The sequence below is a fragment of the Coregonus clupeaformis genome, chromosome 6, assembly GCF_020615455.1.
Source record: "Coregonus clupeaformis isolate EN_2021a chromosome 6, ASM2061545v1, whole genome shotgun sequence".
In the NCBI taxonomy this organism is placed as follows: domain Eukaryota; kingdom Metazoa; phylum Chordata; class Actinopteri; order Salmoniformes; family Salmonidae; genus Coregonus; species Coregonus clupeaformis.
This window is the reverse complement of record NC_059197.1, coordinates 41,011,627-41,078,989: the sequence shown is the minus strand read 5'-3', so window position 1 is coordinate 41,078,989 and position 67,363 is coordinate 41,011,627. Positions and strand designations below refer to the sequence as shown.

General features: G+C 43.7%; 2 protein-coding genes across 9 annotated transcripts; one reads left to right on the top strand and one right to left on the bottom strand.

The window, feature by feature from the left end:
• Positions 1–9,320: 9,320 nt before the first annotated feature.
• LOC121567955 (synergin gamma) lies at positions 9,321–49,137 on the top strand. Of its 8 annotated transcripts, none has more exons than XM_041878361.2 (24): positions 9,321–9,356; positions 14,989–15,131; positions 15,983–16,110; positions 18,905–19,010; positions 19,189–19,303; positions 20,245–20,541; positions 21,933–22,211; positions 23,814–23,891; positions 24,065–24,261; positions 25,710–25,973; positions 26,173–26,309; positions 27,190–27,305; positions 27,572–27,640; positions 28,377–28,409; positions 29,036–29,998; positions 36,506–37,084; positions 38,534–38,700; positions 39,876–39,929; positions 40,052–40,148; positions 42,205–42,353; positions 43,579–43,689; positions 43,999–44,037; positions 46,282–46,314; positions 47,712–49,137. In XM_041878361.2, the coding sequence occupies exons 2-24, from the start codon at positions 14,991–14,993 to the stop codon at positions 47,841–47,843; spliced, it is 4,284 nt and encodes a 1,427-aa protein (XP_041734295.2). In that variant the 5' UTR covers positions 9,321–9,356; positions 14,989–14,990; the 3' UTR covers positions 47,844–49,137. The 8 variants fall into 8 exon arrangements, with proteins under 8 accessions (XP_041734295.2, XP_041734294.2, XP_041734300.2 ...); XM_041878360.2 differs by having other exon boundaries at positions 23,811–23,891; XM_041878366.2 differs by lacking the exon at positions 21,933–22,211 and having other exon boundaries at positions 23,811–23,891.
• Positions 49,138–55,543: 6,406 nt separating this feature from the next.
• On the bottom strand, positions 55,544–64,178 carry LOC121568384 (dual specificity protein phosphatase 14-like). Its single transcript, XM_041878929.1, has 2 exons — positions 63,903–64,178; positions 55,544–57,457 (listed from the first exon to the last, which is right to left on the bottom strand). The coding sequence occupies exon 2, from the start codon at positions 57,343–57,345 to the stop codon at positions 56,719–56,721; it is 627 nt and encodes a 208-aa protein (XP_041734863.1). The 5' UTR covers positions 57,346–57,457; positions 63,903–64,178; the 3' UTR covers positions 55,544–56,718.
• Positions 64,179–67,363: the final 3,185 nt, after the last annotated feature.

Sequence of the window (67,363 nt, the reverse complement as noted above, 5' to 3'; positions counted from 1 at the left end):
CTGGTTGGTAGGTGATCAAATACTTATGTCATGCAATAAAATGTAAATTAATAACTTTAAAATCATACAATGTGATTTTCTGGATTTTTGTTTTAGATTCCGTCTATCACAGTTGAAGTGTACCTATGATAAAAATTACAGACCTCTACATGCTTTGTAAGTAGGAAAACCTGCAAAATAGGCAGTGTATCAAATACTTGTTCTCCCCACTGTATATATATATATAATAGAATTATTGTAAAATTAACTCTGTCCATAAGGTGTAGATAGTAAGTATAGACCGGAAGTAGAGGCCTGGGCATTGTTGTTCACTAATTTACTCCAAGTAGGGAAAGGATGGTGGGGTTGAAAAGTAATAAAGGGGAGTATATATACAGTGGGGAAAAAAAGTATTTAGTCAGCCACCAATTGTGCAAGTTCTCCCACTTAAAAAGATGAGAGAGGCCTGTAATTTTCATCATAGGTACACGTCAACTATGACAGACAAAATGAGAAAATAAATTCCAGAAAATCACATTGTAGGATTTTTAATGAATTTATTTGCAAATTATGGTGGAAAATAAGTATTTATTTGGTCAATAACAAAAGTTTCTCAATACTTTGTTATATACCCTTTGTTGGCAATGACACAGGTCAAACGTTTTCTGTAAGTCTTCACAAGGTTTTCACACACTGTTGCTGGTATTTTGGCCCATTTCTCCATGCAGATCTCCTCTAGAGCAGTGATGTTTTGGGGCTGTCGCTGGGCAACACGGACTTTCAACTCCCTCCAAAGATTTCTATGGGGTTGAGATCTGGAGACTGGCTAGGCCACTCCAGGACCTTGAAATGCTTCTTACGAAGCCACTCCTTCGTTGCCGGGCGGTGTGTTTGGGATCATTGTCATGCTGAAAGACCCAGCCACGTTTCATCTTCAATGCCCTTGCTGATGGAAGGAGGTTTTCACTCAAAATCTCACGATACATGGCCCCATTCATTCTTTCCTTTACACGGATCAGTCGTCCTGGTCCCTTTGCAGAAAAACAGCCCCAAAGCATTATGTTTCCACCCCCATGCTTCACAGTAGGTATGGTGTTCTTTGGATGCAACTCAGCATTCTTTGTCCTCCAAACACGACGAGTTGAGTTTTTACCAAAAACTTCTATTTTGGTTTCATCTGACCATATGACATTCTCCCAATCCTCTTCTGGATCATCCAAATGCACTCTAGCAAACTTCAGACGGGCCTGGACATGTACTGGCTTAAGCAGGGGGACACATCTGGCACTACAGGATTTGAGTCCCTGGCGGCGTAGTGTGTTACTGATGGTAGGCTTTGTTACTTTGGTCCCAGCTCTCTGCAGGTCATTCACTAGGTCCCCCCGTGTGGTTCTGGGATTTTTGCTCACCGTTCTTGTGATCATTTTGACCCCACGGGGTGAGATCTTGCGTGGAGCCCCAGATCGAGGGAGATTATCAGTGGTCTTGTATGTCTTCCATTTCCTAATAATTGCTCCCACAGTTGATTTCTTCAAACCAAGCTGCTTACCTATTGCAGATTCAGTCTTCCCAGCCTGGTGCAGGTCTACAATTTTGTTTCTGGTGTCCTTTGGCAGCTCTTTGGTCTTGGCCATAGTGGAGTTTGGAGTGTGACTGTTTGAGGTTGTGGACAGGTGTCTTTTATACTGATAACAAGTTCAAACAGGTGCCATTAATACAGGTAACGAGTGGAGGACAGAGGAGCCTCTTAAAGAAGAAGTTACAGGTCTGTGAGAGCCAGAAATCTTGCTTGTTTGTAGGTGACCAAATACTTATTTTCCACCATAATTTGCAAATAAATTCATAAAAAATCCTACAATGTGATTTTCTGGATTTTTTTTTCTCAATTTGTCTGTCATAGTTGACGTGTACCTATGATGAAAATTACAGGCCTCTCTCATCTTTTTAAGTGGGAGAACTTGCACAATTGGTGGCTGACTAAATACTTTTTTCCCCACTGTATATAAAAAAAAAACATGGGGGATTGTAAGTGATGCAGACAATTACATTGATAGAAGATACAATCTATCTGCAGTATTAAGCTGATCCACCCCCCCCCCCCCCAAAAAAAAACAAAAAAAATAAAAGATGAGTTTGTGTTATGCCTATTTATCACTGTTGGCGCTCATGTTAATAATTTGACCGCACGCCTTGCGGGTTGATACCGTTCTCTTTTACATTTTACTTTGTAAAAAGAAGTCGTCAACGGACTGTTTTATTTACTATAACTCTATTACTTATCACATTTATTGTAAGGGAAACGTAGCCGGCCCATCGAAACTACACCTAAACTATACCGAAACTAATTTCACACATAATAAGAGTTAGCCTATAGACATGATTAAATTGACAATAGTCTGATGAGTGACACTATTATCAGTTGTCAAATTGTACATGAAGAGATGGGCGCATCTTGTAATTGACAGATGCAGGGAAAGGAGGATCACTATCAAATCCTCCTTCAGAGTCACATGCAGGTAAAATGTTTTGATTTCTATATTGTATCAGAAAGAGCACATTCTGCAGTTTCTATGACACTTATCTTTGTCAAATAACTCTCAATTGATGAGGTACAGCACTATTTCTAAATGTAACTTTTTCCAATAATATTTGCGCTGTCCATGCGTTCAGCACATGACCACTCGCGTGCCAACATTGCTTTGGCTACTAAGCAAAGACTAGTAACATAATAAATGTAAAATATGCCATTCTGTTTTCTTTGAAATTCATTTTCTTATTTCCACAATGTTTCTTTAGACCTACCAAAATGAAATTATAATGGACTTCTTTGTGATAGACTTGCAGGTTGATCTTGCGGGTTGATGTGAATCTGATGAGTATGCTAAAGGGGATGCCCGGCAACGTTCTCAACGTTCTCTAGTGGGTACTTATAGGCTGAAAGGCCAGGCGGTTCTCATGTTAAATAAAGCCTTGGCTTTAAATCTCCTCTCAGTTTTTAGCGATTGATGTAGAGGTCTATGAGAAATTGTACATATTTAGTAAAATCTTGAGTTCTGCTGACTTCTGCATGAGCCTGTTGATATTGATGAAGCAGCAGCTCGTCCTACAGTGGAGATGAAAAGGCTAGCCTCATAACTTTTTCATCAGTAGCTTGGACCTGAGCTGAGCAGTGTGAATAATGAATGTCTACCTGCTACATGCCTCTGGACCCGACCAGCCAGTTGATACGGAAACTGCTGCTGGGGAAACCAAATAGCTTTAGATTAGGCTGGGCCTACAGATTAGGTTGGCCAGAGTAGCCTATCTCACATATGGTCTCATAGAAAATAACATGTGATGTTTGTCTCTGATACGTTCTGGAGACATTTCTTGTCCATTGGTGTACTTTAAGACCATTGGTGGGGGTTAGATATAGGTGAAGTGCTCATTTAGAGTGCTGAGTAGCTGTATGAATACCAACTGAACTCATCCATATTGAAAGCTAAGATCTGTAGAAAATATTGTTTCTCTGGTTCTATTGGTATTATTCAGGCCTCTTCCCCCTTCTCTATTAGTAAGGTGTCTACACCCAAAGGGCTGGCTAGTGGTCTCAGATCAGCGAACATGACCGGGGCTAGCTGTGTATAGCTCTGCTGTGTGTGTGTGACTGTGTGACTGTGTGGTGAAGGCTGTGTGGTGTGGTGGGTGGTAGACAGAATGTGACACACTGAGCCAGGGACGAGGAGCAGGCAGGCAGGCGCTTTGCTGGCAAGCTAGCCTGAAAATAATGAAACCCATCCTGATCCCAGGCTGTCAACTGGAGCCAGAGGCACGAGTCTACTCTTCACTGGCCCTGCTGCCTGGCATAGCACTCTGAGGCTGTGTCCCAAATGGCACCCTATTACTTACAGTGGGGGGAAAAAGTATTTAGTCAGCCACCAATTGTGCAAGTTCTCCCACTTAAAAAGATGAGAGAGGCCTGTAATTTTCATCATAGGTACACGTCAACTATGACAGACAAAATTAGATTTTTTTTCTCCAGAAAATCACATTGTAGGATTTTTTATGAATTTATTTGCAAATTATGGTGGAAAATAAGTATTTGGTCAATAACAAAAGTTTCTCAATACTTTGTTATATACCCTTTGTTGGCAATGACACAGGTCAAACGTTTTCTGTAAGTCTTCACAAGGTTTTCACACACTGTTGCTGGTATTTTGGCCCATTCCTCTATGCAGATCTCCTCTAGAGCAGTGATGTTTTGGGGCTGTCGCTAGGCAACACAGACTTTCAACTCCCTCCAAAGATTTTCTATGGGGTTGAGATCTGGAGACTGGCTAGACCACTCCAGGACCTTGAAATGCTTCTTACGAAGCCACTCCTTCGTTGCCCGGGCGGTGTGTTTGGGATCATTGTCATGCTGAAAGACCCAGCCACGTTTCATCTTCAATGCCCTTGCTGATGGAAGGAGGTTTTCACTCAAAATCTCACGATACATGGCCCCATTCATTCTTTCCTTTACACGGATCAGTCGTCCTGGTCCCTTTGCAGAGAAACAGCCCCAAAGCATGATGTTTCCACCCCCATGCTTCACAGTAGGTATGGTGTTCTTTGGATGCAACTCAGCATTCTTTGTCCTCCAAACACGACGAGTTGAGTTTTTACCAAAAACTTCTATTTTGGTTTTATCTGACCATATGACATTCTCCCAATCCTCTTCTGGATCATCCAAATGCACTCTAGCAAACTTCAGACGGGCCTGGACATGTACTGGCTTAAGCAGGGGGACACGTCTGGCACTGTAGGATTTGAGTCCCTGGCGGCGTAGTGTGTTACTGATGGTAGGCTTTGTTACTTTGGTCCCAGCTCTCTGCAGGTCATTCACTAGGTCCCCCCGTGTGGTTCTGGGATTTTTGCTCACCGTTCTTGTGATCATTTTGACCCCATGGGGTGAGATCTTGCGTGGAGCCCCAGATCGAGGGAGATTATCAGTGGTCTTGTATGTCTTCCATTTCCTAATAATTGCTCCCACAGTTGATTTCTTCAAACCAAGCTGCTTACCTATTGCAGATTCAGTCTTCCCAGCCTGGTGCAGGTCTACAATTTTGTTTCTGGTGTCCTTTGACAGCTCTTTGGTCTTGGCCATAGTGGAGTTTGGAGTGTGACTGTTTGACGTTGTGGACAGGTGTCTTTTATACTGATAACAAGTTCAAACAGGTGCCATTAATACAGGTAACGAGTGGAGGACAGAGGAGCCTCTTAAAGAAGAAGTTACAGGTCTGTGAGAGCCAGAAATCTTGCTTGTTTGTAGGTGACCAAATTCTTATTTTCCACCATAATTTGCAAATAAATAAATTAAAAATCCTACAATGTGATTTTCTGGATTTATTTTCTCAATTTGTCTGTCATAGTTGACGTGTACCTATGATGACAATTACAGGCCTCTCATCTTTTTAAGTGGGAGAACTTGCACAATTGGTGGCTGACTAAATACTTTTTTCCCCCACTGTATGTAGTTCACTACTTTTGACCAGAAAGTCTCACATCATGGGACTAGCACACAACTAGGTCTATAGGGAGTTGTGATATGAGAGCTGTACTGTAGCAACAGCCTTTAAATTGTTTAACTTGGGTAAAACGTTTCGGGTAGCCTTCCACAAGCTTCCCACAATAAATTGGGTGAATTTTGGCCCATTCCTCCTGACAGAGCTGGTGTAACTGAGTCAGGTTTTTAGGCCTCATTGCTCGCACACGCTTTTTCAGTTCTGACCACACATTTTCTATAGGATTGAGGTCAGGGCTTTGTGATGGCCACTCCAATACCTTGACTTTGTTGTCCTTAAGCCATTTTGCCACAACTTTGGAAGTTGTCCATTTGGAAGACCCATTTGCGACCAAGCTTTAACTTCCTGACTGATGTCTTGAGATGTTGCTTCAATAAATCCACATAATTTTCCTTCCTCATGATGCCATCTATTTTGTGAAGTGCACCAGTCCCTCCTGCAGCAAAGCACCCCCACAGCATGATGCTGTCACCCCCGTGCTTCACGGTTGGGATGGTGTTCTTCGGCTTGCAAGCCAACCCCTTTTTCCTCCAAACATAACTATGGTCATTATAACAGTTCTATTTTTGTTTCATCAGACCAGAGGACATTTCTACAAAAAGTACTATCTTTGTCCCCATGTGCAGTTGAAAACCGTGGTCTGGCTTTTTTATGGTGGTTTTGGAGCAGTGGCTTCTTCCTTGCTGAGCGGCCTTTCAGGTTATGTCGATATAGGACTAGTTTTTACTGTGGATATATATACTTTTGTACCTGTTTCCTCCAGCATCTTCACAAGGTCCTTTGCTGTTGTTCTGGGATTGATTTGCACTTTTCGCACACCAAAGTACGTTCATCTCTAGGAGACAGAACGCGTCTCCTTCCTGAGCGGTATGACGGCTGCGTGGTCCCATGGTATTTATACTTGCGTACTATTGTTTGTACAGATGAACGTGGTACCTTCAGGCGTTTGGAAATTGCTCCCAAGGATGAACCAGACTTGTGGAGGTCTACAATTTTTTTTCTGTGGTCTTGGCTGATTTCTTTTGATTTTCCCATGATGTCATGCAAAGGGGTACTGAGTTTGAAGGTAGGCCTTGAAATACATCCACAGGTACACCTCCAATTAACTGAAATGATGTCAATTAGCCTATCAGAAGCTTCTAAAGCCATTACGTCATTCTCTGGAATTTTCCCAGCTGTTTAAAGGCACAGTCAACTTAGTGTATGTAAACTTCTGACCCACTGGAATTGTGATACAGTGAATTATAAGTGAAATAATCTGTCTGTAAACAATTGTTGGAAAAATTACTTGTGTCATGCACAAAGTAAATGTCCTAACCGACTTGCCAAAAATATAGTTTGTTAACAAGAAATCTGTGGAGTGGTTGAAAAACTAGTTTTAATGACTCCAACCTAAGTGTATGTAAACTTCCCACTTCAACTGTACTTGCTAACTTTTGGAGTTCTGTTGAGCTTGTGGAAAAACCTCAGCTATAGGTAGCATTCATCTTAATTCAAAGTGCTTGGATGCGTGAGACTAAAAAAATTGTACTCGGATGAATTGCTCAAGACAGGGTTAATTGGTATTTAATAGGTTCATAATTAAGTATCATATTAATGTTTTAAAGCCAAGCTGTTTAATCAGACTTTGGGAGGGTACTTACATTTTACATTTTAGTAATTTAGCAGACGCTCTTATCCAGAGCGACTTACAGGAGCAATTAGGGTTAAGTGCCTTGCTCAAGGGCACATCGACAGATTTTTCACCTAGTCAGCTCGGGATTAGAACCAGCGACCTTTCGGGTACTGGCACAATGCTCTTAACCACTAAGCTACCTGCCGCCCTACTAAGATGTACGACAACAAGTCTAATAGGCCAACTGGTGCTTCCAGACTTTCGGTATGCACATTATTTATTCATTGTGTCCAAAATGCCAAAAGAATGAAAGACTTGCAGAAGTATGGTTTACATTAGGTTGCAGTGCAGTGAGTGCATATTGCAATATATGGATGCATTACATAATTTAAGGCTCATATGAGGAGTTCATTAATGTTGAATGATCAGTGCTTTTGTTTAAATTCGTTACCAGAGTGAAAAGGAGAAAGCACATTAGGCCTAATGATACACACGGATCTGGTAGGCTAGTTATTGTGGTAGAAGCACCTGTATGCATGTGGCATGGCCCAAGCCTTAAATTAGTCTTACAATGTTGGTTGTATCAATGAACACAGGCCTTGTACAATGCAATGGCCTATACAGAGCCCACAGCTGGTATCACTGGCACTGCTGACCTCATTATGGGTTAATCTGCACTGTTATTAATTTGCTGTGGTTGCGTAGAATAGAGCTGCTATGAAAGCTCTGTAAAGCTACAGGCTAAATCTGAGGGAGAACAGATGTGAGCCAGAATCTCTCACTCCACATCAAGCCCAGGTTAAGGGAAAGCATCCTGGTATTGTTATTGCATTGTATTATTGCATTTGTAAACAAAGTAATACTGAGTTTTTTCAAATGATAATTTTATGATTCTGGGATTCTAAAATAGAAAAACATAATGTTTTTTGTCTCGTATGGCATTTTGGTACCATTGGGAAATGATTATTTTGACAAGATGGAGAAAAAACAGAGCTTGCAAGTGTCATTTAGATGGATGAATGGATTTGCCTGAAATGTCAGTTGTAAAGTGAAGCCCCAAGGTCCAGTGTACTGCTCTGTTGGATGGACTGGGCTACTGGGCTTAACTGGGTATTGGTAGTCTCTCTGGATGGTCAGGTGTTATGATGGGTAGCAGGTAGACTAATGCTGTCTGCTTGCATTCTCATCCATCTCCTTTCTCCTCCAGCATCAGTATGACCATAGAGCCAGTGAGAGGTGGAGTCAGAGAAGAAGCAGACTGCATCAAAGTTCTAAGCTGGCGTTGTTCACTCTTTATCCCTCTCTCTTACCTCATTCTTTGACGCAGTCTGTTCTTAGAATCTAGCCTATCTTCTGTGTTTCTATAGATAAATACGTTTCTGTAGATTCCTGCTCTTGTCTCCATTTCCCTGCCGCGTCACGACCTAGACAGATTCTCCATCAATTACAGCACATGAAATGACCACTGACATGCATTCCCATTAAAGCCATCATGTCTAGCTGTAAATACTTAACCACTATGGAAAATTACATCACACGGATACGCTAGGAGAAGCATTCCAGAACGGCTGTTGTCAGAGGAGCTCATTCCCTGATCGATAAATGTTGTTCTGACCAACAGCAAAGTGTTATTGGATAAAGTTTTCTTCCTGCCTGTCAGGTTTAGTGCTCGCGGTCAATGCAATATTTATTCATGCATTCCCTGGAAAGCAGTGAGCTAGAACAGTAAGGGCCACACTGAATTCAAGTCCCGGCTGCCTAGCCAAACAGAAAAGTGTCCAAAATAAAAAGCTGGGACAGAAAAAGGGAGGCTAGGTACTGCCACATCACCATACAGTTGCACGTTTACTATTTTACTTTCTCTCCGTGCCATTGTAAGGAAATCATATCCAATCTCCAGTTTTGGTAATTCTCTGTGATGTGAATGATGACTCCGTTGTTAAAATGATAGCTATTGTGTCACATTGTTTAAAGTCTGACAAATGATTGGTGTGTGAACTGATAATTATCCATTTACTGAATGATTTTCGATGAATAGCCCAATCTTTCCTACTTTTATATGATAGCCTATTATGAGTGACAGTTGAATGATTTCAGCCTAGATGTGCTCCATTAGTTTTCCATTTAGGCTAGTTTCTAGTTGTGTTATTGACCTGTGTTTTTCCTTCTCTCCTGCAGTTTTATTTATCCTGTTGGAGGGGGCCTGGGACCACCACAAGGTGAGTCATCCTACAGTCTGCATCCCATATGGCACCCTATTCCCTATTTAGTGCAGTACTTTTGACCAGTAGTGCACTATATAGGGAATAGTATGCCATTTGTGACATGTCCTGTCACTCAGCGCTACTTTTCCAAATCTCCCCGGGCACTTCACTCTCCAATGTGCCCTGGTTTCCTGAGAAGTTTTTGGATTCAGTAAATAGGCCTAACCAATAACTCATAATGATCTTTATCTATCAGAGTTCAGAGTAAAGTCAGTTCAGATGTGCAGTGTGCGCTATCAACAACAACATCAGTCAAATACAATACATAGGGCCTAGGCTAGCCTTATGTCCTATCTGTTTGTAATAGTTTATTAGGTATTGGGGATATTTGATCATTGCACATTGGCAGTGTGATAGTAAGCTCTGGAATTGACCAGATTACTTAACAATACTAAGCTTACATCATTACCCATGACAACTCTCTGGTATCATGTAGCTTATGTTGTAGCTGTTGTATGTATAGGGTGTTTGTTGAGTTTACAATGACACTCTTCATTAACAAACTAAGGCTGGGCGATATGGCCTATTAATCATATCTCGATTTTTTCTTAAATATGGGCGATTCACAAAATGTATATTGAGGCCTCCTGTAGCTCAGTTGGTAGAGCATGGCGCTTGCAACGCCAGGGTTGTGGGTTTGATTCCCACGTGGGGCCAGTATGGAAAATGTATGCACTCACTAACTGTAAGTAGTTCTGGATAAGAGCGTCTGCTAAATGACAAATTAAAAAAATAAAATAATAATAATAATAAGTGTTGTACAATTGAAGGTCAAATACACTGCATTTAAAACAGTCAGCAATAATCTAATGAATTCAGGGCTTATGAGGTTATACCTAGGCTAAATATAAGTCTTCCACAACCATAACACCCACAAATAATTTAATTATTTTATCAAAATAGTTTAACTTGCTTTTTGTTGCAATAATCACTTTGCTGGCTTTCAAGTCTGTCTATGAAAATGCAATTTTTTGTTTCAAATTTAACTAGAACCATGCACAATGCACATTCACTAATAATGACTAACTTCTTGTAGCAGGCATTTGGCTATAGACAATTAACACAGGTTTCATCACCAACCTCTTAAGCCCTCTTGCTAGTGATTAGTCAGCTAATCTTTATATTTCAAGTTTAGCCAACTTGGATCTATTTGCTAGCTAACAACATTGAACAGTTGAATTGTTATGAACACACCCTTCTGTCTGTCTCCAACTGTTTGAAAAGCATGTTAGCCTGTCCACTTTGTTCAGATGTTGAAATGAAGTGGTCTACCTTATTTCTCAGAATGACAATGAGTTGCCAATTCCTTATATAATTGTGTTTTATGCTTATTGCACATTTATAAAACACAGACTAGACAGATAGTATAAGTCTTTGGCAAAAATGCTGCTAACGGTACGTGGTACCAATGCCGCTTGCGACAAACTGAGCATTCATTTTCCAGAATAAATTTTAATTGATACTCTAGTTTTAGTAGTGTCTGCTCTTTGCGCAATTTGAGTAGTTGAGACATAAAAAGGGTATCGTTTGAAAAGTTAACTCCTCTATTACAGTAAAATAGAGAAGTCAATGTGTTTTGAGGAGGAGGCGAAGCGAGATGTTTCACTCTCGCTAATACAGTGGGGAAAAAAGTATTTAGTCAGCCACCAATTGTGCAAGTTCTCCCACTTAAAAAGATGAGAGAGGCCTGTAATTGTCATCATATGTACACGTCAACTATGACAGACAAAATGAGGGAAAAAAATCCAGAAAATCACATTGTAGGATTTTAATGAATTTATTTGCAAATTATGGTGGAAAATAAGTATTTGGTCAATAACAAAAGTTTCTCAATACTTTGTTATATACCCTTTGTTGGCAATGACACAGGTCAAACGTTTTCTGTAAGTCTTCACAAGGTTTTCACACACTGTTGCTGGTATTTTGGCCCATTCCTCCATGCAGATCTCCTCTAGAGCAGTGATGTTTTGGGGCTGTCGCTGGGCAACACGGACTTTCAACTCCCTCCAAAGATTTTCTATGGGGTTGAGATCTGGAGACTGGCTAGGCCACTCCAGGACCTTGAAATGCTTCTTACGAAGCCACTCCTTCGTTGCCCTTGCTGATGGAAGGAGGTTTTCACTCAAAATCTCACGATACATGGCCCCATTCATTCTTTCCTTTACACGGATCAGTCGTCCTGGTCCCTTTGCAGAAAAACAGCCCCAAAGCATGATGTTTCCACCCCCATGCTTCACAGTAGGTATGGTGTTCTTTGGATGCAACTCAGCATTCTTTGTCCTCCAAACACGACGAGTTGAGTTTTTACCAAAAAGTTATATTTTGGTTTCATCTGACCATATGACATTCTCCCAATCCTCTTCTGGATCATCCAAATGCACTCTAGCAAACTTCAGACGGGCCTGGACATGTACTGGCTTAAGCAGGAGGACACGTCTGGCACTGTAGGATTTGAGTCCCTGGCGGCGTAGTGTGTTACTGATGGTAGGCTTTGTTACTTTGGTCCCAGCTCTCTGCAGGTCATTCACTAGGTCCCCCCGTGTGGTTCTGGGATTTTTGCTCACCGTTCTTGTGATCATTTTGACCCCACGGGGTGAGATCTTGCGTGGAGCCCCAGATCGAGGGAGATTATCAGTGGTCTTGTATGTCTTCCATTTCCTAATAATTGCTCCCACAGTTGATTTCTTCAAACCAAGCTGCTTACCTATTGCAGATTCAGTCTTCCCAGCCTGGTGCAGGTCTACAATTTTGTTTCTGGTGTCCTTTGACAGCTCTTTGGTCTTGGCCATAGTGGAGTTTGGTGTGTGACTGTTTGAGGTTGTGGACAGGTGTCTTTTATACTGATAAGAAGTTCAAACAGGTGCCATTAATACAGGTAACGAGTGGAGGACAGAGGAGCCTCTTAAAGAAGAAGTTACAGGTCTGTGAGAGCCAGAAATCTTGCTTGTTTGTAGGTGACCAAATACTTATTTTCCACCATAATTTGCAAATAAATTCATTAAAAATCCTACAATGTGATTTTCTGGATTTCTTTTTCTCAATTTGTCTGTCATAGTTGACGTGTACCTATGATGAAAATTACAGGCCTCTCTCATCTTTTTAAGTGGGAGAACTTGCACAATTGGTGGCTGACTAAATACTTTTTCCCCCCACTGTATCTGTCCAAAATAAGGCCAATGCGTTTCTATGGGCTTATTTTGGACCTAAGCTTGTCGCCTGCATTCCCGCCTTTGGGACAACGACTTCCATTGTTAGGGCGGAGACGTACATCTCGTCATTATATATAGATCTCTGGTGTAAATGGGGAAGGTCCACACAGCACAGAGGAGCGAAGGAGAGGAGACCAGAAATACAACATGAGAACAAGCGGACATAAACGCTCATAAACACGAAAAATAACAAAACCTTGATTCTTGTGATACAGGCATTTGGAATATCGCGCAATAACATAAAACAAATACACACGCACACCCTTGTGGCTGTGTTGGGGGTTGTTAGATGTTTCTGCAAATATGCATCAGAATGCATGCAGCACTTTGTTTGGATGAGCCATAATCCATTATTCAGCCTGGTTGGGGCGTTATATGGTAAATCATGTGGAGGCTCCAGGAGGACTGTCAGCCAGAGCATCTGTGCAAACAAACACACTCTCTCTAGTTCTATTCCCTAGTACTCCTCTGTTTTGCTCTGAGCTGTTACAGCACTCCATTCACACAGGCAAAACAGATTGGGTTGTTGCTGTGCCTCTGTTTATGCTTCACTGTCTAGGAAATGTGTTTCCAATAATAATTCACTGCACAATGCACATCTAGCCTATGTCCAACAACACACTAGTCCAGTTGGGCCAACTCTACTTACAGTGGGGAGAACAAGTATTTGATACACTGCCGATTTTGCAGGTTTTCCTACTTACAAAGCATGTAGAGGTCTGTAATTTTTATCATAGGTACACTTAAACTGTGAGAGACGGAATCTAAAACAAAAATCCAGAAAATCACATTGTATGATTTTTAAGTAATTAATTTGCATTTTATTGCATGACATAAGTATTTGATCACCTACCAACCAGTAAGAATTCTGGCTCTCACAGACCTGTTAGTTTTTCTTTAAGAAGCCCTCCTGTTCTCCACTCATTACCTGTATTAACTGCACCTGTTTGAACTCGTTACCTGTATAAAAGACACCTGTCCACACACTCAATCAAACAGACTCCAACCTCTCCACAATGGCCAAGACCAGAGAGCTGTGTAAGGACATTAGGGATAAAATTGTAGACCTGCACAAGGCTGGGATGGGCTACAGGACAATAGGCAAGCAGCTTGGTGAGAAGGCAACAACTGTTGGCGCAATTATTAGAAAATGGAAGAAGTTCAAGATGACGGTCAATCACCCTCGGTCTGGGGCTCCATGCAAGATCTCACCTCGTGGGGCATCAATGATCATGAGGAAGGTGAGGGATCAGCCCAGAACTACACGGCAGGACCTGGTCAATGACCTGAAGAGAGCTGGGACCACAGTCTCAAAGAAAATCATTAGTAACACACTACGCCGTCATGGATTAAAATCCTGCAGCGCACGCAAGGTCCCCCTGCTCAAGCCAGCGCATGTCCAGGCCCGTCTGAAGTTTGCCAATTACCATCTGGATGATCCAGAGGAGGAATGGGAGAAGGTCATGTGGTCTGATGAGACAAAAATAGAGTTTTATGGTCAAAACTCCACTCGCCGTGTTTGGAGGAAGAAGAAGGATGAGTACAACCCCAAGAACACCATCCCAACCGTGAAGCATGGAGGTGGAAACATCATTCTTTGGGGATGCTTTTCTGCAAAGGGGACAGGACGACTGCACCGTATTGAGGGGAGGATGGATGGGGCCATGTATTGCGAGATCTTGGCCAACAACCTCCTTCCCTCAGTAAGAGCATTGAAGATGGGTCGTGGCTGGGTCTTCCAGCATGACAACGACCCGAAACACACAGCCAGGGCAACTAAGGAGTGGCTCTGTAAGAAGCATCTCAAGGTCCTGGAGTGGCCTAGCCAGTCTCCAGACCTGAACCCAATAGAAAATCTTTGGAGGGAGCTGAAAGTCTGTATTGCCCAGCGACAGCCCCGAAACCTGAAGGATCTGGAGAAGGTCTGTATGGAGGAGTGGGCCAAAATCCCTGCTGCAGTGTGTGCAAACCTGGTCAAGACCTACAGGAAATGTATGATCTCTGTAATTGCAAACCAAGGTTTCTGTACCAAATATTAAGTTCTGCTTTTCTGATGTATCAAATACTTATGTCATGCAATAAAATGAAAATTAATTACTTAAAAATCATACAATGTGATTTTCTGGATTTTTGTTTTAGATTCCGTCTCTCACAGTTGAAGTGTACCTATGATAAAAATTACAGACCTCTACATGCTTTGTAAGTAGGAAAACCTGCAAAATCGGCAGTGTATCAAATACTTGTTCTCCCCACTGTATATCGTACATGTTCACGCTTTAGTGACTACATGTTATCTTTATGGTTTGCAACACACCTTTGTCAGTGTAGCCATTTGCAGAGCTTGTGATTGACTGTACATGTGTCGTGTTTTCGTCCAGGCATGATGCCCATGCAGCAACAGCAGCAGCAACAACAGCAGGGCTTCCCTGGTATGGTCCAAGTCCAAATGCAGCCCAACATGCAAGGGATGATGGGAATGAACTTCGGAGGCCAGATGCCTCCTGGTACCATACCTATGCAGGTGTGTTGTGTGTGTATTTCAATGCAATGGCCACAACATATTCAAATCAATCAATCAATCATCAAATGTTATTTATAAAGCCCTTTTTACATCAGCAGATGTCACAAAGTTCTATACAGAAACCCAGCCTAAAACCCCAAACAGCAAGTAATGCAGATGTAGAAGCATGTTGTTCCTTTCATTACTCTAGAGTGAAAGGTACTCTGTTTTACGTTATTGGCTCTTTGGTCCTCTGAGGTTTTAAATAAGCCAAAAGAAGTAGAAGGGCAAGACGATCTCTCCTGTAATGCAGCTCTTTATAAGAGAGGAGACTGCCTCAAGCTACCTCTCACATTCAGGCTAGATATTTAGAAGAAAGAGCACTTGGCAGGGCGTTGCCTCATCCTCACCACATCCTCAGTCATTATCTCTGTCTCTTTGCTCTTTGTTTTATCAAATTACAACTTTTCACTTTCACTGCTGTAATGTTAGGACCTCTGTGTTACATAGTGTTAATAGCACAAATTATTTACTGTCTAAGTCAGGGTTCTTCAATCCTGGTCCTGGAGGGCCGAAACACTTCTGTTTTTTATTTCTACCTGGTAGTTAATTGCACTCACCTGGTTTTCCCAGGTCTGAATTAGCCCCTGATTAGAAGGAGAGGATGAAAAACAGAGGTGTTTCGGCCCTCCAGGACCAGGATTGAAGAACCCTGGTCTAAGTGATTGTACTTATGTAGTGTTTGCTGTATTAAAACCACTTTGAAATGCATTGGTTTCCTGCCACTGTGCTGTGATAATATTGAATGAAAGGAATGCTAACGAGACCTCCGCTTTGTGTGTGTGCGTGCGTGTGTTCTGTGTTCCGTGCAGGGTGGGATGACCATGGGGATGCAGGCCGCTGGGATGCAGTTCATGGGCCAGCCGCAGTTCATGGCCATGAGGGGCCCCGGGCCCCAGTACACTGCCGACATGCAGAAACAGATGGCTGAGGAACACCAGTAAGAGCTTCTCTCTCGCTGTCGCTGTCTTTGTCCGTCGCGCTCTCTCGCGCTCTCACTTACTCACTCACTCTCTCTCTCTCTCTCTCTCTCTCTCTCTCTCTCTCTCTCTCTCTCTCTCTCTCTCTCTCTCTCTCTCTCTCTCTCTCTCTCTCTCTCTCTCTCTCTCTCCTGTCTTTCTTTCTCTCTCTCTGTCTCTCTCTCTCGCTGTCTTTCTAGCTCTCTCTCCCTTTCTTTCTTTTTCTCGCTCTCTCTCACTTTCTTTCTCTTTCCCCCTCTCTCTGTCTTTCTCTCTCTACATGTTGTTCTGTCTGTCTATGTCAGGGGTGTCAAACGTACGGCCCGCGGGCCGGATCAGGCCCGCAAACGGGTTTAATCCGGTCCACTGGATGGCGCAATAGCAATTGTGTTAAGCAAGCAAACTGTTTATACCGGGGCAGAGCAAGTAGGTCAAGCACGTGCAGCCAATGAGCTACTTTGTTTTGCCCGCAATATTTATTACGGCTTCTACTTTTAACATTATGTGCTTTGGCACCCTCATTGCCCCAATATGTCTCTGTCAAAAAAGAGAAAAGTGGACGCAGAGTGCAGAGTGTTCCAAGAAAAATGGTAATCCTATTTAATCACGGAATTGAATGGGAAAGCTGTATGTTTGGTGTGTTCAGAGCATGTTGCAGTGCTGAAAGAATATAACCTTCGCCGCCACTATGTGAGTCTTCATGCCGACAAATATGACAACTTTCAAGGACAGCGGAGATGAGAGAAGGTGAATGAACTGTTGGCGGGTCTGAAGAAACAGCAGTCTGTGTTTACTCACAGCCGAGACATCAGTGACGCTGCAGTGAAAGCTAGCTACCTCATTGCTAATGAAATCGCATTGGCTTCAAAACCATTTAGTGAGGGTGAATTTGTAAAAACATGCATGATGAAGGCAGCGGAGATTGTGTGCCCTGAAAAGCGGCAGGCTTTTGCAAATATCAGCCTGACAAGAAACACAGTTGCAGACAGGATTTCCGATCTTTCAGTGGATTTGGACAGCCAGTTGAAGCAAAAAGTAAAGTCATTTATTGCGTTTTTGGTTGCAATTGATGAAAGCACGGACATTACAGATGTTGCACAACTGGCCATTTTTTCATCCGCGGAGTTGATGACACATTGACCGTCACCGAGGAGTTCGTGGAGTTGGTGCCGATGACAGATACAACGACAGCAGCTGATATTTTTTACCGCACTCGTCGGCGCGCTGGACAGGGTCGGAGTGGACTGGTCCCGCGCTGTCAGCCTGGCTACAGATGGTGCGCCCTCAATGATCGGGAGAAAAGCAGGCGTTGTGACAAAGTTCAGAGAGAAAGTGCAATCTGCAAATGGAGGATGTGATTTTTTGACTTTTCACTGTATTTTGCACCAGGAGGCTTTGTGTTGCAAGTCATTAAAGATGGATAACGTCATGAAGGTGGTCCTCCAAACTGTTAATTTCATCCGATCCAGAAGCCTGAATCACCGTCAGTTTGACAGCCTTCTCAGAGAGAAAGACCACATCTATGGCCTGCCATACCACACTGAGGTAAGATGGAAAAGCCGAGGTGCTGTGCTGAGGCGTTTCTTTGATTTACGAGAAGAAATTGAACAGTTCATGGAAGAAAAGGGCAAACCAGTGTTAGAATTTCATTCCGCAGAATGGATGCCGGACCTTGCATTTATGGTGGATGTTACAGAGCACCTGAATAACTTGAACAAACAGCTGCAAGGGCGCAACAAAGTTGTCACGCAGTATTATGACAGCATACGTTCTTTCAAGTTGAAGCTGTCATTGTGGGAGACGCAACTTGCCGGTGGTGATGCAGCTCACTTCCCCTGTCTGAAAAATGTGTGCGCGACCCAACATGTGGCAGACATGAAGCGGTTCAAAGATAAAATAACTGGACTGTTACGGGAGTTTGAGCAACGCTTTCAGATTTATGTTTATATGTTTTTATGTTGATGTGCTATTGTTTTTAATTGATTTTATTTTATTTGTATATTTAACCTATTCTTGACTCTGTGGTTCTTGCACTTGTTTGGGGAACAGGATTTCATTATTTTTATCTACATTTCTGCCTGAGAAATGACACCCTGATATAGTTCTGTGATCTGTGATATACTTCTGTGAATCACTGAGGCATTGTGTGTTTGTGTGTTCTTTGTCCTCAGAACATTCAAATAACTTGAGGTGTTTTATGATTAATAGTGATGTTGTGCTTTTGGACACTGTCCTCAGGCTCCAGCTTTATGTTTATATGTTTTTATGTTGATGTGCTATTGTTTTTAATTGATTTTATTTTATTTGTATATTTAACCTATTCTTGACTCTGTGGTTCTTGCACTTGTTTGGGAACAGGATTTCATTATTTTTATCTACATTTCTGCCTGAGAAATGACACCCTGATATAGTTCTGTGATCTGTGAAACAGTTCTGTTAATCACTGAGGCATTGTGTGTTTGTGTGTTCTTTTTCTTTAGAATTTTCAAATAAACTTGACGTGTTTTATGATTAATAGTGATGTTGTGCTTGTACTATTTTGGACACACTGTCCTCAGGCTCCAGCTTTATGTTGTATGTTGATCGTATTAAAACAAAGAAAACAATCTGAAGTTGTTGTTTTTAAGTTATATATACCATGATTTTTCCGGTCCGGCCCACTTGGGAATAGATTTTCCTCCATGTGGCCCCTGAGCTAAAATGAGTTTGACACCCCTGGTCTATGTGGTCAGTGTGTGTGTTAACTGTATGTTCTCTATGTGTTATGTCGTGTAGGAAGCGTCTGGAGCAGCAGCAGAGGATGCTGGAGGAGGACAGGAAGAGGAGGCAGTTTGAGGAGCAGAAACAGAAGCTGAGGCTGCTGAGCAGCGTCAAACCCAAGGTGAGCCACATCATCATCTACCCACCCACCATCATGCCTGGCTACTGCCTCAATACTGCCCTCGTTCGGTCCTAGTTCACACAGTGTGATAAGGACAGATGGGGTGCAATTTATGACGCTTCCATGCTGTCAGTCTAGATACATTCCCCTCCTGAGCCCTGCTTTGTCCCATCCACAGGGACAGATGGGGGTGAGTCGGGACGACGCGCTGGAGGCCATCAAAGGCAACCTGGACGGGTTCAGCAGAGACGCCAAGATGCACCCCACGCCATCCTCACACCCCAAGAAGCCAGGTACACTCATCAGTTGTCCTTCACTCTGTGTTTCCTCCCTATCTACCCCCCAGGAGTCAGGACACAGCTCCACTCCCCTGCTGCCTGACTGAACGGCCTCCCCCTGAGAATGATAAGGCTGCCTCTGGGGTGTAGGCACATAGACAGAGAGACGAGACAGGCAGACAGACAAACAGGCTGGTGACTGCCAGACTGTGTGACAGCCGCTGTTGCAAAGGACAGAGCAGCCTGTATCTGCCTCTGTGTCTCACAAAGATTCTACCATACTTAGAGAGCAACATAATCTTCTGTTTTTCTGTCACGTTTCACTTTGTTTTAGATCTTCAACTTGACCTACTGTGTCTCTCACTGTCATTATCTTGTGCATTACAAAAAGTTGTCTATTAGCAAACATCAAACTAACCACCTTATTTATTTAGTATTAACTGATCTGACATCCTTAGTTCATATTAACTATGGACATTATCATATTTATTATTTCATATAATAAACATATTCAACAATATAATTTGCTTAAGAATCTGTGGTAGATTTTCTGAGCCTGCACAAACTGGCCTTTATATTAAAGCAATAAGGCCAGAGGGGGTGTGGTATATGGCCAATATACCACGGCTAAGGGGTGTTCTTAATCACGACGCAACGCGGAGTGCCTGGGTACAGCCCTTAGCCGTGGTATGTTGGCCATATACCACAAACCCCAGAGGTGCCTTATTGCTATTATAAACGGGTTACCAACGTAATTAGAGAAGTAAAAATAAATATTCTGTCATACCTGTGGTATACGGTCTGATATACCACGGCTGTAAGCCAATCAGCATTCAGGGCTCAAACCACCCAGTTTGTAATTCACTACTATAGCACTGTGCACTTTGTCCTCCTCCCGTCATCGTAGCCTGTGTTGTCTTGTTGTGCCATTTATCATTCTTCCTCCATTTTTACAGACTCATCGCCATCCCACTCTTCCGTCACCTCTCACTCCCTCCCCCCTGCTTTCCCCAATGACGATGACGAGTTTAGTGACTTTATGCAGGGTCCCGTAGATGCCTCTTCCTCCTTCCTCCCCTCCTCCTCCTCAGTCTTCCCCCCCTCCTCCCAGGCCCTTCCCCAGTCTTTAGACCCAGGTCCTGGTCAGAGACCGTCCTCTGCCCCCCTCCCCCAGTCCCTCCCTGCTTCTGTGTCCATTCCTACTGCCACCCAACACTCTACTCTCAACTCCAGCTCCCAATCTGCATTTCAAGGTAACTGTTTTTTGTTTGCATCAACCTCATAAGTCAGTGTTCAGTGTTCATAATCAACCAATAACACAATGTGACCAGTGCTGCTGTACAGCATCGTGGCGTCGAAAACCATCTAGCGTCAGACTCTGCTTGTAGTCAGTTTACTGTGTGTAAGCATACAGACGGCACGACATATGGTCAGATCACTTAAGCCTTTAAGTTAACGCACACTACAAAGTAAACCGTGTGTGTGCTGTACCCAACAACCAGTTCTGCCTCCATTAAAAGCAGTACTGACATTTAGTAAAATACTCCCAGTGGCACATGTATCTGCACCATCCAGTATGGGCTGTGACTGTCACTGCTCACTCTGGCTGGCAGTGACCCTGATAAACCAGTTATAGTGAGGAAGAGATGGAAGACTCTGACAGAAAGTAAACACACCAGGAGGACAGGAGACTGAAGTAGCATCCCATATGGTGCCGTTTGAGACGCAACCTGGCTCGTTGTGCCTCTGCCTTGTAATCTCCTGGATCAGTCCCTGTGATCTCTGTACGGAGACGGAGGGGGCTCGAACTGGCCTACAGAGGAGACACACCAGCTGAGAGCGCACACACACGCACACGGCAGAATTCCCTTTTTATTTTGTTTTATCTCAAATCCTTTAAGGAGTTAGTGACCTATTTGTCTCCCATCTGTAATAAGCCAATTAGGTGGCACAAACATGCTCTAGCCCAGAGTTGTCAAACATACTGCCGGATCCGGCCTGCGAGGGGGTCCAATCCGGCCCGCGGGAGGTCATTTAAAAACATTTTTTTAAATGACTAAAACCAAATTGAAACTGTAGAAATGATAATGAACCTATATTGATACAGTTTCTTGTATGTGTCCTGCTTGCTAATAATCACTGAAATGAAAGCTTGACAGTCAGAGAGCATAGTAAATTCCAAAAACGATGGATAGAGGACTATTTTTTGCAAATTATAACCAATTTCCAGTGCGGCCCTCCGGACCTCACTGAAGACCAATGCGGCCCCCGTGGCAAAATGAGTTTGACAACCCTGCTGTAGCTCTTTGATATGCTGCCGGTGCCACCGACCTGGAAAGTGATAGCCTAGCCTATCTGTAGCATTCAGTAAGCAGCCAGTAGCTCCACCTAGGTGCAAAAGTTGAAAATATTTGTCATGTAATGTGTGAAGCTGCTGAAGCGTTACATTTCTACACCCTTAAAGTGTCCCTGAGTTCCAATTTGCACACTGAATTACAGCTGTAAAGTAATGAGAAATCAGTTTCTGTGAAATCTAAATTCACTCTACCGTCCATACTGAGGAGGGGCCAGTAGAACTAATAAACAGGCAGTATAAATGGTTGTGATATCAAGCAGCTGTGTTCCTCCTCACCCACTTCTCTAGGCCCGTCCCTGGAAGAGAAACTGTTCTCCTCGTGTGATTTAACGGCTGAAAAGAAGGCCCAGGTTAGCTTTAAGTCCCAGAGGACCCTGGCCCCTAACAGAGCTACAGTCTCGGCCCAGTTTCACTCCAGCACCAAGGCCCGGAACTGGGCTGAGGCTCCTGGGGACCTGAGTTCTGCCTTCACTATAGAAACACCACAACCAGAGGCACCAGCACAGGGACCCACAGCCCCCTCACCATCAGCCGACACCCCTCCTCCCCAAACCAGTAGTGACAGTGGTGAGAAAATAAACCATTTATTAACAGTCTCTCTCTCTGCCTTCGATCACTGCAGAATTAACACACAATCAACGCAGAGCATGGGGCCTATCTATTTTTTCACTCTCCACTCAAGCTTATGGCCGAATGCCCCCGATTCCTCTTATTTTTCAGCAAACACTTCAACGTTGACTGATAAGACTTCAGACAATGTGATTTTTACTGTTTCTAACCCTGATACTTCTCTTGATTTTCCTATCTGTAATGGAAATCATACTAACCACCTCTGGGCTCACAGATTGGGTTGGCAAAGCCTAAAAGCTCTTGATGTCATTTATCCTGTTTTGTATGAGTCACTCATAGGGACTAGAGTGTCCCATCTCTACCTCCTTGGGTAACTGCTTCGGGACTATCCTATATAGCTGAGGAATCTTTCTGCTGGGTCTCCTCCATCCAGATCTCATTAGGCCTGTCTCACGTTGGGCCCTCGCTAGCCTACACAATGTGGAAATGCTCTGTATCTCTGGAGATCCCCTGGAGGAATACCTGGCTGCTAACTCAATAAGCCTCTGTCTGTTCCTCTACTGGGGAACACTTTCCCAGAGATTGACCGCTCTTGCTTTGTCCCAAATGGCACCCTATTTTCTATATAGTGTACTACTTTTGACCAGGGCCCATAGGGCTCTGTAGTTAATAGGTGTCATTTGACGCAGTCATAGAGAGACTGGCGCATGCTGCTGACTGCTTGGGTTTAACATGGATAAGATGCTACGCTTGGATTGACCCGTACCTACTGGGATCCCGTTGGTCTAAAGCTGAGGCCTCATTCTGATTCTGCTATTCTGCTGCTATCTATTTGCTTTAGTTTGTTTGTCTTTCTCCTCAGTCGCTTGCTGTCTGTCATCCAGGGAAATGTAGAGGGTCCTCATCATAGAGACTGGGTGAACTGTAATAGAGTTATTTAAGTGTCTGAGACGATTGAGCTGGTCTGATGAGGGGATTATGTAGCCAAGTAGCTGCTTGAGTCAACATTTGTCATTTCGACATACTAGTCTGAGGCATCCATTGAGAGATTTTCCTCTCCGAATGCACCTTGTTAAGTATGTTTTAGGAGCTGCTTTTACACCTGCTGAATCAGTAACTTCGCCTTTCATTAAAAAAGGACCTCATGGTTACATAGAAGATTTAGATCAATGTCAGTATGAATTAAAGAGAGAGGCTAATTTATTTGTTTGACAACCCAAATCCAATCCCTCTATTCCCCCTCAGGAGCTGTCGGAGTAGTTGGTTCTGGTCCAAGGACAGATTAATAGTTGTATGAAGCAGCAGGAAGCTTAGGATGTGGCATCCCAAATGGTACCCTATTCCCGTTATAGTGCACTACTTTTGGCCAGACCCATATGGGTCCTGGTCAAAGGTAGTGCATTAGGGTGCCATTTGGGATTCATCCTTAGTGAATCAGTGCAGAGCAGCATTACATTTCCACTCAGATCTCCAGACAGGTGGAGAATACTATACTATACAAGGCAGGCTCTGGTCTGGTGAGATGCTGAGCATAGTACACTCAGCCCTACGTCTCTGCTTCAGCTCCTAACCTAACTGTCCCTGTGTTTCTGACAGCAGGTGTTGGTGGGTACCCTCAACAAGAGCATATCCAGCCCATGGTACCAGGCTGGCTCTACAACGACAGCCTCATCCCAGGTAAACACCTATGTTTTGGAACAGGTTTCTACCAATTATGTGTTATGTCTATGGTGTCTACTCAGATCCTGTCCAACGCCTTCTCCAATGAGTCAGAGAAAACTTCCTGGTTCTACCCAGTCTTTCTATAATATGTTTGACCTGTTGCTGTGCCTTCTCTTTCTCCCCTCCAGAGATGTTCAAAAAGGTCCTGCAGTTCACCATGACTCCGGGGGGCATCGACACAGCCAAGCTCTACCCCATCCTGATGTCATCAGGCCTGCCTAGGGAAGCACTGGGCCAGATCTGGGCCTCAGCCAATCGCACCACGCCTGGCATGCTGACCAAGGAGGAGCTCTACACAGTCCTGGCTCTGATTGGTGTGGCACAGGTAGGCATTTGCATCACCTTACATTTTTTAAAGGGTCAGAGTTATTGACAACAGAAAGGTTTGAGTTTTTTTCTGTCAGTTGGGACATAAGACCATCCTTCACTGATATTTTCTTAATGTGAAGTAAAGGACAGTCCCTAATATTATATTTCATAGCACCTTACTTTAGTAGTTAGGCCTATTGCATATTATTATGTGTACAGTTGATCTTCCAAGAATGGTCTTACAGTCAGTCACCCCAGACAGTGAAAGGGAGACTGATAGTGAGTGACTGTGCTGAATCTCAGCTCTGGGCCCCTGGTAGGATGGTGGTGGTGGTGGTGGTGGTGTGACTGAGCTCAGGCAGCCAGGTGAAAGTGACTGAGTCTCCTCTCAGCCCAGTGTGACAGCAGACCTCTTATCTACCCCAGCCTTGCCCGGCCCTGCCGCTCACAAGCACCCCTGGGAGACTGACAATCATCTGCACTGCACAACTCACTCTGCACGCCACCGCCACCTGCCACAGCGAGAATAATAACACTTATTTTGTTATGTAAATGTAGGGTCTTGAGGGAGCGCCGCCATGAGCTGCATCCTTTGAAGAGTGATGAAAAAGATTGGGAAGCCGCCGCCAGTGATGGCTGTTAAAATGGAACTTGACTTTAATGAATTATTTATTTCAGCAAAACATGTGTCTGGCTCCTGCTGGATGGAATATAATTATAATAGATGATTGGGTTGGATGAATGGAAAAGCCCAATTTTCCAGCGTCACTGTTTTATAGTTACGATGCACTCACACTTACAGACAGCACTGCCTATTCACTATAGGATGACGGGTACCCCTGTTTATGTAATTTTCTAAATGTCTAACATGAAAATTGACATTAACGCATTAAGCAGTTACTCAACTGTGACTTTCAGTGATATCACGCTAAAAGTCCATCATTCATGGCCTCCTGAGTGGCGCAGCGGTCTAAGGCACTGCATCGCAGTGCTAGAGGTGTCGCTACAGACCCGGGTTCGATCCCGGGATGGATCACAACTGGCCGTGATCGGGAGTCCCATAGGGGCGGCGCACAACTGGCCCAGCATCGTCCGTGTTAGGGGAGGGTTTGGCCAGGGGGGCTTTACTTGGTTCATCGCACTCTACCGCCTCCTTGTGGCGGGCCGGGCACTTGCAGGCTGACCTCGGTCGTCAGTTGAACAGTGTTTCCTCCGACACATTGGTGCGGCTGGCTTCCGGGTTAAGCGGGCGGGTGTTAAGAAGTGCGTTTGGTGGGTCATGTTTCGGAGGACGCATGACTCGACCTTCGCCCCCCGAGCCCGTTGGGGAGTTGCAGCGATGAGACAAGATCGAAAAAGGCGATAAAAAAAAAAATATATATATTACAAAAATAGAATCATCATTCAGGAGACGTAGCCTTATCTGAACCTGACCACTGATCCCTGTTCATCCCTCCCCTGCAGAGTGGTCTTCCAGCCATGAATGTGGAGATCCTAAGCCAGTTCCCCTCTCCCCCGGTGCCCAACCTGCCTGCTCTGACCATGGCTGTGGCCCCTGTCATGCCCCAGCACCAGCACCAGCAGGCCATGATGACTCAGCCCCCCGTCCCTGTGTCCATGGCCATGCCCACCCCAGCACCAGCAGTCATGGGCAGGGCTCCTCCTGGTGCTCCTCTACCCTCTGTCCAACTACCCACTAACTTCATCACAAACTTCCCACATGTGCAGGTAACACATAAAGCCAATGGGCCAACCAAGCCTCTCCATAGTATATACAGATACATGTGGTTTTATTTCACATTATGTATAATAATAATATATCATTTATGCCATTTAGTAGACACTTTTATCCAAAGCGACTTCCAGTAGTGTGTGCATTCATTATGTGTTTACTCACTCATGTCCATCGTCTTGGTGGTGTGTTTAGGGGAAAGCAGACGATGATGACTTCCAGGACTTCCAGGAGGCCCCCAGGGCAGGAGGAGGGGACCAGTCCTTCACTGAGTTCCAGGGGGAGTCAGGGGGAACCTTCCCCACCACCACACCCTCTCAGCACCAGAACAGGTACAGTGCAGACTGACTTCAGTGGCGGGATCAGTGTTTGGTATTACTTTAAATCAGATTACTCATTCTGTATGGAAGTAAAGCTGAATACTACATGTTATACAGGTGTTGTGGGTAACAAGTACATGGTCTCTTAGTTGCTTGTAATAGTCTCTCCAGCATAACAATTGCACCTCGCCATCTCTTAATGAATCAATTTCAATGGACAGTAGAGTTTCTTTATATTACTTTTCAAACCCTGCGTGGGGAGTCTGTCCCTCAGGGAGAGGCAGCGCAAAGCCAGTTATCTTATAAGACAAAGAGAATGTGGAAATAAAGGATCTCACACGTCTGAGTGGCATAGTCCCTTACAATACCCTTCCTCTCTCCCCAAAAACAAAAGCTTCATTGTTTCCTCCTGCGTATCTCCAATCCCCCCCCGGTCTCAGATCACTGTCTAATTAAAAGGGAGACTGAGAAACCCCATGCTGAATCCTCAGGATAGACAGGTGGCTATCACAGCAGCAGTAGAATGGTTCTTAACAAGATGATGTTCAGTGGAAGGCTAGGTGTCTGGAGAGGCCCCTCATCCCTCCAGGGTTTTGATTCCCTGTGTCTTATCTGCGGTCCAGTATGGTGTAAAACTGCTGTGGGATTTCATGATTATAAATGTCCAATTAGCTCAGGCAGCTTAAAGGGATTAAGGTATAGGAGATAGGCGCAGCATTGACCCCCAGACTGCGTCCAAAATTCCCTTCATACATAGTGCACTACTATTCCCTACATACATAGCGCACTCTGGTCAAAAGTAGTGCGCTATATAGGGAATAGGGTGCCACTTGGGACATAGCCCCAGACTCCCCTGTGGACTGAGCATGCTGTATTGTCTGTCTGTCTGCAGTGCTCCTGCCATTCTGACTCCAGTCTCTGGCTCCTCCTCGTCATCCTCTGATAAGTATGCTGTCTTCAAGCAGCTCTCTGTGGAGCAGCCTCCAGAGCCCACTCAGCCTGCCTCAGGTACACACTCACCTGGCCCTACAACACACATGTACATGCACACACACACACCTCAACAACTGCTAATACACTCATCCTCCACCACAACTAACAGATGTGTAGAAAATAGAAGACATTGCTGATGTTGTTTGTCATAGAATACTTACCTAATAGTCTTTGTGTGGATTGTAGTACAGTACATTTGCCTGCCTGCCTGCCTGCCAAATATGCAGTCATTTATCATTCAGTTGAAAGCTTACCTGTTTTGTTTATCTGGTTTGACCCAGATGTTGTTGGCGGAGACAAATACAGTGTGTTCCGACAGCTAGAGCCACCAGGTGACAGGAAACCAGTAGGTAAGTAGAGCTCTCCATCCTCTCTGGCTCTGGGCTGGGTCATACACACACACACACACACACACACACACACCCACACCCACACACACACACACACACACACACACACACACACACACACACACACACACACACAGACACACACATACACACACACACACACACAAGACACACACACACACACACACACACACACACACACACACACACACACACACACACACACACACACACACACACACACACACACACACACACACACACACACACACACACACACACACACACACACACACACACACACACACACACACACACACACACTGTTCCCAAGTGAACCCCCACAGCTCCCAAGCCTTCTGACAGAGAGTACATAGTGGGACTGGGCTCTGAGATGGTCCCTGTACTCAACAGATGGCTAGAGGAAGAAACTGACAGACCTTCAAACATAAAGTCACAGCAGCCTTGGAGGAGAAAATAAAATACTTTGGATGACTTGTTTTTGTAGGTAGACAGAAATAGCCATGTGTTCTACCTATATTTAATTACACCAATTGTGTAAATGGGAATGGGTTAGAGAAAGTGAGAAGAATTCTATTTGTATAATATCTGAGTGCCATGTTTGCTTTTTGGTGTGTGTGCTTTTATCTTGCACACATTTCCAGAGTGCTCAGTACATTCAGCAGTAGCCCTGATTTAGGTCTGTTTCCTGCTGTTCCCTGTTTCACTAGAACAGTTTCCGATGGGGACAGCAGCTCTCATGACTCCAGTAAGTCCTGCCTGAGTCTGATTGCAGTGACCTTTCCTGTGTGTTGCCTGCCAGGCTCACTCTCCATAATGAGCCCATTAGTTCTCTCTTTCCCACAAAACAGCAGTGGTGTGAACACAATTTCCTGCTTCTGTCACTGCAGTGGTGTAGCAGCCCCTACAACCACAACTCTCTCTACCCACTTTTCCTTTGTGTCATGATTGAAGTAAAATGTGTGGTTTGGGAATAAGATGCTGTTCTACAAATCTAAAACATTACTGAGACTTTGTAGATTGTAAGGAGTTCTTTCCTCTGAAGTCACAGCTTAATCATGTCCTGTCCCAGTTAGGGACAGACGGCTTGATGCATGTGGTTTGTGCACTGCCGTGTGCTGCTGCTGTTCTCTCATAGCAGTGTGTCTCTGGACTGCAGCCCAGCGCAGTTCTCTCCACAGCTTGAAATTCACCACGAGCCTCTGCTATGTCACAGAGGCGTAACTAATCCGGCCCTCTCTTTCTTGTAGGATTGTGAAAAAATCCGGAACTGAGGCGACTGATGTTACTTTGTGTCATGCCAATGTCCTCCCTGTCTGGCTGCTGTGTTAAATGATTTTGCAATCTCCTTCAATTGTTCTATTTGTTTCGCAGGGGAAGGATTTGCCGATTTCAAGTCTGTCAGCGTGGATGATGGCTTCACAGACTTTAAAACCGCCGACAGCATCTCTCCACTAGACCCTCCAGACCAGGCCAAGATGTTTCAGCCAGCCTTCTCTCCTGCTTTCCCTAACTCTCAGTCTCTACATCAACAACAACCAGCAGTCTCTCTCTCTCAGCCTAAAAACCCTCTCAACATGGCTGACCTGGATCTCTTCTCCTCTATGGCTCCCTCAGCCCCCACCCCTGCTGAGACCAAGCCCAGTCCCTTCCCTTCTGTGCACCCCTCCCTAGTGCTCCCACCAGGTGGAGCCAAGCCCCTTGGGGGAGGGGCCGAGGACTTTGGCAACTTTGCCCTCTTTGGCCCCGCCTCATCTTCTGAGGCTGCTCCTATTGGCCCTGCTGTGGGAGGGGGCGTGGTAGCATCTCAGGATGACTTTGCAGACTTCATGGCTTTCGGCAGCTCTGGGGCGGAGGCCAAGGGTGAGGGGTTGCGGTCTGTAGAGGGCAGGGCAGGGGGGAGAGGAGAGACCACCACTGCTCCGCAGGGCTCTGAAAAGTACGACGTGTTCAAGCAGCTGTCTCTGGAGGGAGGCCTGGCGTACGATGACAACAAGGAGAGCGCCGGCTGCTCGTTCTCTTCCCTCAGGAGCGAAGCAGACGACTTCGCCGACTTCCAGTCGTCCAAGTTCTGCACGGTGCTGGGGGCCTCAGAGAAGAGCCTGGTGGATAAGTTGGCAGCCTTCAAACATGGAGGCAAGGAGGACTCGGCTTCAGTTAAGTCCCTAGACCTCCCATCCATCGGGGGCAGCAGCGTGGGCAAGGAGGACTCTGAGGATGCTCTGTCAGTGCAGCTGGACATGAAGCTGTCGGACATGGGCGGAGACCTGAAGCATGTGATGTCAGACAGCTCTCTGGACCTGCCGGGCCTCTCAGCCCACCAACCCCCCGCCGCAGGTGAGGAACTAGTGCGCCTCCTCTGGTGAGGCCCCGCCCAGTCACACATAGAGAACCAATCGTAGGCCTGGCGGTGGCCTCTCTGTCTCCACCCCCCTCAGTGCCCGTTAGCGCCCACTAAACCAGGGGTTAGACTAGAGGGCAAAGCAGTGAGCTAGCTCAGCCAGATAACTGAATCATGATGAGACAGTCAAATGCCTCACACTATTAGCATATCATCTCATCACACCCATCAGTCATTCATTCCCAAACCCATCATTACCTGGTTTTAAATTCAGCATATTTATTAACCTAATATTTATTTATTATTTATTTATTTATTAAACATATTAAGGTACTTTTGATGAATGTATTATTTATTACTAATTTGTTTAGCATTTGTGTAGCACAGACAAAAAGCACTGGCCTCTCCACCTCCTCTTAGCTCCATCCATATAGAGTTGATGAGAGACAGAGTCAGGTTGATGTGATGCAGTCAGGCTGCTCTATGATACCACTGGCCTTCATTCCCTGTCTGTGCTGTCATAGCTCACATCGCTCATCTCCTCAATACACCTTTTGTCTCCCCAGCCGTGATTGTGTGTGTTGAGGGACGCAACTAAAATGGCTGAATGCAGATGAATGCAGGGCCATGTAATGGTGATGGGCCTCTGTGCAGGAGATTTTATTGATTCACATCACTTTCAGAATGCCCAGTTACTGTATGCTGCAATAGGCTTTACTTTTACTCAGAGCAAGCCAAATTCTTCCTCAGATTGATTATATTATGTTGACGCTTAATGCTCCGTTATCAAATCAAACATGATGATAATAAGAGGCATACAAGGGAAATGTGTAAAGATGTTCCCTGAACGTGGACACAGTGCATTCGGAAAGTATTCAGACCCCTTGACTTTTTCCACATTTTGTTACGTTACAGCCTTATTCTAAAATTGATTCAATTATTTTCCCCCCTCATCAATCTACACACAATACCCCATAATGACAACACAAAACAGGTTTTTAGACATTTTTGCAAATGTATAAAAAATACAAAACTGAAATATCACATTTACATAAGTATTCAGACTCTTTACTCAGTACTTTGTTGAAGCACTTTTGGCAGTGATTACAGCCTCGAGTCTTCTTGGGTATGACGCTACAAGCTTGGCACACCTGTATTTGTGGAGTTTCACCCATTCTTCTCTGCAGATCCTCTCAAGCTCTGTCAGCTTGGATGGGGAGCGTCGCTGCATAGCTATTTTCAGGTCTCTCTAGAGATGTTCGATCTGGTTCAAGTCCGGGCTCTGGCTGGGCCACTCAAGGACATTCAGAGACTTGTCCCGAAGCCACTCCTGCATTGTCTTGGCTGTGTGCTTAGGGTCGTTGTCTTGTTGGAAGGTGAACCTTCGTCCCAGTCTGAAGTCCTGAGCGCTATGGAGCAGGCTTTCATCAAGGATCTCTCTGTACTTTGCTCCGTTCATCTTTCCCTCGATCATTTACATTTTTTACATTTTAGTCATTTAGCAGACACTCTTATCCAGAGCGACTTACAGTTAGTGAGTGCATACTTACAGTTAGTGACTTACAGAGCGACTTACAGTTAGTGGCCCCCCGTGGGATTCTAACCCACAACCCTGGCGTTGCAAGCGCCATGCTCTACCAACTGAGCTACACGGGACCGTTAGTCTCCCAGTCCCTGCCACTGAAAAACATCCCCACAGCATGATGCTGCCACCACCATGCTTCACCGTATGGATGGTGCTAGGTTTCCTCCAGACGTGACGCCAAAGAGTTCAATCTTGGTTACATCAGACCAGAGAATCTTGTTTCTCATGGTCTGAAAGTCCTTTTGGTGCCTTTTGGCAACTCCAAGCTGGCTGTCATTTGCCATTTACTGAGGAGTGGCTTCCGTCTGGCCACGCTACCACAAAGGCCTGATTGGTGGAGTGCTGCAGAGATGGTTGTCTTTCTGGAAGGTTCTCCCATCTCCACAGACGAACTCTGGAGTTCTGTCAGAGTGACCATCAGGTTCTTGGTCATCTCCCCCGATTGCTCAGTTTGGCCGGGCAGCCAGCTCTAGGAAGAGTCTTGGTGGTTCCAAACTTCTTCCATTTATAAATGATTGAGGCCACTGTGTTCTTGGGGACCTTCAATGCTGCAGAAATCTTTTGGTACCCTTCCCCAGATCTGTGCCTCGACACAATCCTGTCTCGGAGCTCTACGGACAATTCCTTCGACCTCATGGCTTGATTTTTGCTCTTACATGCGCTGTCAACTGTGGGACCTTATATAGACAGTTGTGTGCCTTCCCAAATCATGTCCAATCAATTGAATTTACCACACTTGGACTCCAATCAAGTTGTAAAAACATCTCAAGCATGACCAATGGAAACAGGATGCACCTGAGCTCAATTTCGATTCTCATAGCAATGAGTCTGAATACTTATGTTTTTTAGTTTTTTTAATTTGCGAAATTTCTAAAAACCTGTTTTCGCTTTGTCATTATGGGATATTGTTTGTAGATTGATGAGGGAAAAAATAATGTAATCAGTTTTAGAATAAGGCTGTAACGTAACAAAATGTGGAAAAGGGGAAGGGGTCTGAATACTTTCTGAATGCACTGTACTTAAGTATTATGTGAAAATAAAGTACTTATGAAAAGGCAGAAAGTATTTATGAATGGCAGAAATCACCTTACCTCTACAGTTGATCATATTGCATTGAGTAAATTGTTTTGATTGCTCGTTGTGTGTTGGTATGTGTGAGTGTGATTGCTTGGTTGTGTTTTGTATGTGTACGAGTGAGTTTTCCTACTGTGTGTGAGTACCCATATAGTATTCCTTGGCACTCCCAGTGTTGGGTATCAATCTCCCATAGTGCTTTTGCTCCATCTCCCTAAACCTAAGTGGTCTCTTGGCCTTGACCCCACAAAGCCCACATCACTACAAAGAGATCAAAGGTTAGCGGAGCAGACAGTGGACTGAACCTCTAAATGAAAACACTGTCATGGAATCTAATTTGCCTTAATGTCCAGGCATTGTCCATATCAACACCCTCTCCTCTCCCCTCCCATGATCATAATTAATTTACCAAGCATCTCGTCTTCCATGTCATGTCTCATATTCCTCCGAGTACATTCAAGGTCTCTCCTTACAGCCTCTGTGTGTGAGCAGCACACTCCTTTTAACACCCATGTGCTTATCTATTGGCATGAGTGTGCAGTGAGATGTCCTTATAGACTATAATATTTCAACACTAGCCAACCTATCAGTTTATTTGTTTTAGCAGTTTGGGCAAAGACGCATGTCAATCAAGTTCCGTCTACGAATTGACCATTTTAGTTATTCTAAATCGGAAATGATCAATGTTATGATGCCCATTTCTTTGTTTCAATTTTATTGCACATCAGAATAAATCAACTTTCAGTTTAACAGAAATTGTTAGGCTACTCTCGAAGGAGAGAGTAGGACAATGACCAATGGCAACTGATCCCGGAGCTGCAACAAAATGTTTGCCGTTAATATGATGGAGATAGTGTAGTGGAGCGTTGAAAACATTCCCCAGAAACCTGTTAATTGCTGCTCTATTTTATTCTGGCCCATGTTCATCCAATCAGTATTTTTGTTTTTGGACAGCACCAATCAAATCTCATCTTTAAGAAAGCGTACAGTAGCAGGCATTGGAGTGTGAAAGCCTCACCATGCTTGTGCTGTGTTCAATCCTGGATATAATGTAACCAACCTTAAAGAGACAGTATCTATTTTCCCTGACCGGGGCTCCTTTGGGTCAGAGCAGCTCAAAAGGAAGCCTGTTAGTTTGTCTTTGATATTCAGGTATGTTTTGTTATGTGTGGGTCCATGAACAGGCTCTCTGAGAACACACTGAAGTTAGTGATACCCTCCCTGCCTTGCTGTTTTTCTGCGGTGTGCCTGCCTGTTCAATTTGTGAAATTGACAAGAACATATTATTATAGGATGCCATTTTTCTGCATAACAGTATTACTAGTTGTTTTTATCAAAGGAAAGAAAAAAAGACTAAATGTATACAGATTTAATAGTGTATTTTTATTACAGGAAAATGAATTCTTATTTATTTTCAAACTAGATCGACTTCCTGATATTGTTTTAAACTATGTGTTATGTAAACTATTTGAAGATTAAATGTACTTATGCGGATAGGCTAGTTATGGAAAATATTTCAGATCAAAGATTGATTGTTGTCTTGAGAAACCCTATCTTGCTGTTAGTTATTGAATGGGTCCTATTAAGAGCTTGTACACGAGCCTAGAACTAACAGGTAGCAAGAGAAAAATGATACTGTCTCTTTAAATCTATTTTGTCACCTGTGATTGGACAAGATGAAGACCCTCTCTAAGGTCTTGTGGTAAGATAGCCCTCTTTGTTTCTTTAACCCTTTGAGAGCTTGAGCAGAATGGTTTTATGAAGAATCATACAGAAAACACAAATGGAGAGAAATGTAGTATGATCGCTTGACAAGTTTACATACATGTGCTAAACAATGGATTTGGTGATCCATACCTCTCCTCCAAATTCTCAGAAATAGAATGTAAGGCAATGTAATGCCTCTGAGTCCTATTGGATGTAGTAGATGTAGAAATATATCCTATTTATATAATGTTGACATTATGTCATTGTAGTAGGACACAAACAGTTTTGATTTAAAAATGACAAAACCGTTATTTTATCTCAAAAGTCTGCTGTTGACATTTGAGTTTGAGTTTTCTGGCGAGAATAGTAGAGAAGCGTTCAGGTCTTCAAAGGGTTAATCACTCTCCTGCCTTGAACCTGTCCTTTAAATCACCTTGGCTTTTCAAGTGTTCTATATTCAATTATCTTTCAATCAATCAACCTGTTGCTTTCCACCTTATTAGTACAACTACAGTGTGTCTTCTTCTACAAAGATTTACTCATTTTAGTCTGTGAATGTGCCTTCTCATTCTGGTTTCTGCATCTATATTCTTCTGGGGTTTTCTTTCTTTTACCGTTTTCTCTGTTTGTTTTTCTTCTCTTATTTTCTGACTCTGCATGCCCTTGTATTCTAAATGATTAAAATATACTTTTACAAGTGTTAGTTTGGCAAACCTCTTGTAACAGTAGACCTCTCTCAGAGTATTTTGTGATCTTTCTCTCTCTCTTTACCCATGTTGTCATAATAAATATTACTATTGGTATTGCTGAAATGCGTACCGTCTTATTTTCTCCCTTCCCTATCCTCAGAGGGCAGATTATGATCTAGCTACATTAGGCTTACTACTACACTAGCTCCTTGTCAATTTCACAAATTGCGTTTTTGTGTGCAAGGGTTCTGTCACGCATTAGGCTACACTGACTGGGGTCCACACGTGCCTGCAGGTTATACTGCATCTTAGAAGGAGTGTGTATCTCTGAGTGTTTGTGTGTGTGACTGTGTGAGTACTTGTTTATGTTACCGGTAATCATACGATTCCTTACTGATATGTTATGAATTGAACAGTGTTCTGCTTGTACAACACAGTTTGTGGGATAGATAATCAATACAGAGAAAGAACTGCTCCACTCCACTACTGACGTTGCCATGGCAATCTGTCATGAAACAGATATCATTTTGTATCATGTTAGCAGAACAGTCTGCTTCTAATAGTTTGTGCTACGGTATTGTCACACACCTAGAGAAAACAGTAGAGAGGTGTTCTACAGCAGGGCCTTATGTCCTATCCTTTCTTATCTATATCAGAACTGTCAGATCTCCAATCTACCTCACAGCCCCAGCAGCCAACCCTGACAGGACGTCTATTTCCTTTGCATCAGCGGACAGCTAACACAACCCTTGGTTAATTTATGCTAGCAGATACCCATAGACTTCCAGTCATTGCGCTAACGCTAGTTAGCATTGGCTCACAAAACTAGCTCTAACTTCCTTCATACTGGACACAGACACATAAAAATGGTATCCACAAGTTCACCTGATTCTGGGGAAGTAGATAATGGGCCTCGTTGCCAAAATCCTGAAGTATCCCTTTAACCTAAACCTGTTGGTATTATCAAAACTAATATTTCACTGTCTGTATTTGTATGTGAGCAACGAGTGTATGTTGTACCCCTATATTATCTGTCGTCTATGTCAGCTATTGGAAATAGACTGGTGAAGAAACATATGTTTAGAACACAATCGATTTCAGCTTTTTATCCCTCCTTTAAGCTGGTGACCACACCATAGTAAGTGAACCCTTACACACATTAGAGTGCAGCACATGATTAAATGCAGTGCATATGATCTCACTGTTACAATGTAGGGGAGATGGGGTGGTACTCTGAGCAAAGTAAAGCTGCTTGTTGTAAGTCAACACACATTCAGCATCAGAAACAGAATATGGCTTCCACAGTAAGTATTTTTCATATAACATATCATAGCTTCGCCAGATGCCTTTTCACTTTATCATGGCTGACAGACTAGTAAATATCATTTCAGCACCCTATGCTTTTCCCACTTAGAGCTACCAGTGTGTATTTTGTGTTGTCATTACAGAAGGAGACGACATGAAGTTTGACCCCTTCGGAACGTCAGCAGTCAGCAGCCTGGCCAGCTATGATTGGTCAGACAGAGAGGAATGCCTGTCCGCTCAAGGTCAGGCCAAGAAGCATCTGGGCCTGGACGGTGTTGGTGTTTCCTCCTCTCTCCCCTCCTTAGACGTAGTCCACAGGAAAGAGATGTCGTTCGGCAGCACAGAGAACATCCCCATCACACACACCTCCCAGACTAAGATCACCACCTTCTCAACAGAGGATAGTGTGTCGACCGACAGCAAGTTTGAGGCCTTCGCTGACTTTGGCACTTGTGAGCTGGGAGGTTTGGGTGGGGATGAGGATGATGACTTTGGGGACTTTGCCAGCACGGTGTCGGAGAAGTCGGATTCCCCCGCGGCAGTGGCCGAGCTGGGCTCCGAGGGGAACCTGAACGAGGCCTTGGATGAGTTCGGGGTCTTTCAGGGGGACAAGGCCAAGTTTGGGAAGTCTGACTTTCTGAAGGCCAGCTCTCAGACCAAGGTCAAGTCCAGTGAAGAGATGATCAAGAGCGAACTTGCCACCTTTGACCTCTCTGTACAAGGTGAGTCATCTGACCTGTACTCGCTCATATTTTTGAAAGTCAACTGATAAGTAGATAAATTGCGTCCAGTTACTCCATGCCTTCTAGTTCTGATGTAGTGGCGTAAATCAGATCAGCTGGCCCTGATGTGACATAGCAGGACTTTCATCACCTCATATTGGAGCATCTGTGGCCCCTCAGGCAGCTCAGTGCAGTTCCAATGTCAGACAATAGATGGCAGAGTTGTGACTACAGCCCAGAGACTATAAAACACATCCTTGGTACACAACACAGGCAGATGAGATGAATTAACAACACAGCCCAGAAAATCCATGCCCAGACTAAATTAACCGTATTCACTCCGTGGGTGTTAATTTTTTACTGCCGTTTTCCGGTGTTATGTTTCACGCATAGTTAATTAGCGATTCTTACCTCCAAAGTGATAAAAGCTAATTTGCCTCAATGATTTCTTGCCCAGTGTTAAACTTTATTCGTTTTTCTTGTTATTCCCCTGTCCTTATTGAATGGTAATCTGATCAGTGTGGTGTAATGAGGGAATGTATTAGTGCTATCATGCTGTGGGGAGGGTGATGCATGTCTCCGCAGGGGGTGATTACCTGGTTCACACACACACACACACACACACACACACACACACACACACACACACCACAGACACACCACAGACACAGACAGACAGACAGAGCCCCTGTGGAATAGTTTGGGCTCAGCATGTGACTGTGTGTTTGTCTTTTTTAATGTGTCTGTCTGTTTTCATGTTTGTGTGTGTGTATCTGTCTGTTCTTTCTGTGTGTATCTGTCTGTTCTTTCTGTGTGTATCTGTCTGTTCTTTCTGTGTGTATCTGTCTGTTCTTTCTGTGTGTGTCTGTCTGTTCTTTCTGTGTGTATCTGTCTGTTCTTTCTGTGTGTATCTGTCTGTTCTTTCTGTGTGTGTCTGTCTGTTCTTTCTGTGTGTGTCTGTCTGTTCTTTCTGTGTGTATCTGTCTGTTCTTTCTGTGTGTATCTGTCTGTTCTTTCTGTGTGTATCTGTCTGTTCTTTCTGTGTGTATCTGTCTGTTCTTTCTGTGTGTATCTGTCTGTTCTTTCTGTGTGTATCTGTCTGTTCTTTCTGTGTGTGTCTGTCTGTGTTGAGTGAGTGAGCCCTCATGAATTATTCATACTTGCGTTGCTTGCCGTGGCGCTATTTTGTACATAATTATCATCTGTTGTAAATGAAGTGTTTGTCGTCTTTGTCCTTGTCCGGAAGGAATTAGCCACAACAGAATATGAGCTCAGTAAAAAGTCCCAATTATGCCATAGTAAACAAACAGGTGCATATCTGGAATTAGCCAACATATCTGGGTTAGTAGAAGTGGCCATTAAAAGGGAATTTGTATGTATGACAGACATTGCCTGTATATACTATTTATGTACGTATAAAGACACTCTCTCCTCTTCTCCTTGTCTCAGGCTCCCACAAGCGTAGCCACAGTTTGGGGGAGAAGGAGATTGGGCGCTCGCCCCCCTCCCCGGCCCCGGAGCAGCCCTTCAGAGACCGCTCCAACACCCTGAGTGAGAAGAAGCCTGCCCTGCCCGTCATCAGAGACAAGTACAAGGACCTGACTGGGGAGGTGGAGGTGAGACCCACACAGAGTCACTCTATCCCAGACATGTTAACTACCCTTGCCAGTTATCTAGATGCTCTGTAGAGTGTTTAGAAATTCAGTAGACATTAGTCCTAAATATTTCAAAAACGAAAAGCATTGTATGTGGGACAAATCATTCACAAAACCCTAAACCTCAACTAAATCTTGTAATAAATAATGTGGAAATTGAGCAAGTTGAGGTGACTAAACTGCTTGGAGTAACCCTGGATTGTAAACTGTTATCGTCAAAATATATTGGTACAACAGTAGCTAAGATGGGGAGAAGTCTGTCCATAATAGAGCGCTGCTCTACCTTCTTAACAGCACTATCAACAAGGCAGGTCCTACAGGCTCTAGTTTTGTCGCACCTGGACTACTGTTCAGTCGTGTGGTAAGGTGTCACAAAAAGGGACTTAGGAAAATTGCAATTGGCTCAGAACAGGACAGCACGGCTGGCCCTTGGATGTACTCTGAGAGCTAACATTAATAATATGCATGTCAATTTCTCCTGGCTCAAAGTAGAGGAGAGATTGACTTCATCACTACTTGTATTTGTGAGAGGTATTGACATGTTAAAAGCACTGAGCTGTCTGTTTAAACGACTAGCACACAGCTCAGACACCCATGCATACCCCACATGACATGCCACCAGAGGTCTCTTCACAGTCCCCAAGTCCAGAACAGACTATTGGAGGTGCACAGTACTACATAGAGCCATGACTACATGGAACTCTGTTCCACATCAGGTAACTGATGCAAGCAGTAGAATCAGATTAAAAAAAAACAGATAGAAATACACCTTATGAAACAGCGGGGACTGTGAAGCAACACAAACATAGGCACAGACACATGCATTCACACATGGATTTTGTGTGGTAGATATGTGGTAGTGGAGTATGGGCCTGAGGGCACACACTTAGTGTGTTGTGAATTCTGTAATGAATGTATTGTAATGTTTTTAAAAATGTATAATTGCCTTAATTTTGCTGGACCCCAGGAAGATGGGGATCCATACTAAATACACATTTCAGTAGCAAACCACAGAGGCTTTGGCCTTAATAAGTTGATTAGGTTATTTTGTCTTTTTGTAAGTGTCTTTATGGAAATGTATAAATGTCTTCTCATATATCTGAACTCATTCTAACATCTACAGTATGTTGTTTCAGGAGAGTGAGCGCTATGCATATGAGTGGCAGAGGTGTCTGGAGAGTGCTCTACAGGTAAGATACTGTACAGGACTGTTCCCCCTCTCCTGTTTTGCTATATCCACCCTTGTGCGTGCGTGTGTTTGTGTGTGCAGCGTGTAACCCTAACCCACTCTGCTGTCTGTCTCTGTCCCCAGGTCATCACTAAAGCCAACAACACCCTGAACAGCATCAGCAGCTCTACTGTTTGCACTGAGGTCATCCAGTCTGCTCAGGGCATGGAGTACCTACTGGGTGAGATACAGTGTCTCCTTTTAATGAGTGGTGAGAGTGGCGCAGACACACTTGCCTTTGTGAGGGGCTGAGAACAGAACACAGTGTACCACAATTGCTGAGAGTCTTCTTCCAAAAACAGACCATTATAAACCTTTGAGCTCTCCACCTCAACGGAGAACAACAACTCTATCAATAACCATTCCATGTTAAATCTTCAATCATTCCATGTTAAACATTCAACCTCCAATCACCATTCCATGTTAACCCTTCAATCCCTAGGGAGGGAAGTGTAGTGTTACAGCCAACACTATGTCAGTTTGGTCTAATGATCCATCTTCAGAGAAGGTTTCAACATAGGGGAGTGTAGACATGTTAGCTGTTTTCCTGGAAGTGTTTTTCATTGTCCCTGTTGTATTTCTCACTGTCTAACCTTGGCTTATGTGGGAGAGAACTGGGAGCAGGTGTGTTAAGGTTGTGTGTTAATGTCTACAATGCATTCGGAAAGTATTCAGACCTCTTGACTTTTTCCACATTTTGTTACATTACAGCCTTATTCTAAAATTGATTAAATTGGTATTTTTCCTCATCAATCAAAACACAATACCCCATAAGGACAAAGCAAAAATAGGTTTTTAGAAATTCTAGCAAATTGATAAAAATAAATAAATAAATAACGGAAATATCACATTTACATAAGTATTCAGACCCTTTACTCAGTACTTTGTTGAAGCACCTTTGGTAGCGATTACAGCCTTGAGTCTTCTTGGGTATGACGCTACAAGGTTGGCACACCTGTATTTGGGGAGTTTCTCCCATTCTTCTCTGCAGATCCTCTCAAGCTCTGTCAGGTTGGATGGGGAGCGTTGCTGCACAGCTATTTTCAGGTCTCTCCAGAGATGTTAAATCGGGTTCAAGTCCGGGCTCTGGCTGGGCCACTCAAGGACATTCAGAGACCTGTCCCGAAGCCACTCCTGCGTTGTCTTGGCTGTGTGCTTAGGGCCATTGTCCTGTTTTCATCAAGGATCTCTCTGTACGTTGCTCCGTTCATCTTTCCCTCGATCCTGACTAGTCTCCCAGTCCCTGCCGCTGAAAAACATCCCCACAGCATGATGCTGCCACCACCATGCTTCACCGTAGGGATGGTGCCAGGTTTCCTCCAGACATGACTCTTGGCATTCAGGCCAAAGAGTTCAATCTTGGTTTCATCATGCCAGAGAATCTTGTTTCTCATGGTCTGAGAGTCCTTTAGGTGCCTTTTGGTAAACTCCAAGCAGGCTGTCATGTGCCTTTTACTGAGGAGTGGCTTCCGTCTGGCCACTCTACCATAAAGGCCTGATTGGTGGAGTGCTGCAGAGATGGTTGTCCTTCTGGAAGGTTTTCCCATCTCCACAGAGGAACTCTGGAGCTCTGTCAGAGTGCCCATCCGGTTCTTGGTCACCTCCCTGACCAAGGCCCTTCTCCCCCAATTGCTCAGTTTGGCCGGGCGGCCAGCTCTAGGAAGAGTCTTGGTGGTTCCTAACTTCTTCCATTTAAGAATGATGGAGGCCACTGTGTTCTTGGGGACCTTCCATGCTGCAGACATTTTTTGGTACCCTTCCCCAGATCTGTGCCTCGACACAATCCTGTCTCGGAGCTCTACGGACAATTCCTTCGACCTCATGGCTTGGTTTTTGCTTTGACATGCACTGTCAACTGTGGGACCTGATATAGACAGGTGTGTGCCTTTCCAAATCATGTCCAATCAATTGAATTTACCACAGGTGGACTCCAGTAAAGTTGATCAAGGATGATCAATGGAAACAGGATGCACCTGAGCTCAATTTCGAGTCTCAAAGCAAAGGGTCTGAATACTTATGTAAATAAGGTATTTCTGTTTTTAATTTTTAATACATTTGTTAAAATGTCTAAAAACCTGTTTTCGCTTTGTCATTATGGGGTATTGTGTGTAGATTGATGAGATTTTTATTTATTTAATCAATTTCACAATAAAGCTGTAATGTAACAAATTGTGGAAAAAGTCAAGGGGTCTGAATACTTTCTGAAGGCACTGTAAGTGTGTGTGTTTATGTGGCAGGTGTGGTGGAGGTATACCGCGTGACCAAGCGTGTGGAGCTGGGTATCAAGGCCACGGCCGTGTGTTCTGAGAAGCTACAGCAGCTGCTGAAGGACATCAGCCACGTGTGGAACAACCTCATGGGCTTCATGTCCCTGGCCAACCTGGCGGTAAGAAACACACACACACACACACAGACCCAGACACACACACGCACGTACATGCACAGACTCACACACACAGTACAGTCAACACAAACACACACACACACACACACACAGACCTCCCTTCCTCCAATGCAGTGGGTTTGGCTTCACACAGACCTGATAAATTGACACTTGATTGTAACAACTTTGTCTAGAAAGTGTTCCTGATTAAATGTTGAGTGGATAAAGACTCATGCCTAGTAGGATAGTCAATGAAACCTTGAAAGTGTACTAAACCAAACCCTAGGGTGGTATCTGTTAGTGTGTAGCAGTCTGTTGTAGGCTGTAGGGATGTATGGAGATCAGAGGCCAAGAGGAGATGTGCTGGCCTTATCCCTTACAGCCTCACGAAGAACATTGCTTCTCAAATGCCAGCAGATAATACAGGACGCCATCTCCTGACTCAAGATAATGTCAGTACAGAAAGAGAGAGAATTACTGGAGCGGAGAGGGAGGCAGAGGGAGATGGAGTCAGTCAGTCAGTGAGTGAGTGAGTAGTAATGCTACGTTATCTCAGACCGTAGACCTGCAGCTGCTTTCTGATTCTGCAGGCACGCACGGGGCACTCTCACTTGTTCATCTCTGCTGCCAACAGACTAATGGATTGTATTTACTTTCATTTCCCAGATTAAAGACATATTTCTACTTCAGTTAATTTAGCTGGTTAATGAATTAATAAAGAAATGTGTATTCCTTAGAGCTAGTGTTCTGTAGCTCAGTGTTGGAGAGAAAGCTGTTACAGTGGTCTGTATCCAGGTATTGTAAACCAGGTCGTTCGAGCACTGAATGCATTGCGTCGTGCCTAAGAACAGCCCTTAGCCAATTTCGTGATATCCAATTGGTAGTTACAGTCTTGTCCCATCATTGCAACTCGCGTGCGGACTCGGGAGAGGCGAAGGTCGAGAGCCATGCGTCCTTCGAAACACGACCCCGCCAAGCCTCACTGCTTCTTGACACACTGCTCACTTAACTCGGAAGCCAGCCACACCAATGTGTTGGAGGAAACACTGTACAACTGGTGACCGAAGTCAGCGTGCATGCGCCCGGCCAGCCACAAGGAGTTGCTAGAGCACGATGAGACAAGGACATCCTTGTCCCATCGCTGGGCCAATTGTGCGCCGCCTCATGGGTCTCCCGCCACTCGGGAGAACTGTGTGTGTAATGTTATGCTGTGTGTTTCTCTGTACAGCCTGATGAGAGCTCTCTGGACTTCTCCTCCTGTATCCTGAGACACGGCATCAAGAACGCCAAGGAGCTGGCCTGTGGGGTGTGCCTGCTCAATGTGGACTCACGCAGCAAGGTCTACACACACACACACACACACACACTCTCATGTACAGACACACACTTGCGCACACACAACAACACATATAAGCATACAGTAATTCTCAGTCAACACACAATAACGATTGCCAACCAACACACCCGCAATCCCTCAACAGATGGACCCAACAACTGTTGAAACATTTGATTACAAATACGTTCCAACAGATTTCTGAAGTTGACTAAACCATGAATCATTTTGCCATTTCTTTTAGAGCTGTTTTTAAGCTAGTGGTTGACGCATAATAACTAAATGATCGTTTCTTTGACTTTGAACATTTTGCAGAGCAAAGAAGAGACAACTATTGGACGTCTGTTTAAAAGAGTATGAGGCAGTGAACTGTCAACTGAATCTCATTTCACTCTCTCCTACTGGGGGCCTGGGGGCCAAATTCTCTGCTGATAGACAGATGATGGGGTGCCAAATTGACAGCACACTCTTCTCCTCACAGCTCCCTCCCTTCACACTGACTGCATCCCAAAAGACACAATGGGCCCTGGTCAAAACTAGTGCACTATATAGGGAATAGAGTGCTATTTGATACGCTGCCAGTGCCGACAGCAGTAGCACTGTGTTCATGCACAGATGGGTTAGAAGTGACCAGGCAATCCTATTTCACCAAATTCTCCAATATTATTTTAGGTCATCTTCACTTATGAGTCTTAGAATATGATGATAAAATGATAACCGTTAAGATGATAACTCTTCAGGAAGGGAGAGAAGGAGGAAAAATAGGGAGATAAAAAGAGAGTTGGAGGAGACAGACAGACAGACAGACAGACAGATAGGATGTGAGAGGAGTAAAGTTGTTCTTTTGGCACCTCTGGTTGGGCTGAGGGAATTGTGGGAAGGTTTCTGGAGGGTCATTGAAGCATGCAGCTTTACTCTGACAATAACAAGCTTGTAGCTCAACCTTCATCTGACGGTCACCTTTCACTTCACCTCTTACCAGCTACTAACAACAAGTCTATACAATACTTATCCATATCTGTGTGTTCATTTGTGACTTCATTTGAGTTCTGCTATGGCTTAAGATGTGTTTGTGACACTTTCTTTTCCACTTGTCAAACCCTGATCATCAGTAACTATCTGTCATTTTGGGGACCATTAATATTATTGTTTGACTTAATTGTTTCTTGCTGTGTTCCCCTGCATCATTTAGCCAGAGATAGATTGATGAGGATGGCTGAGAGGGATGTGATTCTGGAGTCTGGACTGAGTTTAGATGCATCAGATCAGTCAGGAGCTGGGAGCGCAGGTGCTAAGAAATCTGCTGAGGGTTATAGGGTATTTCTCTATCTTTCTTTCTCTCTCGCGCTTTCTCTATCTTTCTGTTTCTCTATCTTTCTCTCTCACACACCTACTCTCTCTCTGTGTTTCTCTCGCTTTGTGTTTATCTCTCTCTTTCTCTCTCTTTCGTGTGGAGTGAGTCAGGCTGAATAATAGTTTTATTCAGCATGCCCCTTTTAATTACATTTTTGTTCAGAGGAGCATTTGTAAGAAAGCATAAAAGCCAAACAGAGAATAACATCCCCTCAGAGAATAATGAAATCACAGAAAGCGTTTTAATACAGAAGCTGATAATAGTATTGTCTTTCAGAGTACAGGTAGGTTCTGTCTGTCTTAGAGGTAGGTGTGTGGTGATGATGGCATCACTTGCATAATATTATGATGGGCACCATTGAGAGACTGGAGCTAGGTTGTTGGTCTTTGAGACTGCTGACTCGGGTCTGTGTTTTATCTTATCCAATGGAGATCTGTCTCCATGTTCTTCATCCAATCATCCTCATACGTTGAGTCAGGGATGGGCAACAGCAACATGTAGCCTGGTAGCAGATCAGTCTGGGTTTTAGCCTCTGTTGTGCTTGTTGTCATGTCAAACATGTATGGCATGACAACGAATGACAAGGGAGTTGGTTAAAGCACATACAGATCTGCTATCAGGCTAAGCAACAGGTAGCATCTAAACATAGTTTGTTACTTGGAGACTGCAACAAGCTATAAACTCTCTGAGTGATAATTTGAGTTTAATGAAGTATTGCTATTTTTGCTCAATGATAAATGCAAATTATTTCCAGAGGATTTTTTCCCAATAATAATTTATGCAGTATGATGCATTATTATTCATAAATGTCAGATTCTGAAATATACTGTACCTCCAGTATTTGAAGTTATTTTTCAGTTTGTGTAATTTGGTTATGACTTTCTCTGGAAAATAAATGTATTTGGCAGTGGCTGCCTAATTCCATGGGTTTGCATACTGCATAGTATTTATCTCAAATCTATTGCAGAGTCTGGAATCTTGCCCATCCCTGTTTGAAAGATGCCCATCCCTGTTTGATGTTTATTGGAAAATGAGATGGATGATCGTAGGGTGGTACTTTAGATTCTTTCACTTTGGGGCTCTTGGAATGTTCTGGAGACGGGTTGCTCTTTCAGTTCCTTTGGTGTACCAACATTCCGTACGTACTGACGGACTGATCCTCAGTTACTGTACAGTTTCAGTTTGCTTACTCAGGACAATGCATGAAACCAGGAAAATGCTGACACCTCTTGTGCTACTTACAGGCACTGGCTAAAGACCATGACAGGAGGTTAAGGGTAAGGGTATGCTTCACTTATTTTTGCCTCTTAAGCAGCAGTAGACTGTAGCTTCCTGCTTTAGGCATGGTGCCCCTTGCATTAACAGGTGGCATTTCTAGTCTGTAGCTCTGTAGCACCATGAGCAGCACTGTCCTCTTGGTTTCCTAATGGAGGGTTATTAACCTTTAGATTACAGTTAGAAAGGTCACCTAGGATTAATCATGCTGACCTTTCATTTTTGTTTTATTCCTCCATCTGTTTTCAAATGGTCGAACTCTCCCAAACATATCCTCTATCCAGCACTTTCTAGTTATGTTATGACTCTCCACATTATGTATGTTGGCACAATCATGTTTGATGGGTAAATTGCACATAATTACGGTTATGCAGGCAAGGAGTGGGGAGGTGGAGGTGAGGGAGAGGAGGAGGAGAGGAGTGGGATTGAAGAAGAGAGAGGAGAAGGAGACTAGGGGTTATGCCTTTGTGTTCTCCTCTTTCTTTTCTCTCTCTCTCTCTCTCTCTCTCTCTCTCTCTCTCTCTCTCTCTCTCCAACATTCCACGCTTTGGCAGGCAGGCTAAATGCAGGTCTGAGAAAAGAAGTAGGAGGAGGCACAGAAGACGGAACGACAGTACATTGTGTCTGTGAAACCTGAGTGTGTGAGAAAAGGAGTGTGTGAGTGTGTGTGAGAAAGGCAACCGGTGTGCACAGCATAGTAAATGTACTGTAAACGGTTTGTGAGCAGGTGTACAGGTATGAGTACACTGTATGGTGTGTGTGTTTCTAGGTTGTTGTATATGCAATCTGTCTGTGGGAGGATATGATTAATCACAGATGACTTATTTATCTTTGTTGCTTTAGTTTTGACATTTCACCAGGGATGAAAACTCTTAAACCGCACAACACACACATTAGCATCTCCTCCTTATCACCAACCTGCTGCTACAGCTGGGCTCATCTAAATGCAAGCTCACATAACAGCTCTCTGCCCCTCTCAGTTCACTAAGTTTATTTTCTCAACGGCTGTAGTCAGATGTTATGTGGGAGTGCCATTCAGCTATCTCAATATATTCAACTAACTGTCAGGAGGACAGGCAATGAGCAACAGTCTTATTGATCAGTAAACAGATGTGCCAAACATGAGTCATATTTTCAAAGGATCAGTTTTCATTGACCCCTTGTTTGTGTGCCACAGTAGAGATACTGTATGCAGGTTAAGCTACCCACAAATCCCTGCTTCTAGCGTTACTCTCATAGATTAATTATTTTGTTACTGTTGATCGTTGATTTATCTTTACCACTGATTTCTATTTGTTAGCCTGAGCTACTGCCAAGTTCATCTGTTTATTAACTATTCAGTAGAACCTTGTTGTCCTAACATCACCCCCGTTTCTCTCTTATTTGACCTTTCCGCCAGGCTTTCAACTCAGAGACGGACAACTTCAAGCTGCCGTACGGGGGCCACCAGTACCACGCCAGCTGTGCCAATTTCTGGATTAACTGCGTGGAGCCCAAACCACCGGGCCTCATTCTGCCCGACCTGCTCTGAACTGCAGACACCGCTGCCATGGCAACGGGCACCAGGTAATCAACACCGGCAAGGTGCAACAGCCGGACTCTCTGCCGTACACCTCACGGCCTCTCACCTTGGGCTGCAAGTGCAGAGATCACAGAGAGAGAACTCAGAAGTCACTGGAATCCTCTTTATTTATTAGCCTTTTATTCTCTCTCTTTCTTTCTCTCTCAGAGGTTCTCTCTGTGCTCTTTGCGGAGGTGAAGAAGTGCAAATCTGCTAGTTTGTACAAATTCAAAGCTTGGCACTGTAAAGCCTATTCTGTATCATAATGTATTGTGAAATTATACTTCATGAATGGTCTCATTTTGTCTATTTTTTTGTTTGACTTTGTCTGGTCTCATATACAGTAGAATGCAATAGAAGTTACAAGTTGGCCTTTTAGCATTGATGCTTATGCGACTTCTCTGGCAGGCTTGATTTATTTCGTCAAACAGTATTCAGATAATTAACCAATGTTGTGCTACGGTAACCCAAAGGAGGTCTAGTCCCTATGTCAGAGCAGGAGAAAATGTGGAAAGTTTTATGAATAGGGTAATGGGTCTCTCAACACTTTCTGTAATGCACTCTTTCTGTGACTCAACAAGTCCATAACAAACGATAAAAAATTTGCAATATACTAGTAACGAAGGAACTTGGAGACAAACTGAGATGTAAAGCTATTTGTCGTTTCCCTCACTTGTTGCTTTGTTACTCTTTAATGCTTGAGCTCAGCAAAGAAAGAGGGACTTTGTTGGTTTCAGTCTTAAAGTAGTATTTTCTCCTCTCTGTTCTCTAATCAGGGATGTGGTATCATCACACTGCTGGAACTGAATCAATTTGACGGTCGGGTCTCTAAAAGGATAGTCTGTGGTTGCTAACATTTTAATTGATATTTATCTTTTTAAATATTGTGTGACATTTAAATGCTTTTTAATGTCTTTGTATTGTTTGATAGGGACTGCTTTATCTAAATGAATGTTAATGTGCTGTTTGAACATTTTTGTGACTTGAAAGAGAGTCTTAATTCTTAAAGGTTGTTGGCTGTGGGTTTTGTTTTTCTGTCTTGCTGTGCCAGTGTATATATACTCGCGCTGATGATGGTGATGTTTTTGCAGATCTAAGTCTTGAATGAAGTCAACTGTGATTATGGACTACTATTGCAGCAGCACTTTGTGTGGATTACAGTATCTTAGTATTGTAATTACAATGACTAACTGTAATGTGGAATGATGACATTTACATAAATAATACATTGATGCATAAATTAAATACTTTTCATGGTCATGAATCAAGTCATCAATTAATGTATTACCTGGAAGCCTATTACCATACAAATCAATTAACAGAGTATTGCACAATTCTGTTGAATTGGTTTGAATGTCAACATGAATCCTGATGGCATTCTATTGTCCCAATAGCACAAGTCGTTTAATCTGGATGACATCTGGAACAAAGTCATGTTCAGAGTCTAATGCAGCAATATCATATAAGCAGTACTTACGCCAAATGGTTTGAGATTGTCTCACCTTTTCTATTTCACTCAATAACCTGCTATTTCTCAGACCAGAGAGGCTTCATCTCTATCACTTTGTGACCAAATGAAATACATTACCCTCAGACAAGCCTGCTGGGCCATCGCTGGATGACAGAGAGCTAAGACAATCAGAAGAAAAAGATGCCTACAGTGGCACCATGCATGGAACCAGTCTCATTATCATTGTGTTGCCTCGTGTGTACAGGACAGGTGTGTGTGTTCTCCAACATACATTTTATCTCTCACCATTCCCTAATTGAACATCCTGCTGAAAATGAATTCCTCTCTCCGTCCTCTACTCACTGTGAGCTGCCGGATTACAGAAAATTACAAACGCTCAAATAAATTACTGAATAATAAGGCTGTGTAAATTTGAAATGCAGACCCACCCATCTCTCCCCATGTCCTGTCTTCTTCATGCCTAGTATTGTCTGCAGGGCTGTGCCTCAGAGGATCACCTCAGGAGAATGGGTCTAGAGAGATGGGAGGGAGTGCTACCCTACTGTATTGACCGCTATTCTTCAGCCGCAGGCTCTTTCATATTTTCTGCCCATTGTCAGTCACTGTATTGATTAAAGGCAGATTTTTCCTCACCTGGCACGCAAATAATTGCCTTTACTCTTAATTCTCAAGTGAGGATTTTTATTACTTTGATGTCCTTCGAAAAATGTATATTTTTCTTTTTGTCTTTGTAATTCATACAAACATCCTATCGGCCATGAAAGCTAGTGTTCACAGCCTAATCTGGGTGATATTTCAGACTAAGCTGTAGTTTTGCTGTTTTTAAAAGGCTTGAGGCTTAAAGGGCTTGAGATCTGTGAAGATTTTCACTTGAGTGTCCAAGATCTTTTACTTAGAAATTAATGATTTGAAAACCCTGTCTGGTCAAATATGGGTCTTTGAAGAAGGCACTGACAAGATTTGTCAGATATCTCCTACAGCCCCTTTCAATTGTTCAGTTGAACAATGACGAGATGAAACTATTAGAAATCATTACTATGTATTAATCATTCATGTATTATTTATTACAAATAGACAGTATTCAGCATCTGTGACCTTTCTATAAACGGATCCAGACAACCCAGTGAGGTAGGGCCATGGATTTAGAGCACATCAGTGTTCATTCTAAAGGGGAATGGACAGATGAGTTGAAGGCAGGCTCAAAGAGAGGATAGAATCACATTCAGTCAACCGCTCACTGAGAAAGAATGACTTTATCCACCCCCGCTTCAATTTAATTACTTCAAGGTCTCTCTCTCTCTCGATTGAACTTCAATCTTTGACTATATAACTATGGAGAAGGAGCAAGAATTCTGTGATTTTCTGTGTTCGGTTTCTGACCCATCCATGATTGTGTTTCAATAGAAGTCGTTGTACCAAATGGTTTTGGAATGAACACAGACGGTTCCGTGATGGACAAATATAACTGCTTTGATGATGCTTGGGCTATTCATCAACCATCACATTCTGTCTCCCTTTTTATTGAGTTTCACTTTCAAATGGACATGAACTCAGTCTATCATTCATACATACAGTATACTCTCTCTTTCTCTCTCTCTTCCTCACCTCCTCCCACCATTCTTTCCTCCACAGCGCTCGCTTGCCACAGCAATTGATTACTGTGCCCAGGCATTGATTCAGTGTTAATATTAATCACTAACAGCACCACTGCCCTTGGTGACTGTTACCAAGGTTACTGTAGTTTTCATTTGCTGTAAAGGTATTGTCATAAAGTGCATCTCCCCCCTCCTGTGTGAGGATTGGTTGCTTTAGAAAACCATGTCCCTTTCAGGCAGCCTTCTCTTATGCCATCAATGGTGTGACAAGCGTGATTATTATTTGTCCGAATATTGTGGCTATGCTCTCTGTCTGTAACTTGTTATTAAATAGAAAAGCATGATATATACCAGGAAGAAAACAGGATGAGCTACTTTAATTAAAAGTAAGCATAAAAGGCAGAATGGAACCACACCTATTATACAGATGTAAGATCTAATTTGATCACTCTTGTTGATGAGAATTTTCTTCAACAGCAGGAAATGTAAACTTGTGTTCAAGGTTTAAAAAGGCTTCTAAAGTTTGCAATTTCAACTTTAGAATTTCAGACTTGATTTGTCCTAATGTAATATGTATCAACCTCTACAAAATATATTATAAATATATTACAATCCACATAATTATACTGAACAAAAATATAAACGCTACATGCAACAATTTCAACGATTTTACTGAGTTACAGTTCACATAAGGAAATCAGTCAATTTAGAAATTCATTTGGCTCTAATCTATGGATTTCACATGACTGGGCAGGAGCGCAGCCATGGGTGGGCCTGGGAGGGCATATAAGGAAATCAGTAAATTTAAATAAATTCATTTGGATTTCCCAAGATTTCACACTTGGGAGCCAGGCCCAGCCAATCAGAATTATTTTTTCCCCACAAAAGGGCTTTATTACAGACCAAAATACTCCTCAGTTTCATCAGCTGTCCGGGTGGCTGGTCTCAAATGATCCCGCAGGTGAAGAAGCCGGATGTGGTGGTCCTGGGCTGGCGTGGTTACACGTGGTCTGCGGTTGTGAGGCCGGTTGAATGTACTGCCAAATTCTCTAAAACGACGTTGGAGGCAGCTTATGGTAGAAAAATTAACATTAAATTATCTGGCAACAGCTGTGGTGGACGTACCTGCAGTCAACATGCCAATTGAATGCTCCCTCAAAACTTGAGACATCTGTGGCATTGTGTTGTGTGACAAAACTGCACATTTTAGAGTGGCCTTTTATCGTCCCCAGCACAAGGTGCACCAGTGTAATGATCATGCTGTTTAATCAGCTTCTTGATATGACAAACCTGTCAGGTGGATGGGTTATCTTGGCAAAGGAGAAATGTTCACTATAACAGGGATGTAAACAAATTTGTGCACAAAATATGAGAAATTTCTGGGATCTTTTATTTCACCTCATGAAACATGGGACCAACACTTTACATGTTGCATTTATATATTTTTTCAGTATAATTCACATTTCCTGTTGCTGCATGATTATTTTCCTGCTGTAACAAACTGGCTCAAAGTAAGATCCTACATCTGTAGTGTTCAGGGCATCAATTCAAGTTCAAGGCTACTGGAATAGGAACACTTTCCTTTTTTTTCAGAGATGCGATGCATCATAACATTACTACTATGTTAGTGTCATGAAAAAATATTATTTGCATTTTATCATATTCCAATTTAAAATGGAGTATCTTCTAAGAGACAAACTTGATGTGAGTGCAACCTTCCAAGCTCTGCAGAGCGTATTAAGCTGCAGTCAGGCAGGTAGTTTGTTGTGAGACCATTTGCCAGTCACATCTCCTTCCTACATACAGCCTAATGACATCTCATCCAAGTTCAGGACAGCAGTTTGTTCTGCATGGCCTGCGCCACGGCACTGCTGCCCAGTCTACAGCCTCTGATGTTCAGGGTGATGTAGATCGCTCTGCTTACTGGTTTCCTGATTAATGGTCATATTCTGCTGCTGAAGTATGTCTTTACTCTAGGATGGCTAACTATTCCCTGAGGATCAGCTAGTGAGAGACACACACACACACACACACACACACAGTCAGTCCATTGGGGGAAGCAAGCTGGTACAGAAACGTATAATTTGGGCCCATCACTCCTGCATCTTCATTATGCTTGACCTGTCATCTGATGGAGCCAGTGTCTGTGTGGTTAATGGTGTTTATTGTGTAGGCCATTCTGGAGATCCCTCAGTAGAATAGGCCACAAGACAAATAGTCCCCATCACTGTCTGTCAAGGTTCTCTGTGGCCATGCCAAATGAAAATGAATTTTAGAATGTTGCTGTGACATCTGAAGACTTCTCTGGGGCAAATGGTTGTGAGCGACTTCAGTAGTTTGCGTCCCAAATCAAATGACACCCTATTCCCTTTATAGAGCACTACTTGCGACCAGACACCATAGGGCTCTGGTCAAACGAAGTGCACTATATAGGGAAAAGAGTGCCATTTGGGATGCATCCATGGTCTTCTGTTGAAGGAGCCGGTGTACAGAGTGTACTTTTATATCAACCTCTCTATTAAATACTTTTAAAGTCACAAAGAAACAGAGAGCACAAGGTTAAATTGTAGGAATGTGTATTTTCAATCATGATGTTTTACAGAAACTTCTGAATTGTCTTTGTCTATAGAGAACCACGTTATAATCATTCCAGCCTCACTGTTGGCACAGCTGGATAGCAGGACTTTTAACAGGATCTATCAAGTGAAAAATGCTGCAATTATTCTAAACTGATTGTCCTGTTAACCTCATTACATCTTTATTTTCCAATGGTCTGAATAATAAACCTGAGAAACAATGTTTCCTACAAATTAACGTGAGTATCACCATGAATACAGTGGGGGAAAAAAGTATTTAGTCAGCCACCAATTGTGCAAGTTCTCCCACTTAAAAAGATGAGATGTGGTTCTGGGATTTTTGCTCACCGTTCTTGTGATCATTTTGACCCCACGGGGTGAGATCTTGCGTGGAGCCCCAGATCGAGGGAGATTATCAGTGGTCTTGTATGTCTTCCATTTCCTAATAATTGCTCCCACAGTTGATTTCTTCAAACCAAGCTGCTTACCTATTGCAGATTCAGTCTTCCCAGCTGGGTGCAGGTCTACAATTTTGTTTCTGGTGTCCTTTGACAGCGCTTTGGTCTTGGCCATAGTGGAGTTTGGAGTGTGACTGTTTGAGGTTGTGGACAGGTGTCTTTTATACTGATAACAAGTTCAAACAGGTGCCATTAATACAGGTAACGAGTGGAGGACAGAGGAGCCTCTTAAAGAAGAAGTTACAGGTCTGTGAGAGCCAGAAATCTTGCTTGTTTGTAGGTGACCAAATACTTATTTTCCACCATAATTTGCAAATCAATTAATTAAAAATCCTACAATGTGATTTTCTGGAAAAAATAATCTAATTTTGTCTGTCATAGTTGACGTGTACCTATGATGAAAATTACAGGCCTCATCTTTTTAAGTGGGAGAACTTGCACAATTGGTGGCTGACTAAATACTTTTTTCCCCCACTGTATTACAATGAGTATCCCCATGGTCAGTTACAATCAACTGATTAGCTCTCAAATTGACAATGACTTTACCAACACCTTGGATAAATATTGACCATTATCAATCAAAAAAATAATAATTGTGTACCCAAAACACGCTTCAACCCAGCTTAAACAAAAAGGGAATCAGGTGCTCGACTGAGGGACTTGAAAGTCCCCCCCCAAAAGTCTTACCATTCCTAAACGTTCCATATAAACACTGAGAATACAAAACATTAACAACACCTGCTCTTTCCATGACATAGACTTACCAGGTGAATCCAGGTGAAAGATATGATCCCTTATTGATGTCACTTGTTAAATCCACTTCAATCAGTGTAGATGAAGGGGAGAGAGGTTAAAGAAGGATTTTAAGCCTTGAGACATGGTTTGTGTATGTGTGCCTTTCAGAGGTTGAATGGGCAAAACAAAATATTTAAGTGCCTTTGAACGGAGTATGGTAGTAGGTGCCAGCCACGTGTACCGGTTTGTGTCAAGAACTGCAACGCTGCTGGGTTTTTTACACTCAACAGTTTCCTGTGTGTATCAAGAATGGACCACCACCCAAAGGACATCTAGCCAACTTGACACAACTGTGGGAAGCATTGGAGTCAACATGGGCCAGCATTGCTGTGGAACGCTTTTGACACCTTGTAGAGTCCATTCCCCAATTAATTGAGGCTGTTCTGAGAGCAAAAGGGGGGAGAGGTGCAACTCAGTATTAGGAAGGTGTTCCTAATGTTTGATATACTCAGTGTATATATTTTCTTTTTTATATACACTAGTGCAGTCACGCTGTATCTGGATCCATTTTGTTACTCTGCTTCAGTACTATTCCATATTTACAGGGCAAAGTATAAACTGACAATAACGCATATCAGTAATTTATTTTATTTTGTTATTAATTTCAAACACAAACAGTTGCATGAGCTAACCTGTTACATTAGCTTGTTAATCATTCATTGCCTTAGGGTATGAAACTAAGGGCTCTATTCAATCCGTATCACGGAAGTTCAGCGTTACAGCGTGATACAAATTTTAAGGCAATGTTCCCACGTTAGCGGAGACTGCATTCACGGTAAACGCTGCATATGTCGGCTCAATCGGAAATTACCTTTACATTTCAATTGCACAATCTGTAACGCTTCAGCGATCGACTGAATAGAGCACAAAATTCATGGAAGCTTGGCTTTATGCTTACACCTGTGACAAGGGCATTGTTCACTTGCTACAGTAATATTAACATTTTATTTAAAGCTTTTCGTGTGTAGCGTATAGACTTCTTCCAAACCACAAAAAAAAGAGGAAGGTTTATCAATGACAGCACACCAGTGTTCTTTTAACTTAAACATCAATATGAGGCAAAAATAGGGAAATAGAAAGTGTGTTTCTCCGAAGCCCCTAACACAGTACTCTCTTCCTCTTAACAGAGGGTGGTGACATTCTAAAATAGCATAATATTGTACAATATTAGTACCAGTACAGTATATTCTGCACGATCATCCCCCATAGTAAATAGGGACTTTTAAGTGTACACACTATAAGCCTTAGATGTTGTCTTGATTAAAAATGTGTATACCCTAACAGCTTTAAATATTAATTGTGCACCATATCTTTTATTTTTCTTGATTTCAGTTTTCTCCCAAGAGCATAATTCAATTTGTCAAAAAGAAATTGTAGAGTTTTAAACAGAGCAGGACTGCTGCTAGTTCTCACATTAAAGACAACAGCAAAACTGGCACAATAGCATCACATGACGTTACGTCGGGACTGGACTTCTGTGAGTCACACCGCTTCCTGTCAGAATTGCTGAGTCTAAAGCACCGCCTACACCTTCCCAGAATGCTCCTGTTCTTTGGAGTCTGGGGAGTCAAGCTAGACTCCAAAGTCACAGTCTGGGTCTGGCCATGTCAGCTGATCTGTGGTCTGGCTTGGTCGTGGTTCTGTTACTCCTTTGGTCCTGAGGATTCCAGACTTGAGGTGGCCTTGCTCCCTCTCAGAGACAGACAGACGGGGGTTCGATGCAGTGTAGTGTAGCATCACCCACCAGTTACAAGTCGGCAGTGTAGTGACTGATTACTAAGACTCCCTCCATCCCAATGCATTCATTAATTAAGCTTCACATAGACAGACAGTCACACACTTCATCTCACTCTGCATCTCTGGCTGGGGGAACATGCATGAACCGGCAGCACTGGAGGACACTCTTCTCCGTCTCCTTCCCTCCCCCCTTGGCGAGGCCCCAGCCCTCCTCTACAGGCCCCAGTAGGGTGCCAGATTCCTGCGCTCCCGCTCGTAGATGTCAGGTATCACCCCATAGGGCGTCTGCACCATTTTCACAGAGTTCCTGCCAAACAGCTTCTTTTCGTAGTCGATGAGCTGAATCCAGAAGCCCCCGTTGGGCCGGATGACTGGCCGGCGGGCCTTGACCCAAGCGTGGGCCTCGGCCAGAGACACGCGGTGGTATTTCATCAGGTAGGCCAGGCACAGGGAGGCTGAGCGGCTCACCCCTGCAGCACAGTGCACCAGCACAGCCCCCCGCTTTCTCCCCACACTGTGGATCTTATCAGCTATGCTGTCGAAGTACAGAGAGAGGGGGGAGTGGGGCATGTCCGCCAGGGGCACCTTCACATACTCCACGTGGGGCCAGTTGAAGTTGGGCAGCTCAATAGTGGCGTTGATCACGCAGGTGATGCCCTTGGACAGCAGCAGGCTGCGGTTGGACGCCACGTTGCCCCGGCTCAGGAAGAGGTTGGGGGTGATCTGGGCGATGCCCCCTAGCAGACTGCCGTTCTCTGTGAGAAGCCTGGGCACGGCCGTGGGCACCACGGAGCTGTGGTGGTGATGGTGGAAAAAGCCACTTTGACTGTGGGAGCCCATTGGAGAATATAGTAGTAGGAGTGATACAGAGAGCAGGAGGAGGAATAACAGGAAGGTCTTCAGTAGCCTGAGGTCATGTTGGAACAGCAGAACCAGACAGCAGGAGATTCACCTGAAACAACAAAGGTACACATCCCAATTTTAGACCAAATTGGGCAACAGTTCTTTCCATTTTTTTATTTGTTTTTATTCCCTTTGTGATGACCACTCTCAGGCTGGCAAACATACAGGTAACTGTCAAAATAAACAAAACACCAACATTTGTGTTTTAAATGGCGCTGGGCCACCACGAGCCAGAACCGTTTCAATGCACCTTGGCAAAGATTCTACAAGTGTCTGGAACTCTATTGGAGGGATGCGTCACCATTCTTCCACGAGAAATTCTATAATTTGGTGTTTTGTTAGTGGTAGAAAAACGCTGTCTCAGGCGCCGCTCCAGAATCTCCCATAAGTGTTCAATTGGGTTGAGATCTGGTGACTGAGATGGCCATTGCATATGGTTTACATCGTTTTCATGCTCATCAAACCATTCAGTGATCACTTGTGCCCTGTGGATGGGGGCATTGTCATCCTATGAGGGCATAGCCATGGTAGCCAATATAATGGCCTGCCCAGCATTTTTATACATGACCCTAAGAATGATGGGATGTTAATGAAAAAAATTAACTCAGGAACCACACCTTTGTGGAAGCACCTGCTTTCAATATACGTTGTATCCCTCATTTACTCAAGTGTTTCCTTTATTTTGGCAGTTACCTATACAACTACATCAGCAGGGTGCCATTAAAGCTATTTGCAGTGACTCATCAAATGAGGTATTAGGATCTTTTTGGATGAAATTGTGCTGTGACAGAACAGTTCTGTGTCTGGCAAATGTTGCCCCAAGTCACCCCTCGCTCTGCCAGGAGAGAGAGAGACGGGTGTGGCCCGCAGTACCAGTACCAGGCAGGGTCTATTTACCCCCTCAGGGAAGGTATGGTGGTGGCTCAGTGGCTGTAAAATGCCTCTAAGGCATCAATGGAGGGCAGCCAGAGAGACAGATGCCCCATCACAGCATAGGAGAGGCTAACAATAACAAACTGAACAACACAAAAACAATTCAATTACACTGGGCTGGAGACTTTTTCCTGTATCAGGTCACACAGTGGCTTCCAGTAAGTGGAACCAGAACGGTTGTCTGAAATGTGCCAACCTGCTCAATGTGACTCTCTCCCTTCACTGCACTAGAGCTCCAGAGAGAGACAACACTGTTCCCCTGCACAGTAACAACTCTTACTGAAGCTACTGTGCCAATCTGGGTAATGCGGCACTCCTGCTGTCCCTCCCCACCTAAGCGCCCTCCTTGGACCCACAGCATGTTGAGTCTGTCTCCCTCTGTCTCCCCCTGTCTCCCTCTGTCTCCCTCTGTCTCCCCCTGTCTCCCCCTGTCTCCTTCTGTCTCCCTCTGTCTCCCCCTGTCTCCTTCTGTCTCCCTATGTCTCCCTATGTCTCTCTGTCTCCGTCGGCCTCCCTCTTCCTCCCTCTGTTTCTCTCTGCCTTTCTCTGACTCACACTGTCCCCCTCTGTTTCTCTCTGCCTTACACTGTCCCCCTCTGTTTCTCTCTGCCTCACACTGTCCCCCTCTGTTTCTCTCTGCCTTTCTCTGACTCACACTGTCCCCCTCTGTTTCTCTCTGCCTCACTCTGCTTTTCTCTAACTCACCCTGTCCCCCTCTGTTTCTCTCTGCCTCTATCTGTCGCCCTCTGTCTCTCTCTCCCCTTGCATCCCTCTACCATATGGTCATTAGTCCTCTGGAGGCAGATACACACTACCAGCTCCTCCGCAGCTCCTGCAAACAGATCAAATCGCTCCAGTCTCTGATGAGTAGGACCCTTCATCCATCTGCATTTAAATTGAAGTTAGTTATCTGGGGGGATCACACAGCTTAAGGCACTGCCTCACACACTGTTGCACTCGTCATGCGTCATCCCATCCACACCTTGCACACTAGCTGGGGGAGCCGTCTCTCTCCCTCTCTGCCACAGTGTGGTTAACAAGCCACACAGATCAAATCAAACACATTAAATATGAATTAAATCTGCCGTCTGTGCTGAAAACACCTGCACACCCCATGTCACCCTCCACCTCAATGTGATTGTTCCCTGAGGCTCTCTCTATGACAAACACACACACTTATCATAATTCCACTAACCAGGACAGATAGCGCCTGCTGTCTACCAGAGAGCTTAGATTTAATGGCAGTAACAGGAATATCCTTCTGCTTTAGTGCACAGCACGGGAATGCCATTCTCCCTGAGGGTGCATTCCCATTAATGGCCCAGTTTGAGCAAGTTGTCTATCTCCCATATCCTCCTGCCTCCCCTCCCTCCCCAGGACTGATACACATCCTGCTATCCTATTCCCCTCGGATGCTAACTGCAAATAAATCTATCCTCTCAGCCCGGCCACGGAATCCCTTGTTCCCAAGGTACCATTCACTCTGGTCTGCACCTTGCCTGTTCACACATGCAGTGGTTGCCATGGAACACTTAGGTGCAGCTGACGCCACAATCTTTCTCACAGTTGCCGTTGGTGATAAACCAAAAATACCTGCAGTGACAGCAATACTAGGAGCAGTCTATGACTGTGTATAGACAGATAGTGATTGATTCAAAATGACATTTAATGGGAGAAAGGGAACAGAATATACTATACCAGAAGCGTCATGCCCATAGGGGGCACAGTGGCACGTGACCCCTCAGATTTGTCCTGTTTTAAAATGTATTTTTATAAATAAAATGTTTCTCTGTAATACTACTATCCACCTACTATCCACCTAGCACGTTTATGCTTTAGCTAGCCCAGATAGGTTCCCAATCTCCCAACCTTTCAGGTTATCAATCAGAGTAGCTAGCTTGTCTTAGCTGGCATGCCTGCTGGTAAGGTTGGTAAACTTTAGAAGCAATTACTAAATGTACTGAATAAGATACATTCCTTTCAATCTTTTACCAGATTTTAGCAAAGATGCAGAAAAGCATGTTTAGTTTATTTAAATAACCACCAGTCAGGAGGGTACAGACAGCTCAAGAGGTATGCTTAGATATGCAGAAAAATATAGATAATTTTAACATAGAATTAGGCATAATGATTATGGCTCTAGATTGCAGGAAAACGCTGTTTCAGGTGTTTGAAAATGCAAAATGATCCAACCACCCCCTAGCCATGCTCACATACTTTGTGCCCCCTCAGATTTTTGGGGTACATGACTCCCCTGGGATATACCACACGCACCAACTGGCCTGAGATTAATCATGTGCATCTTTTTTAAGGGTGAGTTTAGTCCATAGTCAGGATAAAGGCAAACCAACTTGCTGCAGTGACCTAAGCCCTGTTTATACATGCCGTTTAAAATGTGCCCTTCGTCATGATCTTGACCTGATCTTGTCTGTTTACACTTATAAGATCTCATCACAATCAGATCACAATGCGTCTTTTAATCGTCTACATCTACAAGATCAGGACAAAGGCTGCATATTAGAACCAGGAATAAACAGGGCTCCTGTGACCAGCGTGAGGCAGTACCTGCTGGCCAAAACAGCAGGGCAATGGAGGGAATGAAAGAACAGGAGCAAAGCACAAAACCCCTGCCTGGCTCTACCAAAGTGCTGATGTGTCATGGCACTGGCTTTGCTGACATTCGCTCCCTCCATCCACATGGCTATTTATATCCGGCTTGGCCTGTGCAGAGGGGCTGAGGAGGCAAGGAGTGGAGAAGAGGAGCAGAGGAGGAGGAGGGAAGGAGGCTATGCAGGGGCTATCACTGAGATGAACCTACTGTCTGCTGGCAAGGAGATGTCTCTCTGTCAATCGAATTTGCTCTGCCGTTTAATTCTCCAGAATAAATGTGTCAGCGGAAAATGAAGCTGAGATGGAGGGAGCAGATTGAGACACATTTAACGGGCCCTTATAAAAGTGGTTAGAAACTTCCACAGTGTTAACACTAATATCCATCTGTCCATCTGCCTTCAAGGCACATCAGGGCCCGTTCTCACCACACTTGAGGCCTGCCATGTGGCAGGTGCTTGGCTCTACTCGGCACGGCAGAAATGCATTCTCCTACATCTGCATTGCAAACACGTAGCCCATCACTCAGTGTGCGTTTCAGGGACTGTCAACACAGGGCCCATCACAGATTCTCTGATGCTCATCTCAACTCTCTCTCTCTGCATGGGGAGATTCCGCACCGGTCCGTTTCCACCTCCGATAGCACGAATGGGGAACGTGAGCCACATTGCAGACAAACCGGAGCCTCATGAATTGGCTCTTCTCCCACACCAAATGTGGACCTTCGAAACCAGATCTGAACTGGGCATGTGCAGCTGGCTTAGCAGGTCATTGACAATCACACCCGACGGACAAGACGTGTTTGAAAACATTGAAAATTCCTGAATCAACAAGTGGCTGTCTGACTGGAACAGAGAGGGATGTAAGCAGTAGTGTGTTGTTCTACTACAATACAATTCATCCTCATAGACAGTGTTCCCACAGAATGACTCCTTATTCTAGAATACTATCGCTAAACGGGTGCTGTGAGAAATTGTACACCTACCCAGAGCCTTCTATGTACAATAAAGGGCTCTGCACCTATACGTTTAGCTGTGGGACCTTATATAGACAGGTGTGTGCCTTTCCAAATCATGTCCAATCAATTGAATTTACCACAGGTGGACTCCAATCAAGTTGTAGAAACATCTTAAGGAGTATGAAAAATGTATGCACTCACTAATTGTAAGTCGATCTGGATAAGAGCGTCTGCGAAATGACTAAAATGTCAACAAAAAAAAGAAGATTAATGGAAACAGGATGCACCTGAGCTCAATTTCGAGTCTCAAAGCAAAGGGTCTGAATACTTAAGTAAATAAGGTATTTCCGTTTTTTATTTTTAATACAATTGCATACATTTCTAAAAACCAGTTTTTGCTTTGTCATTATGGGGTATTGTGTGTAGATTGATGAGGAAAAACATTAATTTAATCAATTTTAGAATCCGGCTGTAACGTAACAAAATGTGAAAAAAGTCAAGGGGTCTGAATACCTTCCGAATGCACTGTACACCAGATAGGTGCAGTGAAATGGGTTGTTTTACAGGGTCAGCCATAGATTAGTGAACCTCTTTAGCCTAACTTGAAGTGCTAGATGAGAATCTGGTCTGGTGGGTTATGTATGTTTTCCAGTATATCAGGGATGACACCTCACAGATGAGGCCAGGGTTAGGCTGTTTTGGCACCTGTCTGAGCAGAGTACCACCTCCCTGTGACTGGGCGACTGGGTGCTGCTCATTCACACGACCAATTTGTTGCCTGTCTGTGGAAGCTGCCATATAACTGTCTACACAGGGAGTCCAGCCCTCTCTCCCAGCTAGAGAAGTGGACCCCAGCCACCTGCAGCACCAGCTAATTTAATGACAGAACATTATGGAGGAGTGACCATAAGATAAGGCTATCTTTGTTTTTGTTTTGGCATTCCTGTTTGATTTGTTCAATGTATGTAATTTGATCTCTCTCGCTCTAGTCGATACAGACACAAAGACTGAACACATCCGTTGGTTGTAGTGGCAGAATACACAGTATAAATTATATGATAGGTATCACTGTATTTATAAATGCATTTACTAACATGGAGAGCCTTTGTTGCTGCCCTATGGCCAGCTGACACGATGGGGGTGAGTGATTGAGTGAGGGTTGTACAGTCTACAACCATTTTTATGTCACAGGTATAGTATTACCTGTGATCATCAGACCATGGCATTGTACAGTATTAAAAAAGAGGTTGGAGATACATGGAAAGAGGATACTTTATTTTATATGGAAGGTTGTTTTATTGAGTAGTCATCTCCTTTTCATCCCTGCTACTTTCATAGATATGAGAGTGGGAACCTCAACCTGTTACAGTGTGTGTGTGTGTGTTTGTATGTGTGTGTGTGTGTGTGTGTGTGTGTGTGTGTGTGTGTGTGTGTGTGTGTGTGTGTGTGTGTGTGTGTGTATGTGTGTGTGTGTGTGTGTGTGTGTGTGTATGTGTGTGTGTGTGTGTGTGTGTGCGCGTACAAAGTGAATAGGTGTGCATGTAAGCCATGTGTTGAACATAATTCCAGTAGGCTACAAGAATACAAGGACTTGTGATTTCTGTAAGGTCTTGTAAATCCCATGGTAGTCTATTTGATAGTAGGGCAAACACATTATTCCCCTTTTAGCTTATCCCATCTTGGTCACACACCAAATGAGCAGGGTATGATAAAATAACTACAAATTATGCAAACGAATTGTGAATAGATATAGAGCGATATAGGGTAGACAACATGTTTTGGTCTCTTGACTAATAGCCTACTGTCACTCTTTGACAAGCAGTATATCCTACCTTCTCTGCCTACTATAAGATATTGTAGAAAATCAGTCAGAAAGACATGCGTATGCTATGCTTTGCATAATATGTGAGTTTTACACAAATTATTAAATTCACAAGAATAAAACAAAATCTAGATATTTCATCTGTAGGCTACATAGAGGATAAAACCAACTTACCAAACCACTTTACTTTGCCTGGCGATGATTTTCCAAGCGCGTTGCTAACGCACCATTCCAGGCATGCCGTTGCGGATGATTCAAACTCTGAACATCAGGTAAAGCAGAGAATTCACACAGTCGTAGTCTTGTGGGAAATAAAATATAATATGAATGAATAAGTATGTAACAATATCACTCAAATGTCAAAGTCAGCAGAGAGAGAACTCCATGCGCATGAAATGTTTTCAGCCAGCTTCTCCAAGGTTCGCGCAGCAACTGTACCTAGGCGGTAGATTGAAGCGCCTCCCCTCTGAACAACGCAGTAGAAGTAGCTGTCAGACAGCTAGAAAGAGATGTTTACACTCCCAAACTGATATCGGACACGGAGATATGATTGTGAATTAGGCTACAGTAAAGAAACGTTGAGCTTGGACCACTGAAATACATGCTTTAGTTATGGCCATAATGCTGAAATGTTATTCTTGTCTATTTCAAAAACATATGTTTTTCTTAATTGGGGGGTGGGGGAGGGTGGGGGGTGGTGGGGGGTGTGGGGGGGTGCAAATGAGTCTGGTCAGCTTTAGGTGAAAAAACAAGATGGCTGACTAGTTCCAGATGATTGCCTTTGATACAGGCAGAGATAATCTAGTGCAGTGTAAACTGCAGTGGGTAGGGTACAATAGGTTGGTACCATACATTATTTTTTTCATGAAATGATGGTGAAATCTGACTTGCTACTAGGTAGTCTACAGAACTTCACCTACATTGCCTAACATAGCTGGTCACAGGGGACATCTTTCCAAAAGGCAGGTCTCTTTGAAAAAATAGACATGAACATCTGCATCTCTATAAAAATGTCACAGCCATCGGTCAAGGTAGGGCCATGCGTTAAGGGCAACCGAAAGCAATAAAATGTTCTGCCATGCTCTTTCATGCGGGGTCACAAAGAGCATGGCTGTCATAGTTGACCGATGTCTACTAATAGAATTGTAAGGAAGCATACTTGAACTTGAAACTTTCCGAACCAAGACACAATGCCACAATGCCAGTGTTTGTTGTTTGTCAGAACAGCCAGTGGCCCTCATGGTCTGAGTTTGAAGGAGTCAAAGAAAACAAAGAGAGAAAAGGCCAGAAGAAAACATGATACCTTCAGCAGGAATCAGATCTGGAACGTACAGTGGGGAAAAAAAGTATTTAGTCAGCCACCAATTGTGCAAGTTCTCCCACTTCAAAAGATGAGAGAGGCCTGTAATTTTCATCATAGGTACACGTCAACTATGACAGACAAATTGAGAAAAACAAATCCAGAAAATCACATTGTAGGATTTTTAATGAATTTATTTGCAAATTATGGTGGAAAATAAGTATTTGGTCACCTACAAACAAGCAAGATTTCTGGCTCTCACAGACCTGTAACTTCTTCTTTAAGAGGCTCCTCTGTCCTCCACTCGTTACCTGTATTAATGGCACCTGTTTGAACTTGTTATCAGTATAAAAGACACCTGTCCACAACCTCAAACAGTCACACTCCAAACTCCACTATGGCCAAGACCAAAGAGCTGTCAAAGGACACCAGAAACAAAATTGTAGACCTGCACCAGGCTGGGAAGACTGAATCTGCAATAGGTAAGCAGCTTGGTTTGAAGAAATCAACTGTGGGAGCAATTATTAGGAAATGGAAGACATACAAGACCACTGATAATCTCCCTCGATCTGGGGCTCCACGCAAGATCTCACCCCGTGGGGTCAAAATGATCACAAGAATGGTGAGCAAAAATCCCAGAACCACACAGGGGGACCTAGTGAATGACCTGCAGAGAGCTGGGACCAAAGTAACAAAGCCTACCATCAGTCACACACTACGCCGCCAGTGACTCAAATCCTGCAGTGCCAGACGTGTCCCCCTGCTTAAGCCAGTACATGTCCAGGCCCGTCTGAAGTTTGCTAGAGTGCATTTGGATGATCCAGAAGAGGATTGGGAGAATGTCATATGGTCAGATGAAACCAAAATAGAACTTTTTGGTAAAAACTCAACTCGTCGTGTTTGGAGGACAAAGAATGCTGAGTTGCATCCATAGAACACCATACCTACTGTGAAGCATAGGGGTGGAAACATCATGCTTTGGGGCTGTTTTTCTGCAAAGGGACCAGGACGACTAATCCGTGTAAAGGAAAGAATGAATGGGGCCATGTATCGTGAGATTTTGAGTGAAAACCTCCTTCCACCAGCAAGGGCATTGAAGATGAAACGTGGCTGGGTCTTTCAGCACGACAATGATCCCAAACACACCGCCCGGGCAACGAAGGAGTGGCTTCGTAAGAAGCATTTCAAGGTCCTGGAGTGGCCTAGCCAGTCTCCAGATCTCAACCCCATAGAAAATCTTTGGAGGGAGTTGAAAGTCTGTGTTGCCCAGCGACAGCCCCAAAACATCACTGCTCTAGAGGAGATCTGCATGGAGGAATGGGCCAAAATACCAGCAACAGTGTGTGAAAACCTTGTGAAGACTAACAGAAAATGTTTGACCTGTGTCATTGCAAACAAAGGGTATATAACAAAGTATTGAGAAACTTTTGTTATTGACCAAATACTTATTTTCCACCATAATTTGCAAATAAATTCATTAAAAATCCTACAATGTGATTTTATGGATTTTTGTACCTATGATGAAAATTACAGGCCTCTGTCATCTTTTTAAGTGGGAGAACTTGCACAATTGGTGGCTGACTAAATACTTTTTTCCCCCACTGTATATGTCCCAAATGGCACCCTATTCCCTATATAGTGCACTTATTTTTGACCAGAGCCCTGTGGGCCCTGGTCAAAAGTAGTGCACTACATTAGGAATCGGGTGCCATTTGGGACACATACATCAATAGACATCCCAGTTCTATAAATGCTGTTGGACAGTAACCAAGCCCCTGTGAAGGTCTGGCTGGTCTCATTAGGGGATTGAAAGAAAGGCTCAGAGATAGAACACAGGATGGAAAATTCCATGCACTACAGTGTACCGGTTAAACTTCTTCCTGCCTTTGGGTATCCTTGCATTCTTCACATTACATTTTAATTCTGTGATTCAGGAAATGTAGCTCAGTTGGTAGAGCATGTTGCTTGCAGCGCCAGGGTTGTGGGTTCGATTCCCACGGGGGGCCAGTATGAATTTTTTTTATGCACTCACTAACTGTAAGTCGCTCTGGATAAGAGCGTCTGCTAAATGACTAAAATTTAAAAATGTAAACAACAAACACAAAAGAACTGCAAACAATGAGGTACATTTATTTCACAAAGACTGGACTACATAAGCCTGTTGCTATGGGCCAATGTGTTTAATAATACACTTGTTGTCCCTATCCTGTGAGTAATCTGTTTGATTTCCTTGTAGAGCAGAGCAGACGGAGGCAGCCCAAGCTGTGAGCTGTGCTGAGGCAGTCTGCTGGCTGGGTGAGATGACCGTACATGACCCATGGCAACCATGTCACAG

Coding starts and splice junctions, on each gene's coding strand:
- LOC121568384 (XM_041878929.1), bottom strand. CDS start 57,345: ATGGGCTCCCACAGTCAAAGTGGCTTTTTCCACCATCACCACCACAGC.
- LOC121567955 (XM_041878360.2), top strand. CDS start 14,991: ATGATGCCCATGCAGCAACAGCAGCAGCAACAACAGCAGGGCTTCCCT. Junction 27,641..28,376: donor AGGTGACAGGAAACCAGTAG/GTAAGTAGAGCT, acceptor TCACTAGAACAG/TTTCCGATGGGGACAGCAGC. Junction 39,930..40,051: donor GTCTGGAGAGTGCTCTACAG/GTAAGATACTGT, acceptor CTCTGTCCCCAG/GTCATCACTAAAGCCAACAA.